This window comes from Hyposmocoma kahamanoa, unplaced genomic scaffold (genome assembly GCF_003589595.1).
Source record: "Hyposmocoma kahamanoa isolate Upper Pololo Valley unplaced genomic scaffold, ASM358959v1 65, whole genome shotgun sequence".
Classification (NCBI taxonomy): domain Eukaryota; kingdom Metazoa; phylum Arthropoda; class Insecta; order Lepidoptera; family Cosmopterigidae; genus Hyposmocoma; species Hyposmocoma kahamanoa.
Genome location: NW_020653853.1, coordinates 3050123 through 3113516, shown reverse-complemented (window position 1 = coordinate 3113516; position 63394 = coordinate 3050123). Strand labels below are relative to the sequence as shown.

Below are 63394 nucleotides of genomic sequence, written 5' to 3'. Positions count from 1 at the left end.
TTCTACTAGTACCCCGCCGCGGCAACCGCGAACAACCGTCACCACTACAGGCGTAAAACGCGCCGTGAAATGTGCTACTAATTTTACATACTTAGCTATTACATTCTATAGATGCAGGCAGACGCGGGTGAAAACCGCTCCATGATTTCTTAGTGTAACGAAAAATGAGTTTCAGCGCCATCTAACATGTAATAGTTAGCTATTATACAGGGTGGAAAGTAATGCCACTTGGAAGGAAAGTACGTTAAATACTGGAGATAGAAATTTTTAGTTAAACGAAACATTCCTTTATTTTTAAAAAGAGATAATACTGCATTCAAAGATTTTCGAAGATTGCTAGCCACACGCGGGAATCGAACTCGCTAAAATCTTTAAAAAAATGCATCCTGTACTTTTATTAAGTCAATCTATAGGGTCAATTATGAAGATGTAATCTCTCTTATTTATGGCGCTCCAGCTCATAAGAGCAGAGTCACTACTGCCTACATTAGTAACCATTTTAATACCTGTATTGGTACAAACGGCACAATCAGATGGCCTACGAGATCACCAGATCTCACCCCTTTAGATTTTTTTTTGTGGGGACATGTTAAAAATCAAATTTACCTTAAATCCTATGCGAGTGTAAACGAGTTGAAAGCTGAGTTCAGAATACGATTTGTAACACAATTTATCACAACACGTTATTAAAAGTTACTCAAAATGAATTCGTTTAAAGATTAAATTCGTGTATCCAAGAAAATGGAGCACATTTCGAGCAACTAATTAGTTAGATTACCATTTTTTTCGTTTTATTAAAATACGTTACGATTTCATGGTTTTTTTTTTTTCATTTAATTAACCAATTTTGTGAGAGAGATTTTATTCTTATAATTAACCCTGTCGCTCGATGCAATAACAGTGCAGGGTGCAATTTTTTCCGATTAAGGCGGGTTCGATTCCCGCGTGTTGCTAGAAATTTACGAAAATCTATGAATGCAGTTTTATCTCTTTAAAAAAATAAAGGAATGTTTCCTTTAAGTAAAAATTTCTATCTCCAGTATTTAACGTACTTTCCCTCCAGGTCGCATTACAAATTTCCAGCCGGTATACTAGTAGCATTTTTACTAACAACGCCACCTGATGGTGAATGGCTGAACCAGGATGAAAAAAATACTGAAATATTGTAATATAACTCTTACTCAAGTGACTGTAAGTTTAATTTTGTTAAATTTTAAAATTATGTTACGTCGTTTTCACGTTTTAAGTCCTACCCAATCAAAATCTTTAAGTTATGGTAGTAGACAAAAGAGCGTAAAGTTTGAACTGCACACAAGCTAAAAAGTGGCGACATCGGCACCCGATCTTACATAGCGTCATTACATATCTCCCCTTTTTTTCTATATCTATGATGAAACCTTTCACAAGGAGTTTACTGCTACTGAATGTCATTACTCATTAATCATGAAGTCTCACTCAAAGATGTTTTTCTTTACTGTAATTTTTTTTCTAAAGAATTTTGTTTATTGTAATCCAAACATGTACTCATGGTACAAATTATGAAAACCCTATTTTTGGAATTGCTCGTGATTCAAAGCTCCATCTACAATATTCTACAGAAACAAGTAACAAAACCTAGTTCAACTTAAATGAGAACCGCAAATTCCTCTCCTAGTTCAGATCAAATAAGTTAGGTGGCGAAATGCTGAAAATTAACGAATTTTTTGGGTTTTTTTTTCTTTCGTTTTTTCGTTTTTGTTTTCCATTTTTCAATTGAACGTTAATATATAAACAATATTATACATTTGTTTAGATATTGTTTTTCGTATTAGTTTAAGGTTTATGTTAATATATTTAGTGCCACTGCTATAAGTTCACAATGAAAAAAAGAAATAAGAAAGAAAGAAAATGCATTTTCCTTGACTATACCACAAATGACACCACAATAGAAAAAAAATAAAATGGAACGAAAAGAATTTAAAAAACAACAAAATCGGAAACTAAATAATTTGAAAAAATGTACAAAACTAAAATACCAAGCATAATTCTTTTTTTTCTTTATTCTGTGTGTCAGTTGAAGTGTTGGCAAAAATGGCGGGTTTTTGTAGTTACAGTTTTTTCACAAATTCTTAAATAATGTTACTTTTTTAAGCTGATGGCTCATAACCAATGCCCAACAAATAAATAAAAAAATATAAAGTATTGATAACTTTACAGTTTTGCTGGTAAACGGTCCAGCGCCCCTGGCGGTAACAAAAAGAAGTAAAATTTCGAATTTATATTTGCGCAGTCGGTCGTTAGCGACAAATTGTTCACAAACTTATAAACTCATATGTTAAGTTTAATATGAAAAATCTGTCAAAAGCTTCCCGAGTTTCCCACTAGAGGTGCTACCGCTTCCGCATGCGTACAAACTTCCTTCATTTTTTAGTGCCCCCAAACTCATGAATGGCACTCCTTCAAGCCTATGCACGTGTAGTATTAAACCTAATTTGTTAATTAATGTTAGAAAATGTTAGCTCTAATCTCATACAATAATTGTAACGAACCAATTAGGTAGTGTTGTGACGTAACCCGTGGGTTTTCCCGGTGATATTGACAATAAGAAACAAAAATAGGTGAGTACTACACTTGTTTTTCTTTTAGATTGTAAGTAATTTTGGGAAGAAAAAATATTTTTACGCTATTTTATCCATGTTTTATGATATGTTGGGAGTATAATCGATAAAAGCAGTGAAACTTTATGTTAATGACTCGGCTGCCTTTCCTTGAAAACAAAACTGCGGTAATTTTATCGATTTCACACTTTCAGCGCGATATCATTTGTGAATGGTCTCTAACTTAGTAATGTTATGATCAAAATCAATTTTTCAAGCTCTAGGACGTCATGTAATATTAGGGTCAAGGCTATCACTACGGAAGTTGAATAATATTTCTTTTTTTTCGTATTAGTTTTTTTTTAGGTTACTTGTATTTTTATATACTTAGACATTCTGAGTTGAGCTTCACTGGTTAATTGTTTATGATGTTTAGGAACAGTTTAATTTCGATTTTAGCATTAAATATGAAACTTAACTTGGCGTATGCTAACTGCGGCCGAGTATAGGTTAAATCATACACCTGTCAGTTTTTTAAACTGCAATTTTGAACGCTATTTAAACGGAGTAAGATGGAATTTTCAACAATGAATTTCGAAAAATCATAACTCGTGTATATTTGTTTTTTCAAAGCAATGCACGTTTCGGACTTTTTACTACTTAGGACTTGTGTGACTTAGGGTCATATTCTAGAACTCTACTCAATGCTCAAGTCAGGATTGCAAGTGAAACACAAGCACTGGAAATACGACCCTAATGGCAGGTACTTGAGTATGATTTCAAGTGCTTTGAATCATACTCAAGTCCTGACCTGAGCATTGAGTAGAGTTCTAGAATACGACCCTAAGACTCGGAAAAAAATTTCCTATGTTTAACAATCGCGAAAACGAACCCGATCTTAAATTTATCGAGTTCTTAGGTTTTCGCGATTGTTACACATAGGAAATGAAACTATTTTTCCGGATTTAAATCCGGAAAAATAGTTTCATTTCCGATCTTAAATTCCTTTCCCGTTAATTAAGTGTTATCAAAAAATGTTGGCAATTTGGTTTCATATATTTTTTTATAAATATACTCTACAGTTATTAAGGATACAAAGATCGAACAAACATAAAGAAAAAATTCTTCGACCCGGCTGGGTTCAAACCAGCGTGTTTGCCAGACCGTGGCTACCGCACTCCCAACTGAGCTATGAAACGAATTAGTAGATCTTATGAATTTGTATGAGCTTGTAGCGGATCTTTGTTTTTGGACTCGTCGTTTTTGCCGTACCGCACCGATACCTGTGAGAAATCTATGAAATTTGGTTAACATTAAAAAAAATAATTAAACAAATTTCGTATCGTGCAATAATTTCCTAAAAATAATTGTATAATCTTTCTCATAGATGGCGCTACGGCAAATAAATCGTTAAAAATAAAAAACTACAACAAATATTTGGTTAAAAATTAAAAAAAATCTGCAACAAGCACAAACAAATTCTTAAGATCCGCTAGTTAGTTCCGTGTCTTAGCGTGCATAACGTCTGGCACGGTTTAAAATACGTTGGTGGTTGGTATCGAAGGAAATTATTTTGTAAGTGTTCGATGTTTGTATTAATAATTTAAACAAACTAGTCGAGTAATGTCACAAAAATATTGTATGCCATTATGGTAAAAAATCGTGACATTAAATAAAAATATGAAAAAATAATTACAATAAAAAATTATTCATCTTTCAGCAAAATGTCAACAAGTCCCTTCCCGTACACTTGTGAACTATGCGGGGTGGAAGGACTGACGGACGAAGGCATGCGGTCTCACACTTTGGAGGCCCACGTACAGGGGAGGCCAGAGTGTCCTTTCTGCGACTGTGCCGTACCTCAACCACAGCTTGTTGGGCATGTTCAGAGGGCGCATTTGCATTACCTCACCCCTGAAAGGGAGTTGATGGCCTTTATAGATGATCAAAGTCCGAGGTACGTTTTTTTTCTTTTTTTATGATATAATACGACGCGGCGAACAAGTCGTGAGCTTGGTAATAGGCTGTCCATGACTGTTGCAGTGCCACTCAGAGTTTGAAATAAAAAAAAAGTGCACTGCCATAGCGCCCATTACCCTGAGACTTATGTTGACAAGTCCCATGTGCCTGTTATTTAACCAGCGCCCTTACACTTCACTTGACATGCAAAAATAGATTAGGTAATTAATTAAATTAATATTATTAAGGATAAGGAAAGTATTTGTGAGCTCTACTGCTGCTACAAATAAAGATATATACTATTCATCGTTTTATTCCTTCTCACTTGTTTACCTATTTTATATAATAATAATCGTTTTAAGCCTCTTACAAGCGCTTGATCTGTAGTCGCAAGGTTATTGGTCCTCGGACTTTCCAGCTATACAGTTACGGTTGTATTCCAGAACTCTACTCAATGCTCAAGTCAGGACTTAAGCATGATTTAAAGTACTAGAAATCATACTCCAATCCTTGCCATTAGGGTCGTATTTCCAGTGGTTGAAATCATACTCAAGTCCTGACTTGAGCATTGAGTAGAGTTCTAGAATACGACCCTTAGTATAATGAGAGTCTGGGGAATAAATTTACTTACTGCTTAGGTAATAATCTATATTTATATAATTATCTCAAGGTCATCTTTCCCCTAACTTTTAAGGTGGGTTAACCTGTGTTATGAAAACCAGGGGAATACGTCTGTTTACTACTTAGGTAATTTATTTATTTATATTCTAATATTGTCTCAAAGTTATTTGTCCCGTGACTTTTAAACTAGATTCACCTATGTTATGAAAGCTAGAGCCACTTAAATATGTTCTTCTTGGCGTGTCGATTCTGACGTTTATATTTGTGAGAACCAGTAGGTACTTAGCGACTGAGATAGCATTATCAGTGGCGTTGTACAGGTCCTCGCGTGTACAGGTGTAGGGCAGGACAAAAGATGTACCATTGTCTTTGGATAAACACCACACGGACATGCGCTCTCCGAGCTGTAACTCCACCCGTGCGTGCACTCCTTGCTTCGGCCGACTTGGGTCCGCAGCCTATTAGGGACTTCAAATTTTGCCTAGGTAAATCATGCCCAGGGATGTGTTCCGACAGCGGGATGAGTGACGCCGTGGGTCTCTCCTTCCAGAGACTTATTCGAGTCTGCGTAGTTTCCCCGTCCAGAGCGTATACCTACTTCTTTAATGAAGCTATGGCGACTCTTTGGCCTCTGGACTACGGGCATGTGATGGTGTAATGGGTGCCGCGGGTCCAGTCTCCTTTTTTGAGCGTTCCAGGGAGCTAGCCACATCTCTTAAATATGTTATCTTAACGTTATCTGTCCCCTGACTTACGAGCCAGTTTAACCTGTGTTGAGAAATTCAGGGGAATATATGTATACCCATGGTAATATTAAATTAATAAAATTTGTAGTTAGGTACCAGGATTGCAAGTTTATTTTAGTAATTAAAATGTATTCACTTTCCTATCCCAGTTTCGACGATGATTCCAAAATGACGACAACAGACAGCTGCAGCTACAACACCCCTGGCTCAATCAATGGCTGGCACAGCCCTGATACCTCCGCATCCTTCCACAACGGTGCCATCTCAAAAAACTCCTACCACAACGGGTTTCAAGATCTAAGGAACGACAAAGACAGCTATAGTATCAAAAGTGACAAAGACTATAGAAATGACAGGGACGAAGAAAGATGCTCAAGATCACCAAAAAATATAAATTTGACGAATGGAATGAAAAATGTAAATATCAGCAATGGAGTTATTCCGAAAAAGTTAAACAGACAAAGCTCTGCTGACGGAGAAGTCGTTAATGGACATGTTTACGATAGAAAAGGTGCTCATTTAAGTCCAAGTCACAATTCCAGTAGCTATGAAGGATCACCAAATAAAAATAAAGTAAGTGTGGTGACTACAAAATGTTAACATTATCTTATTTATTAAAACTATATTTATTGGCAAATTGTTTACAGCTTTCAATGGCGAGTGCTGGGCAAGGTTCACCACTAAGATCTCAATTAGCTTTAAAATTAAAACCTAACACACCTAAAAAGTCAGCTCCAACACCAAGTCCGACGGAACAGGTACACCAAGTTTCTTTTTTAATGCTGATTTTTATCTAATCTGAAACGAGCTCAAACTCCAATGGCATCTAGCCATGAACTATTCTATTCTATTTTTAAAAAGAAGGATGGCTTCTCTTTTAGAATTTTGCCAATGTCTAGTCAGTCATGGGAGTTACACTTTTATTTATTTTCCAATGTTTAAACATTTAACGCTGCTCTTTAGTCTATTCCAATTCTGAAACAATACAACACGACACAATATAGGTACCATCACCATTAATGATATAAATAAAATAAAAATAAATAGTGTTATAATTTAAGTTTGTTAATACTAATAAAATCAGTAATTAATTTCAGTAGAGGATTTGAAAAGACATATAGCAGAAACTGGAAATTTACGGGACGCGGAATGGACGGTGGAAGACTATCGTAGATGGAACAAGTTCTGGAAGGGCAGCTGAAAAATATATGGTCTGGGGTACCTTCATCTAGGCCACATTCACAAATTGAGTTGTCCCGTATTCTAAGTTTTGCCAGATGGACCGGGGTGCAGGCATGACCAAGGCGAAGTCGGCATATCGTAGAAGTTACAGATTTACTGAATCTTTTAAGGTTAAAAAACCAAGGTTTTTTGGGGATACTTATTTGGATATCAGCATAGTACTTGCCCTTGATAAGCTTGATTTTATTCCACTCATTGCTCCATGAGGAAAACATATCATTGGTAGCTAAAGGCAGGAGGTCATAGGTATATGTCCTATAATGATTAAGGCAACCTGTTTGGATAGCGTTTTTCGCCAGTATGTCTACGGTTTCATTGCCTTGGATCCCGCTATGACCTGGAATCCACGCCAATACAACCTGAATGTTATTACTATGGCATTGATACAAGACCTCCTTGATCTTCAGGATATTATGGAATTTACTTTTACTAACAAATTGGTTTGCCAGAATAGCCTGTAAACAGCTTTTTGAGTCTGAAAAAATTATACTTTTGTTCAGTTTGTGAGATTCAACATAACTGAGAGCTTCAAGTAGGGCAGTAGATTCTCCTGTGAATATTGATGCCTGAGATGGGCATTTACAGTTCAGAATAATTTCATATTTTGGGATCCATACAGCCGCACCGACACAACCATCAGCAGCCAGCTTGGAAGCATCCGTATACACAGTCAACCAGCCCTGCCAGTCCTTAGCCAAGGCCTTATTAAACTGTCTGTCTGCAGCAGGGGAATCTTTGTAAATACCAAAGTCCAAGATTATCTCAGGTTTAAATATTATTACATCATAAAGACAAGAAAAAAAGGGATTTTTAGCGCATTGGAAAACGGGAGAATTGATTTTGATAAATTTGTGGTAACTTTTAAGAATGCAGGGTATATCTTTGATTTGCCAATATTTAGAAGATCTAGTTAGATCAGACAGTTCGTGAAGCTTGGCCAGAAGAGGGTGAGGAGATAGTTGCGCCACCTTGTACAAAAATCTATCAGCGAGAAACTGCCTTCTTAAAAAGAGAGGGGGTTCCACACACTCAACCTGGAGAGCATTTATTGGTGTAGACTTCATGGCTCCAATGATGAGACGGAGACACTTTGATTGGATTTTGTCCCACAAATTGAGGGCAGTTTTATGACACGGTTCCAATAAAAACGAGCCGTAGTCAAAGTGACTACGGATTATGGCATTGTACAATATTTTTTGACAGAATGGGTGGGAACCCCACCAAGTGCCTGACAGGGAGCGGAGAATATTAATGTTAGTCTCACACTTTTTGGCAATAAAGTTTAAATGAGGGACGCCCGTCAATTTGGAATCTAGTATGAGCCCCAGAAATTTGAAATTGTCAAAGATTGTTATACGCTGGTCTAGGAAATTGACTGGAACTTGTGGGGTGAACTTTTTCCGGGAAAAAACCACTACACCACTTTTAGGGGCAGACAAAGAAAGACCATGGTCAGTTAGCCAATCGCCTAAGTACTGTAAAGCAGTATTCAGACGGAGACCGATGTCATCCAGTGACGAGCCGTGGGCATAAATAGTCAGATCATCAGCATATTGGAGGATACTACAAAAACTGTTCACTGATCTCTCCAGATCATACGTATAAATATTGTACAGCAAAGGACTGAGAACAGATCCTTGCGGAAGGCCCCTCCAGACGTTCCTTGATGCGACAAAGTTTCCTTGGAAACGAAACAAGCATGTCCTACACGAGAAGAGATTAAAAATGAAATTGGTCAATCTTACCGGGATGCTCAGCTGATGCATTTTTTGCCTGAGCAGGGGAAGAATCACACTATCATAAGCAGCGGAAATATCCAAGAAAACACCAATCAGAGACTCATTCTTTGAGAAGGCCAGGCGAATATCAGAGACCAGGAGACTTATGCTATCCATAGTGCCGCTACCCTTCCTAAAACCAAACTGGCTTTTAGCTAAAATATCTCTATTTTCCAAGAGCCACTCCAACCGATTTTTAATAAGATGCTCCATGATTTTCGCTAGGGTAGAGGATAACGCAATGGGACGATAGTTGGAAGAGTCTGTAGCATTTTTGCCTGGTTTCAAAATAGGGATAACCACATGCGTCTTCCATTCCTCCGGAGGATACCCTGAGAGGAATATGGAGTTAATAATTTCTAAAAATGTCATCTTAGCAGAAGTCCTCGCATTTTTCAAGAAGGAATATGGTATTCCATCTACTCCTGGGGAGGAGTCCTTAAGTTGGTCCAAAACTAGGAGCAGTTCTGAGAACGAGAATGGGTCATTCATACGATCTGGAGAAGCCAAGGCGGCAGCAAATGCAGAAGCCTCCTCTTGACTGGGGACCCATGGAGGGCATAGCTTGTTCACAAAACCATCGAGCCAACATGAAGGATCGAAGCTGGAGGGATCGTTATTGCGTTGAGAACAGCGAAATCTTTTGATGTTTTTCCAAATGATAGAAGGAGGAGAACGGGGTGAAATGGTTTCGCAAAACCGCAACCAACCAGATTTTTTCTTCTCTGAAAGAAGCCGTTTGGCTTGGGCCGCTGCATTCTGGTAGTGTAAAAAGTTATTTGTGGTCATAGAGCTGTTATACTGGATTTCAGCTTCTTTTCGTTTAGTAACAATAGTAGTACACTCGTGATCCCACCATGGAGGGGAAGAGATTAGGCTCCGAGGTGAGTTTTTAAGGGGGATAGAGGCCATTGCGGAAGAATTGATTGATGCTACAAATCTGGAATAGGTTTCTTGAAGAGATAAATCCCCAACACTGGGCAGGGACTGTAGCTCTAAATCCAGACATTGACCATACTTGTCCCAGTCAGCCTTAGAGGTGTTAAATTTTAATAGAGAAGAGTGTTGCTTCGATGGAGTGCAGCTGCTTGTTACAGAAACGAGTATGGGGAAATGATCACTTCCGAAAGTATATGGAAGAGTCCTCCAAGAAGAACTGGGCACTAGGCTTGGAGAGCACAAAGTAATGTCCACAGCTCGTCTTGTATCCTGGAGAGGGAAAGATCTACGTGTCGGAGATCCATCGTTGAGGAAACATATATTAAACTCATCAAAGATGTCTAATAAAAGATAGGAGAATGTGTCATTTTTATAGGAACCCCAAGCAGTGTGGTGACTATTAAAGTCCCCAAAGATCATGAGAGGGGAGGTAATACTAGAAAACAATAGATTAAGCTCAGGAATGAGGGAATGATGTGGGTGGGGAATATAGACAGACATGAATGAGATATTAAAAGCCCTGACTGCAACAGCATTAATTTCATTAGTATTGTGGTCAGGGAGGGAAACTTTATGGAAAATAATTGAGTGTTTTATTAAGATTAGAGTACCTGCGTACCCATCGGCACGATCCTCTCGGACACATGTATAGCCCGGGATACGGAAAAAGGATCCCGGAACCAGCCACGCCTCCAAGAGGACGATGATAACGGGTTTATATTTATTTATAAGGTATATGAGATCAGGTTTTTTAGGTCTAACACTCCGACAGTTCCACTGCAGAAGGTACAGATCCATTGTAAAATTTATTGACGATAGGGGAAAGTTTATTAAGCACGTGGGACGGTAAATCAGTGTCATCAAAACGGGATAAGATATTTAAAAGTGTAGAAAGTAGTAAATCGAGGAAGTTGTCATTATCTGGTGTATTAGACCTATTTAATAAGGCGGAGCCGTTAGGTAAAGAGGAAGAGGGAGTTGCGATTAATTCCATGTGGGTTTGGTTGTCATAGCCTGAGGTTTGGCGGGGTGGCTTTGGTTTCTGGTTTGTTGTTACGGTTTTTCTATATGAAGTGGTGGCTGGACGGGAGGGTTGTGGAAAGGACAATGAGTCAGATGGTATATGTGTGGATGTAGATGCAACGTCGGCGAAAGACCGTCTGACGGCCGGGAAGCGAACAGAGGCTTCTAAGTAAGAGACTTTTTCTTGTGACATCACAAGCTTTATTGACTTTTGCCTTGATAGTTCGGGGCAGTTTTTGTCGTTAGATTGGTGCAAAGCTGAACAGTACAAACATGTTGGGGTGGTTACACTACATGTTTCCCCAGAGTGGGGTTGGGCACATTTATAGCACCGAGGTTTGGACCGACATTGAGCTTTGACGTGGCCAAAGCGGCAGCATTTCAAGCATTGGATGGTGGGGAGGAGATAGCTTTCCACAGGGAGAGAGGAGTAAAACAAGTAAACATGCTGTGGCAAGGACTGGCCAGAGAAAGTGACTACGACTGATTGAGTGGGGATCCACTCAGTAGTATCATTGTGTGACACCTTTCTATTTAGACGGCGGGCTTTAATGATATCGCCAGTTCCTGAAGGTAAGACTAGGCTCTCTACTAGTTCGTCCATTGTGAGGTCATTTGGTATACCTCTGATTACTCCCATGCGGGTAATTATGTGGGTGGGGATGATAGCCTTGTAGTCCGCCTGACCGAGGATTGGATTTTGTACAAAATTGTTTGCTTCATGTGCTGAAGCAAATTGCATTGACAGCCTATTGCGACCAACAGCCTTCAGGCTGCCATTTATAATATTTTTAATTTTATTTTTGAATAGAAATTGGCCAAACTTGACAGGTCTTAGTGTTAAACCACTATCTGGGGCAGACTCCAAACGTGAGACTTGAACTACAAATGGACCTTTATCATTAGTAGAATAAATTTTCTTTTCCTCGGCATTGGGGTGCGTATAAATGGTTTGTATAGATGCCGATGGGGTTACAAATTCAGTAACGAGTTTTTTTGGGGTACTGTTATCAGTTTCTGCTATACAGCTTTTCCGTTTACTACCAGATATTGTAGGAGTAATCGACGTAAAAAGGTCGGGGGATGGCGGCAGCGGCCCCGACTCCCCGGATATATCCGGAGGGTCAGTACCGCCTCCTTCAACCTCCATATCAGACATAAAACTACATATAATTTACCTTCACCACGCAAAACACACACAACACAATAAACGGCACGCACAGATATGGGAAATCTACAGAAATAAACAAATTCGCAGTTCAGAGAGTAAGAAAAGGGTCAACAAAATCTTTAGCAAAAAAAAGAGCACGTGTATCTTCCAATCACTCTGACCGAATCAAGAGATTGATCCTAGCCATGAACTAAAAATTAACTGTCACTGTCAAAAGTTCACCGCCAAATTTTTTTTCAAAATCACTGTGTTTTCGTGTCCTTAAATAAATTATTTTTTTAAATAAAATCTACCGTAAATCAGTAAAAATATTAATTTAGCAAGTAAAAGTTGTTCAAAATTACCCAATTGCAGTGTCTCCTGTGTGAATTCACGTCAACATGTCCGAGAAAACTGGAGGAACATATAAACAGAGCTCACTTCGACTTAACTTCGCCCTCCGTGATGGGCAATGCTAACGCCAACTCCAACGCTAACGTGAATTCGAATACGACATCAACTACAACTGATAACCCGACTTTGGGGTTGAGTAACCCGAGTTTAACGTTGGATAACCCAACATTAGGTTTCTCTGCAATGGCAATGTCTCCTGGCCCTCAGTGCTCGAGTTTCCAGTGTCCGATTTGTGAGAGAGAGTTCTCGACCGGCTCGGATGTGGAAATGCATGTTAATGTGGAACATAGAGACATTCTGAGTCCACAAAAATCCGTAAGTTACTAATTATTTATTACGTCTGTTTTTTGGGTTCAATCAGCTTCGAAATAGACACAAAGAACCAGGCAGACAGAGATTCAATGCATTTAATCATTCATAGACAATTTTGGTATCAGTAAAAAGTTCTTTACTTTCTAGTATTGTACAATATTAAATCAAGTGTTGTTTTGTCCTCACTAAAAACCTACCACATTTCATGTGACAATAATGGCGCTTTTATACCAAGGTGACCGGCGACGACCGCTTGCCCACCGAGAAGGCATGATACCTGGTGTAAATAGTGACTCATCTGACAACCATAGTTCACAGCCGAAGTCAAACAAAGCAACTAAGTATGAATGGTATGGGCGACACTGTTGCCTTCGACAAGCGACAGTTGACTGAACAGGTTGCAACTGTGCCCCACCGTGATTAACATCTTGTTAGCAAAGGCACAGATGAACCAGTATAAATGCATTAGCAACACTAATGTTCCAGGATCAAGTCGACAATACATCGTGTGACGACGTAGTTATGATGGAGGAAAGCCCTGTTAGCAACTGTCCTGTCTGCTGCCAGCCACTCCCACAGTCTCAACATGAACTGGTAACTACATATACCATCTTTAGCATATCGTCACTTAGCAAACAACATTGCTTAAGTAAAGAATTTATAGTTTTTACTATTGAATGTTACACATGTCAAAATAAAACATAAATATCAATAAAAATAATATCACCAAGATATGCAATTATTTTTTATCCATAAATTAACCTATTACTAACAATAGGTAAAAAATCTTGTATACAATAACCTATGCAGGTTTTTAACTCCTATAAAATGACTTGAAATTACTTACGTGGTGTTGTTTGCAAAGCAACAATATGTCTTTAGTCTTCTTGGACAGTTCTGTGATTCGTGCTCCATATTAATTAATTTAATTAAATTCAGCATTATCTGTCTTGAAAATGTAGAATAGAATAGAATAGACATTTATTGCAATACCACAACACATAGATACAAAAAAAAATATTGACACCACTTAGACAAGAAAAACAAAATAAAAAGATGTGATTAACAAAATTAAAATATATAAAAATAAAGTAAAATAAGACAAAACAAACAAAAAGCGAAAAAAAAACTAAATATAAAGACTACAAATGTTGTACTGTCATGTGTGGTTGTGGTGTACGCAAAAGGACTTCATTCAGCTTATGCCACAGCAGTAAATGACTGTGGCGCTGGTTTTCAATGAGCCCTGAGCTGTATCTAGGGTTGTAGTTTGCTATTTTTCTGTTAAATCTCACACTTAAGCAAATTTTCAAGGCAATAACATCTTTTATGTATGGATTGTAGAATGGATCTACACTTCTATCATAATTTTTGAATAATCACCAAAGTACTATGTGCCCAATGCCAACAACCGGCCTTGCTAGTGAAAATCAAGCAATTTAATGAATTATGGAAGCCAATGAATTATGGACTGTATTATATAAACTAAAGTTATATTTATAATTTCACTTGCAAGTAGCTTTCTGTAATAATAATAATCATTTGTTTGTTTGCTTAAAACATTGTATAACAGAAGTTGTAACAAGAGATAGTGCCAGTACAAATATGTCACAGATAACATGCAAATGTCTAGTTCTACAGTGTCAATTACACTACCACAATAATAAGAATGACACAACAACAAGATAAAATTTTATATCTTATTTCCTGTCAAATGTTTCGTATATGTTCATGACACATTATTTTACATTTACAACATGATTTTTAATTATTTAAATTATATAAAAATGGAAGTAAATTAATTTGCTACTCCACGAACCCAGTGAATATTATATTGTGCAAAATAGCTGCACTTGTGTTGAATATTTTTTGGATTTAGGTGTTTTTTTTTTTAGAACAGATGGAAATAATTAGGTACAACAACAGGGGTTGAACAATTGAATTTTGCACTCATTTTTATTCCGGGTATTTTCGGGTTTCAACAATAGTAACACTGGGATTGGTGGGGTATAAATATATACACCATTCTGAACGAATTCATTCTTAGAGCACAATCTACAGCCCCTAAGGATGCCTGGTGGAAAGGCGAAACACGCGTCGGGTATACTTGGTGGTCGTGTTTGTGACTATAGTTGCGCTTGTGTTATTTATTTTATGCAGAGGGAGTGTGGGAAAATTAACTACATGAAAATTCAACACAAACGCAGCTATTTTGCGCGATTTAACCTTCACTGGCTTCGCGAAGTAGCAAATTAATTTACTTCCATTTTTATTAACATGGACTTCCGCAAAAAAACGCCTAAATCTATAAACATTATTTTGATTTAACTACTTGTATAACATCGTTGTAAATAAACGCAAGTCGAATAATTTAATACTAGGTGGTATTTTGTTATATGTCAATTCACATTTTTGAACAATCTTCGCTGTATTTATAACAACTGGAACCCGATAATCTTTGTTGATGAACAGGGAGAAATAAAGTGTTAATTCCAGATTACTCAGAAGACTAATTACTGCATATAGAAGTAACTATATTTTGAATCAGATCCAACACATAGAAGAACATTTCGAGCGCGGCGAGGACGGCGGCGCAGCTGCACTAACAGCAGCAGAGAGAGAAGCCATGAAGAGTAGGGAGGAACATGAGTTCCAGCTATTACGGGCATGTATCCCTTGCTGTCTATCACTATCGTCTGCTTTAAAATATCGTTTATTTATTTATTTGTTCAGAATTACTGTGAATGATAGTAAGTACCAAGGCTTACTATGATTTAAAAAATTCTAGATAATTTAAAATTAAGTACTGGTTAAAATCCATCTTGTCTTCTGTCTAACACTCTCATCCATTTGGTCATCACATCAATTTTATAACTAGAAATAGAGACTAAATGTCATTTAATTTGTTTGAAAACTATTCTGCCAAATCATTACGGTGACAACTGCGCTCCGATTGGTCAGTCCAAATTCAAAACAATTGACGGGTGTATCGACGACACCTTTTTCACTTCAAATCAACCAGTTTAACTTGAGCCTTGCTATATTGGACGGAAATTGCAAAATTACATATTTTATATTTAAGTACCGATGAAATGTGATTCGTCGTTTGTTTTGTAATTAGACGTTTTGCGGTTTTTCCTACACCACCGAATGGAACAGCTCCCCATACTTAGAAATATTATGTTTATTACAATAAACACAGAATATTTTTGGAATACACGGAGACATTCACAGTGGTCAGTTATATATATATTTACAGTTATTTGTGATTTCAGTGTAAACGGAAGTTGATATTTAAAAGTGATATAATGCCCATTCGCCTGATGAGGTGCCAGGGATGGATGGCCCTTCTTTCGTCTCTATTTGTAGTTACGAAGGATCATCACTACCACTCTTAACAAAAAAGCTACAGATTGAGGCAGCGGATCTTATGAATTGCTCTATGTGCTCATTACAGATCTTTTGTCTTGAGTTTGAACTGCTTTTTGCCGTAGTGGGAAACTTACGAAAGTTTCTTCACTCATCCAGGGATCTTTACAACTACCCCAGACTGACAAAAGATGTCGCCACTTTAACTGCAATATTTATTTTTATTGAACATCATAATGTTTTTACTATCATGGCATTCCTATATTTTTTATGAAAGTACTGCACTAGTCTGCATTTATTTTATTGAATTGTTTGAATTTATATTGAATCATCAATTTGCAGGCTCAATATGGCATGGAGGAGGACGACGAAGAGGGCTACACGAACCGCGCAACGAACAGCCTGAAACGCGCCGTGTATAGCGGAGCCTTATCCGTGGCAGGGTACTATGAACGCAGTGTGGGGTTGAAGCGATCGTCGACTTCGGGGTGCGATACTGGCGCTTCTAGGACCACTGGTGAATAAATCTTTTCCAGTTCTTTTTTTTGTTCCTGATACCAAGTCACATGACGAACAAGTCGAGCCACTCAGAGCTTTAAATCGCAAAGATCTGAAGGACACTGCCGCTGCCCTGTCACCCTGTAACGTAAGTTGACAAGTCCCCTGTGCCTGTTATTTCACCAGCACCTTTACCCTTCAAAACCGGAACGAAAGAGGTTTGCTAAGTGGCAGTATTACCCTGGACGAACTCTCACAAGGAGCTCTATTTATTTAACTGCCTCTGTGGTCGAATGGTTATCATGCCGGACTACCACGCAGAAGATAGAGATGCTTCGTATCTTCTGAATTCGCGAACGCGAAGTTTCTTTTTTGTCAATTTCGAAGGACCATGTGCGGCAGCTGCCTTAATTGCCATAGGACACTGGAGGAAACTTCGGTATCATATTCACTGCACAACACGTTTATTCCGACACCGAGAGAGAAGAGAGAGTGTTGCCACATGGCAATTGTTACTTATACAGTTAATGTTGCAATAAAACTATTGAAAATTCCCAACACTATCGTCGATTCCCGGGGCCGGGAGAAATATTGGTATGGCCTACATGTATTTCTCTCGTGAGTTTGGGTGTAATTTGTAATAAACACACACAGGGTTTGCCCTAGTGCGGGGCTATATTGAGTGTGTGCGTTATTATTATTTACTTTGGCTACTATTTAGTTTTTATTCTTTGTGTTGTCAATTTACAGCGAACATCCGCAAATAAGTAAAATTCAGTGTTCGTTGGAAATATTAATTCAAATCTTAAAAATATTTTACACAAATAATAGCCTATATTAGACACTACCTAATTGTTTTACTTTCTATATTTTTCCTATTGTTGTACACAGGGATCCTTGAAAGGATATACCAACTGAACAGTCAGAACAGCAGTATAGTGAGGACATACCTTTGCAGTGCTGTTGATCATTTCGCGAGCACGTACGGAGACAGGGGGTGGGGTTGCGGATATAGGTAATTTTTTTTTATAATACCAACTCACGAGGCTGACAAGTCGTGCGCCTGACGGTAAGCGACACGCCTGTCCATAACAGTTGTAGTGACACTCAGAGCATTGAAACGCAAAGATCGGAGGGACACCGCCACTGCGCCTGTTACCTTGAGACATAAGTTGACAAGTCCCATATGCCTGTAATTTCACCAGCACCCTTACCCTTTCAAACCGGAACGCAGTAACGCTCACAGTACTGCTTGGCGGCAGAAATAGGCAACGTGGTAATACTTCCCTAAATAAAAATACATAATATATAATATAAATAGGTAGATAGGTAGATAAAAACTTTAGTCACTTCCATGACAACTTATTTACATAGGATCCACTAAAACTAACATCATAATTATGTTATATTGAACCACTTAAAATAACAAATTCTTATAATAAAAGGCCTATATAAAATAATTTGCGTTTGTATGCATGTATATTACTTATGAACTTCTCTGACATTAAATGTTACCAAGAGATTACACAATTACGGTAAACGTAAACGTGGACAAATATACCATTTAAAATTAAATAAATAAACGCAACAGGTATAAAAAATAACATCAAATGGTAGACTTTTTGTCATGTTTATTGTCGTTGCATCACATTCAGAATTCTTCAGCATTTCATTTCTATTTCATAATCGTACTCCATAAGCGATACTGGCGTAAAAAAAAATCAGTACGTAAGTACTGCATTTTAATTCTACACGGGAATAATTATATAATGAACACAGAATAAACACCTTAACGCCTCGGCCACGAAAATATCGCCACACTTGAAGCGTCAACTCGGTAAAAGCGTCAATTTTAAAACGTCAAAATACACCCACGAAGATTGGTAATTAGCTTACAGCTCCTTCGGTGGTGGGGTAAAGTCAAGTAATTCTTTTTACGAATTAAATAGTTAATATTGTTTAATATTTTTGGTGGAATTTACTTTAAATATGTATTAATAATAATAAGTAAATTAATAACTATTTGCTTTCAGTAGTAACCAAGAAATATTTATTTAATTATCAAATAAACTCAAACAGTTACATGCTAAACAAATGACACACATTGAATAAGCAAGATTAAGTACATATGAACCAACAACGTGTTCCTCAAATGTGTGACAATTAAAGCATTCTATGACTGACGTGACACATGCGCGCGTAGTATTGTGGAATAACATTTCAAAGGGAATTTTGAAATATTATTCCACTTAACACACTTAATTTAAGAATTATAGGGAGAAATTAAGTAAAATAAATAATAATTAAAACGTATATGTTATATAGCCACATACCAGTGGCAAGGCGTCCATATAACTCGATTCCCACCGGCTTGCCTAAAATTTTCCACTAAGTTAAACTCTGAAATGAAGTTAACTGGTATCTAATAAGTGTTGTTTTTAAATGTCGCCAAGGCGCCTTTTTAACGAGAAACGAAATTTTTGTTGAAGTGTTTTTGTTTTTTCAAAAAGTTAAAGCTTCGGCTTTACCGAGAAAAATGTTCACGCCTCGCCACTGCCGCATACTTACATTATATTCATAAATAAATACATGTACATAACAATACATATCCAATTACGAGTAGTTACAATAATAAGTATAAATACCATAATAATCAGAAGGAGCCACTGTTCAGTATGATAGAAAGTTCACGCTTATACCTGTATAGAGAGGTACTAAATTGATCCATGTTTTGGAAACCATAATTATGATTGCAACACATCCTATAAACTGGAGAGCGTTTACCGACATTGGTACGACAAAATCGGGGTGAGAAAAGGACTTTATATCGAGGAGTAAGAACGAGTACTTTATATTTAATTTTGAAGACTAACTTAGAACAATCAATCTGATTATTTATAATTTTATAGAGAAAATGAAAGCAAAATAAATTGTTTGGAACGCTGACGCGCGGAGCGACGGTTTCGTGTACACTACGGAATTTTCTCGTATAATTTTTCTTGTCGCCCGCAAAAAACGTAACGCTTGTGCAAATTCGCTCAAGCTAATTACTCTGCATCCTGCAGCGCTACTTTCGCTACTCGACGCTTGTAGCAATAAAGGAATTCTCGGCTCGTGGCCCTCGCGTATTGTTTCAAATTATATTTACAATCAGTAGGTAAACTGGAATAACAAATGTGACGACCCTACGCTCTGAGACACGTTTAGGCATTAGTTTTATATTAGTAAAAAGTATTTTAACTGTGAAAACTTTCTCAGGAACATGCAAATGGTCCTCTCGTCTCTCATGAAACACCCTCCCTACAACGTGCAACTAAGCTGCCTAACAGAGTGCCCGGCGCAGGCGCAAGCAGCCGCCGCGGAGTGCTCCTTCGTGCCCTCCATTCCTCGACTGCAGATGATGGTCGAGAGGGCTTGGCAGATGGGCTTCGACACGCAGGTACACTTTCTATATCCGTTTGTCTGATTTATTTCAGAAGGGTCCCCATCACGGAAGAAAAAGCAATGGAATTACTACTGGAACCGCTGTCGATAAACTCACACATTCATAATTTTAAACACCATGAAAATGATTGACGATAATGGTTGGTCGTAGTTTCAAATTTAAAAAGAAATAAATTCTGAACTGGTAATATCATTTAAACTTTACCCTGTATATATTATGTATATCGTTGAAAGTTCAATATCATCAATACATATTATTGCAACTTGCAACGTTTTTATTTTATACTGAAATTTCAATCAATGTGCTGCCATCTAGCGGTTAATAGCTGAACGACGACGAATTCGAGATGTTTACTTAGTTCTCCAAAAAAGAGGCGACCATATTGCAGCGGTATAAGATTTACTTTAGTTTCTTATAACAAAATAATATTAGGATAAACAGAAAATTGAAAATTTGTTAAAATTAAAAAAAAATGCCTAATGATGATACGAAATACCACCATAGGTAATATTACAATTGCGATATCATTTTCGCACTCCAAAGTAGCGAAATAAGGCATTTTTCTACGATTTCCGAGGTTTCCGTCTCCGCGAACTGTTGACACACGTAGCACGCAATCTAAACACTTCTACAGCTGCATTTATTGTTCCATGATTCCCACGGTAAAAGCTATTTCAAAATCAAAATCAAAATCAAAATAATCTTTATTTCATAGGTAAGCATTATTACACTTGAAATCGTCACAATGGTTAAACTCTACCGCTCATTCGTAAGGCAGATTCCCCTGAGAAGAATGAGCAAGAAACTCTAGGGGTTGCTCTTTGTAAATAACATTTACAATATTTTTTTTATTTGAAACATCAGATTGAGACTACCTCCATGAGCTAAACGGGTTACTACCACGGATTTTTGTCATCCAAGTACGCAGAAGTTGTATAATAACCTTTAGTATAAAGTTTTTGTTTCACTATAGTTTTAAACCTCGTGAAAGGCAAATTTTGTATATCAACCGGAATCTTGTTATAGAAGCGTATACATTGCCCCTTAAATGATTGTTTGACTTTGTGAAGACGACTATCAAGAAAAGCTAGTTTATTTTTATTCCTCGTATTAATGTTATGTCTGTCACTATTTTTCATAAAGAAATTACTATTCCTTTTAACATAAATTATATTTTCATAAATGTATTGTGAGGCTAGTGTAAGAATGTTAATTTCCTTAAACTTATCTCTCAAAGATACTTTGGGGCCCAGATTGTAAATTGCCCTAACTGCACGTTTCTGCAGGACAAAGATTCTATTGATATCGGCGGCAATACCCCAAAGCAAAATGCCGTATAATTTGTTTTTATGTTTGGAAAGAGTAATCTTTTTATTATATTATATTATGTTATAGGAAAATATTGTGAAATAGAAAATAAAATTATTTATCTATAAGTGCTTTACATGTGTTGTCGTTATTAAAATATACTTATGAATATATTTATACACTCACAAACACATGCACCTTGACAGGCATTGCAACATGGAAAGGGAGAGGGACAGACGTTAATTATAATTTATCTTGGAAATACCCTTCCACATAGTAATAACTTTTAGATGGTAGTTTTTTCAATGCATTCATAAATTTGTTTATGTCTGATTTTGTTTTAAAACATTCTGGGAGTTTATTGTAGATTTTTATTGCCATGGGGTGAGGTCCGGAACTATGTATTTTCATTTTATATGTCGTTTGTATTACGTTGTTTTTGTTTCGAGACATGTGATTCAGACATTTCATTCATTACACTCAGTATGGAACACTTAAAAATAGTGTTAGTATTACAAATAACCTATTCTTTTCTTTGTGTACATATATTAAATTCATATTCATTTATATTCGGGTTTAGTACTCCTGAAAAGAACCCTGGACCAGAGAACAAAAAAGTAAAGAGAATGGACACTCTCCGCCCCTCCTTAGATTTAGATACCGCACCACGCCCCCCATATTGACGGTCACATTGACTATCCTATATATCCTATAGCCGTATTTACGCTAAGACGGCTGTGATGTTTGAATATTTTTCATTTGTTCATTACGAAACTAATACGTAAATATGTAAGATTATTGTACGTTACTATTTATAATGGTCGTGAATTGTGCTGTGTACGGCAGTTTATTATAATATAAACGTGATATGGAGGAGTTTCTTTCGTTTCCCGAAAGGTGAAACGAAGATGACAAAAATTTATGTCTGAGACTCAGTTGTTGTTTTCTTCATTTATTTAGTGCAGAGTACCAAAACTTACTTACCTAGCTCACGAAGTTATGGCGTTATGGCGTCTAGTAAGAAAATTCGACTTTTTCAAAATTCTACTTTCAAATTAAACATTGAATTTATAGACAAAGGTTCTCGAATTTTCAATATGTATTCCTGATAAATATTACGTAGTGAACATACCTAATTATTAACTAGGTAATGATAAAATTAGATACGCAATTTCAAGTACCTTGGTTACCTTATTTAAAAGTACCTGTCCAAAATACAACATTTTAATTTTATTACAACATTTTATTTTCATTTTAATACCTAAATTTACCTAATGAACATGTGCAATTATTAGGATTCTATTAATAGAATTAAAGATAACAGATTCGCTTAAGAACTGTCGCTGTGTTGCCGCCCTGACGTAACGTAATTGTGTGCACATAGCGCCTTCCTGTATGTAGTAGTAGTAGGTAAATAACTTTGGACCGTTGTATGGAGTGTCCGGGGTGGGGCTGGATCCTGGATGATAATGGAACCGGCACATCGAGGATGGTTCACAACAAAATTTACATCCCAGTCTATGGCCTAAATCCTCTTCTTAGACGAGACGTATGCCCGGCAGTGGGACCTATAATGGGCTGACGATGATGTTTTTTCAGGGCTCGGAACAACTAGGTTGCAAATTGTACAATACACGAAAGTGGATCGGTGCATGCGAAGTAATCACGGTGCTTTCTTCACTTAGAATAAGGTATGCCTCTTTTACAATAATAAATAGACATTATAATGTTAAAATATATCATTTTAAATATTAACTACAATAATAAGAGTGCAATTGTGAAGTTAGAATCTTTGCACGTTTAGAGGAATTTACATACTAATTTTCAATGTGAAGTCTCATACTTTATTGCATACCATAATGCAATGCGCGAAGGTGATAAATGACATAAATCAAGATCATCATCAGCGGTACGAACTTTAAATCGCAAAGATCTTATGGGCTACCACTGCGCCCGTCACCCTAAGTTATAAGTTGACAAGTTCCATGTGCCTGTATATTCACCAGCACCCTTTACCCTGTAAAACCAGAACGCAATAGAGCTCGCATTATTGCTTGGTGACAAAAACAGATAATGTGGCATTACTTCCCTAGACGAACTCTTTCACAAGGCGCTCTACTGCTACTAAACTGGATATTACGGACCCTGTAAGAGCACAACAAAAGACAAAGCTTGCATAAATTATACAATTATTTATGCTACATCTTTAGTCAGACGCTGGTAGGTGAAGGCTGAGTAAAGAAAAACTTTCATCGATTTCTCATAGTCAAAAAAGTCGTCAAAAACCAAAGACAAAATCTTCAACAAGCGGATAGAAAAAATTGTAAGGTCAGCTAGTTCGTTCAGTACAGTTGTGAGAGCGTCAGGCATGGTATGCAGAAAGCGCTGAATAATTATAGCAAACTAGTGGAGTAATTTCACATAAAAAATAATTGAACATCAATTCAATAAAAATTTAATGGAGTGTCATTTATATAGACAGTGAAACATCCTAATATTCAATAAAGTTGATATTATAATTTTAACTTTATTCTATTTACTTAAGCGTTAAAATTAATACAAATAGCTCATTATATGTCTGTGAAACAAAACTAACAATATTATAATTAAATAAAAATGGAAGTAAATTAATTTGCTATTCCGCGAACCTAGTGAAGGTTAAATCGTGCAAAATAGCTGCGCTGGTGTTGAATATTTTTTCATGCAATCAATTTTCCCACCCTCCTACTTTCTTCGACCGAGTGTCGAGCAATCAACAACCCCTGAGGATGCCTGGTGGAGAGGCGAAACACGTGTAGGGTATATTGTTGATGGTGGTTTGTGACTGTAGTTGTAGTTGTGTGTGCACAAGCGCAGCTATTTTGCACGATTTAACCATCACTGGGTTCGCGGAGTAGCAAATTAATTTACTTCAATTTTTATTAACATGGACTTCCTCAAAGTAACGCCTGAATCTATTAATTACTTATAATTAAACTTTTATTGAATTGATATTCAATTTTTTTTTTGTAAAATTACTCCACTACTTTGTTACAATTATTAATACAAAGATCAAACACTGAAAACAAATTCCTTTTGTTTCTTCCGTCTCTGTTTTCATTGTCTATACAAGCGACACTGTCGATTGTAGATGCCAGCTGATAGACTTCCACAAGCCAACCAGTCCTGATGGTAGCCACCCTGCCCTCTTCGACTGGGTATTAAAATACTTTCAGGACGATCCCAATGGGTTCAAGGCGCCTCTCTACTTGCAGCATCAAGGTAATGATGTTTGTTATTGGGGCCGGTCGAAACTTAATGATATCATACAAAACACACAATTTTTCCCATTTTTAACCGACTTTAAAAAAGGAGGAGCTTCTCAATTCGATTGTATGTGTGTTTTTTGTGTGTGTATGTTACGCGATAACTCCGGTATTTGTGAACCGATTTTCATGATTCTTTTTTGTTGGAAAGGGGGTACTTCCATAGTGGTCCCATTTCATTTTGAAGAAAATCATCCACCTTTAATGGTGGCTGTTCACGCATGAAGATTCATTTTTATAAATAGCGCCTAACTTTAATTTAGAAGCAATTATTTTAATGGTTGATTTTGCTATTTCTCCAAATCAAGGCGTTTTTCTCTCAATGTATTTTGAGTAGTGAGAACCGATTATTATTATCTCCAGTGTCAAATCCTGTATAGTGGCGAATTAAGGATATTTCAATAAAACTTAGCAAATAGACGTAAATCCACGTACTTTTGAGGTCGGTTTTTTTAGTACTCTGTACTGAGATTATTTTCTATATTTTGTCTTCGTCCTAGCTTTCTGTGTATTACACACAAGGTGTTATAATTTTGCCGTATTTCAGGTCACTCTCGAACAATAATAGGTTATGAGAAACTTAAAGACGGCAAAGCGACTCTTCTGGTATTGGATCCATCACATTCTCCTGCTCAAGTGAGTTCAGTAATGTCTATCAATTTTTTTTATAATCAATTTCTATTTATTAGTTTATTTCTAGTGATACTACTTTATTTTGTATAAGTGTAAATTGGGCGTTCCCTTGTAACCATTGTTGTGATATATTTATCATAACCAACCTTTGTTGGGCGCCAACGCTATCTTAAAGCGATCGTGTGCTTCATTACGTAAACCAAAAATATTTTGAGTGAATTATGGCTAATATGAAATAAATTATTCTATTCTTCTTTGCGTCAAAAAATAAACTACACAATTATTTAATATTTTTTCACAAAGAAATTGAGAAATGTTGGTTCCTATATCTGTAACTAGGTACATACTAATATTAGATATTAACATCGAGTATATAACCAGAAATAGAGACGAAATAAGGGCCATCTCTGGCAACTCATCGGGCAAATGGGCCTTATATCACTTTTAAATGACAACAACTGACCTGTGTGTACGTCTTCGTATATTCCAAAAATATTCTGTATTTATTGTAATAAAGATAATATCTCTAACTACAGTATAACTATAGTTCCATTCGATAGTGTGGGAAGAACAGCAAAACATCTAATTACAAAACGAACGGGATCACAGTTCATTGGTAATTAAATATGAAATATATAATTTTTCAATTTTCGTCCATTATAGCAAAGCTCAAGTTAAACTGGTAGACCTGAAGTGAAACAATTGACGACACCCGTCAATTGTTTCGGATTCGGGCTGGCCAATCGGAGCGCAGTTGTCACCGTAATGAATTGGCAGATTATTTTTCAAACAAATTAAATGGCATTCCGTCTCTATTTCACGTAATATACTCGATGGATATTAATCACCATAGTATTAAATAATTTTTTTCGAATAGTCTTTAACTCCATTCTAGACCTAGATTCAAAGTGCAGATCTGCCTATTCACCTTTTAAATGTACAATTTCAGGTTCGTCAAGTCCTTTGCGGCAACACATCAGCTTGTATGACAGCGTTAAGACTGCTGCGTCGAGGATCATCAGCTCTGCGAGCGAGACAGTATCAACTGTTATGCGTCAATGGAGTCATGACCAGTGACGCGGAGTACGAGGTAAGTCACTAGCCTCCTCACCACGTTAATTGAAAGTCAACCTGATATTCAGAGAGATATATGTACATCCCTCGAAACCCATTTTCTCAGTAGACTAAGCTGCATATTAAGTTGTATATTAATATTATTTTGTGTATTAATCTATATTAATTTGTATGCTCATCTGTATATTAACCAGTACAATTATACATCTATTTGTGTTTGTATATATTTCAATTTGTATATTAATGTATGCATTTATCTATATATTAGACAATATATTCATCTGTATATTAACATGTATACTTGATCCAGTATGTATAATTGTTTGCAGGCCAGCAAAGTCCTGCAGTCAGTCCGAATCCCATAGTGCAGGTGAGAGGGGCCGTCCGCCCACGAAACATCACCCTAGTTCACATTCACGCTTTACAATATTACGTTATTAACAAAAAAAAAGGTGGAGGAAACTGGAACTCTATTCGCACGGTTTTTTTAAAGATTTTTTGCAATTTTGTTTTTAATAATTTTAAAATAATTTTTAATGAATTTAATTAGTTTTTGTTTTTTGAAGAAAAAATAACAAATATAATATACAATGGTACTAGTTCGAGGGTAATAAAAAAAAATGCCCTTTGTAAAAATTTTAATGGAACAAATTTATTTACAAAATTTGACTAAGAATCTTGAGTTCTATGTTGTGGTGTGGATAATTAAAGTAACTTCGCTGAATAACTTCTAACGCAGTGGGTAGATTTATAATAAATACAGGGTGAAAATAATAGATTGATCTGTAAGTACGTAAACATGTGGTAGAAAAGTAGTTTAATATCGAACATACAACCCTAACTGTAGTTTCCAAACTTACAATCGTTCGCTAATCGTCCTTCTATGAAGATATAATGTTTAGAACAATTGTCCAGAATCATATAAACAATCTGCCAGACAACCACGTAAGATATTGCTGAACGCTCAATGTCAATGGAAAAGTTCGTTTCCCCAATTAGGTCTCACCAGGAATCGAACCCAAAAACCCCTCTATAGCACCCATGGCGAGGGCGGTAACCACTCAAGGTCGTCAAATACATCAAAAGCGTGTATGATTTTCGCAAAAGTCACGTTGACTTGACCGTTTTTATCCATAGAAAAAACTTAATATTTTATGAATTTAAAAAACTTTACTTCCGCTTTATAATAGTTTCCTCCACCGATATGCAAATAATAAATAATGTATTTCTTTAATTCCGTCAATTATTTAAACAATATTTACTTGTCAATTTAGCAAATAATTAAAATATAACTATATTCCTTGCTACAACGACAAACTTGCGGTAAAAAAAAATTAAAACAATAAAAAAATTTTATACAGACTCCAGTTTCATCTTAATAAAGTACCTAATTACGAAATAAATAGAATTTAAAATAGTATTACATAAATGTTTGACAAGTGAACAGAGAATGTTATCGATAAGACATTGGATAGGATGGTGGTAAAGTCAATATAAAGGTTTGATAAAAATTACCTTATTTAAGCAATTTTAATCAAAGGTGCATCGTAAGTTTTTTTGTAATAGGGTTGATTTTTATCAAATGCTCGTATAAATGGAAATCTATTTCGCTGTAAAGATTATTTTGAAGTTCAATAACCTCTACAGGCGAAACTTTCAAACGTATTAGACCAGTGTTTTCAATTTGACGTATACAATGTCTCCATTAATTATCTGACAACAATCATACTATCAGCAAAGTCGACGTGTTACCACCTTAAGGGTTATTTTTGCGTGCAGACAGCGGCGGTCAATAGCTGCCACCCGCAGCTTGCTTGTTCTTGTCAACGAATGGCGTTTAAGGGTCATTATAAAGAAAAGCTTTCAATAAAAAACGACAGAGCTAGCTATGATCTCCACTTGTAAACGAAAGATTTTTTTACTATGAGGACTCCATCCAAACTCAAGACCAACCAAAATGTGTTTCAAACATTTGGCTCGAGTAAGAACCATTCCGCTCGAGAAAGTATCATTTACCTCAAGCAAGTATCATTTGGCTCGAGTGAATATCATTTGGCTCGAATAAGAATCATTTAGCTCGACGAAAAATCATTTAGCTCAAATATCATTTAACTCGGGTAAGTATCATTCGGCTCGAGTAATTATCGTTTAGCTCCAGTAAGTATAAACATTTATTATGGTAAGTCCTCGTAGTAAGAGATACCCTCTCCTTCGAGGAAACTGTGCTCCACAGTGGGACGTTTAATGAATCGATGATGGTTATGAAATAAATCAAGTTCCATTTATTTTATATAACAGAATGTCAGCAGGTAAATTAAGGACTTTACTCACTGAAAATTTCTTTTATAAGAATTAAATTATTCTCTACCATTTCCACTTTAAATTTCGTATTGATTTTACTGACATTTTAATAATAATCATTTTTTCTTATCCCGACAGTCTCTGTTAACTTGTCAAAGAAATAAACATAGTAATGCTTCATGACATTGCCTTCGAGTCTGTAAGTTATAACTTAAGTTAATATAATAACGGAGTAACTGATATTGCCTATACAATGTAATAGGTGTATTAGTTACTTCATACTAAGTAATTGCTTAAACTTAAGAGCTTAACTTGGAGTATTTTTAAGTCAATAAGTAATGAGCTCTTAGTTTTAAGTATTATACAGGGCGACGAGGGATATAGACGAATATTTTTCAATAACAAACAAAAATACAAGGTGAAAATGGTTGTGCTGTATTACAAAATATGTTAGTAACTTTAAATGCTTGTTCTTATTACTAAATATCGACCCCTCCTACGTAAAGGATCGTATGTCGAAATTGCCAAGTTTACAGGGGAGTATTCGAGAGTTCTGAATTCACTCGTTACTTACATAGAGTGATCATCTAATAGATCATCTAACCGATATCTAGAATTTTATAATACTCTATGTGAGTAACGAGCTTTGCCGAATAAAACTGAGAAATGCCACAGTCACGCATTATGCTTATTTAGTGAATTCAGAAGTTTAAAACGCTCCCCTGTAAACTTGGCAATTTCGACATACGATACTTTACGTAGGAAGGGTCGATATAATCCCCTTCACCACGCTTAGACGTAAATTATAATTTTGACAAGAAAAGTTAGTTATCTAATTCTTCTTATCGTGACGAGGTTTGTTTTTAGGACTTTATTGACTTTGAATAGTACGTTATTGTCTTGACTTTGCTATCTGTGGCCACGTAGAGATCTTCCGTCGTACAGGTATTAAGGCACAAGCGGCGCTACAGCTACATGGACTGTGTTAGTGCACCGAATTCACTTTGGGCTAGACTAGCATTCCTGAACCCTCATTTATTAAGTCGATTCAAGAACTTCCACACGACCACCGCAGATCGCAACCTAGTAATTGCTCTTAAAGGATGATGGAACTAGGTGTTGGGGGGTTTTCAGTTTTCATAGTTTTTTTTTTATAATATCAAGTGACACGCCTGTCCATTGTAGTGGCACTGCCACTGCGCCCGTCACCCTGAGACATAAATTGATAAGCCCTATGTGTCTGTAATTTCACCAGCACTCTTACCATTCAAAACCGGAACGCAGTAATGCTCACATACAGCGTACCGAGTTACGACTTTTGAGGTGACCTCGAAGGATTTGGTGGCCATAACCGACGGCTACCTATCAGTAGGCCGAAATGACATTTTCCAGAAATAACGTTTGGTCGAAATTTCATAACCTCGAAAGTAATTTTGAGAAGGAAATGTGTTTTTCTTTTAAACTTAACCTAACCTAACCTACTCGTGTCTTTGAGATAAACATTCAACATATCCTGAAAGAACAACTGTTTCGTTATAATTCGGTTTTCGGTGTAATGAAAATTCAAACAAACGTTATTTCGGACAAAAAATTTCGACTTTGTGATAGGTTACCATAACTGACTTACGTGTTATCTAATATAATGTCATTTATAATCTCCCAAAATCGACAAATGTACAAGTAAATGTTATATATAAATCTAGATAAATCCTTTGCAATGGTACTCCTGGCTCCCCCTTTGGGTAAAAGTAAGAATTAATATCCTATGTTGTATATTTATTTATTTTTATCACTCACAACAGCAGCTCTTATGCTGAGCGGACTTATTACGATTTTGTGATATCAACTACTTAACTGGCGTCCGTGGTAGGTTCAATGTTGTGATTTTAGTATTCATTTTTGTCAAAACTAAAACTTACGTCCATGTTTTTACGTGTCTCACGTTAGTAATAATAATAATGTGCAAAACAGGTACACCAATATCTGATCTCAAATAAAAAAATGTAGTGAAATTACAGGCACTTGGACTTTCTCAACTTATGTCTTAGCGCCTGTCAAGACGCGATGGCAGTGCCCCTCATATCTTTGCGATTTAAACTCTAAGTGACACCGCAACTGTTAAGGACAGGCTTCTAGCTTACCTTACAGCGACGAAGTTGACGGAGCATTATCTAGAGCAGAACCAATTTATACCACCAAATTGGTCCTACCGGTTATTAGTCCCGTTGGTCAACTGAGATTTTGGACGTAGTAGGGTCCAACTCTTATTTAAACACTATGCTAACAGTGATTTGCTTCCATTTAATGTTACATGTAATGTATAAAAACATCGTCTATTTTCCTGAGCGCCCTGTATACAAAAAATGAAACTTTAAGCTTAGTGATACACAAAGATAATTATTTTGCACGTACACTATAGTTCCTAAAGGAATCAATATTATAAATATTACATTAAACAATAAATAGTTACATTAAAAATATTGAAAGTTACTTTTAAATGTATTTGTTGCTTAAAAAGAAAGGTTGATATGGATCAAGTCTTAATGGTGCTGTTCATTTATTATCTGTGGCCTGCACGCAGCTTGTACACGCCGAAACATGGTTCCCAAATACCTAATTGTTATAAGAACAAAAATTTTTTCTCCACGTATTCTGCAAAATTTAAGGTGCAGATTTGCTCGATTTTTTGACGATGAACACTTGTAATCAGACAAAATCGAGTAAAATTGTGTAAAAAAAATAAGGATCGATATCGTATTTTTTTATCGACTGCCACGTGTGATCAGACGAAATCGAGTAAATGTGTAAAAAGAGACGATGGATGTCATATTTTTTTGTAGATCGACACATGTCCATTGTCAAAAAAATGAAGAAAATCTATAGGCACCTTTACAACGTTCCACTTCTTCCTCGTTTCTTCACATACGTAATTGAGACGTATGTAGTTTGAAGAAATTTAATTTTTAAGAGACTACAACGTACCTTATCGATTGCTTATATTTAATTTTAAAAACTTATATCCTTTTGTATAGTCTACAGCGCGCTGGAATTTACACTTGGACTTCAAATTGAACTCTTATGTTAATTATTACAAGAGCCAAAGTGTAAAAGTCAAGCGTGCTTTCTTTAAAAAATATACTATAAATTAAAAACAACAATTTAAAAAAAAAAAATCTGGACGTTAAGTTTACATTATAGAAATAATATCGAATAATTCTGTTTATCTAATAATATATAGAAATGTATTACCTTAGAAAGTTGCAATATAATGAAAGAAATTTTAAATTTAAATTGTAACTAATTATTGTAACGTGTTAAAATAACTTTTTCATTCGTAATTTTGCCACACTATTGTTGAAACCTTTTCTCGTCAAGTAACAGCTAGGAGGGGGACATTCAAGAATACGAATTACTTAAATCATTACACGCCCTTTTAGTGTGTCGGTATAAAATGACACAGAATGACTATAGTCGGATTTTTAATTAGAGATAACAATATTTTCAAATTGTTGCCATGCCAAAAATAACGTTGTTATGTTAAGGTTTAATGACAAATTTGCTCAATTTTTTAACTATCAACACGTGTGATCAAACAGAATGGAGTAAATGTGTAAGAAACAGACGATGAATATTGTATAACAATCTCAGTACAGAGTATTAAAAAAACAGACCTCAAAAGCACGTGGCATTACGTCTATTTGCTAAGTTTTATTGAAATATCCTTAAATTCGCCACTATACAGGACTTGACACTGGAGATAATAAAAATCGGTTCTCACTACTCAAAGAATATTGAGAGAAAAACGCCTTGCATTGGAGAAATAGCAAAATCAATCATTACAATAATTGCTCCTTAAGAAAATTTAGGAGCCTATTTATAAAAATGAATCTTCATGCGTGAACAGCCACCCTTAGAGGTGGATGATTTCCTTCAAAATGAAATGAGACCACTATGGAACTACCCCCTTTCCAACAAAAAAAGAATCATGAAAATCGGTACAAATACCGGAGTTATCGCGTAATATACATACAAAAGAAAACACAGTCGAATTGAGAACCTCCTCCTTTTTTGAAGTCGGTTAAAAATACACGAATATTGCATAAAAATATACGGCAAAAATGTCGATCAACAAGTGTGATCAGACAGAACCGAGTAAATGTGAAAAAAATAACGATCGTTATCGTATTTTTTGTCGACCGACACGTGTGATCAGGCAAAATCGAGTAAATGTGTAAGAAACAGACTATCGGCATCGTATTTTTTGTCGAATATAAAATAGATTTAATGATCGATGAAATCGAGCATTCCTTTAGCTGACAGATTTTATTGATCGGTAAAACACACCGTACCAAGCGTCAGTCAGTCAATCTGTAGGCACCTTTAATTGTATAGTGATGTGTTTGATTCAATTCTCAATGAAATCACTGAAATAGAATCATCGAAAAAGAACCGTTAAACATTCATTTACATTTTAGTCTTTACTTCTATCATTTTTCTGTTAACAAATTTTTGATTTTTTTTTAAATGATTTTCATTGATGAGTGTATCAGTGAAGTAGAACCTTTAATTAAACACTATTCCCTCGTCTTAAGCCTTATTCACACGGCATTGGCCTGCACGTTTTTTAACGTATTCGATTTTAAATGAATAGAGAGTAGGGTGTTCACACTACTTCACACGATATATTGTCACACGTTTAAAAGACGGATAGCCGCAGTATTCACACAGCCATCGCCCTGAAAACATGTCTATGATGGATCCACGCTTTGTTGCACTTTTATATTGGCATAGAAGACGCCACCGGCTTTGCCGCCGGAAGAACAGAAGGTATTGTGTTCATACAATGAATCAAGAAGCAGTGCGTACAAACACATTGAAAAAGTACAATGCCGTGTGAACGGGGGGTTAGAGTGAATACCTCGTATGCGATATCTATGTAATTTTTCAGGACGCAGATAAAATGTAGTATAAAATGTACAAATGTTTATAGTTAGCGTTTTAATTAATTAAATTATACCTCTTTCAGATACTATATTACATTGAGTAAGAAGTTTATAAGCTTTTCTTCAACAAAATAAAAACGAACTATGTGAAAACGCGTATGCGAGGTTATCACTCTAAAGCGACGATGTACATTTCAATAAATCACAACCATCCACTAAACGACAATTTATTATCTCTTATTATAAATCCGACTTTACAAGATTAACCGTGGTCGGGTAATAAAGTTCTATATCGTTAATTACGTCAATTATAAATTAACAAATTTTCAAAATTTTCAGTGTTTCCCTTTTATTGAACGTTGTGTAATTGTAGAGTTATTGTCTATGACCAATCGTTGTTTTTATCGTTATTTGTTATTTAAATAGTATCTAGTCTTATTATTGCAAAATTAAGAAAAAACTATTTAGAGATAATAAATAATATGCGTACAGAATGAGGACACTCCCGTTTTCCGAATAAAGTAGGATTTTTTATTAAATGGACAAAACTGACATCTATTAAGAGTCTGTACCACGTGAAATGGCTTTGGTTGATTCAAAAGTGAAAAAATTCAAAAGCAAAATTCGAAAGTGTTCAATCTATCACTTCACACAAAAAAAAAAATTCTGAAATAAAACCGGTGTCCCTGCCGTTCGACCCAAACAAAATGAACCGTATTAATACGGGAAAATTTTTAATACGAATTGAGGTATCAACTCTTAATGACACTCTGTAAGGTGTTATTATTGATACTAAGATCGAACGAACACAAAAAAAGTCCTTCGATTCGAGTGGACTCGAGACAGCGTCAGTGAGGCGATTGACCGCTTTTACCAACTGATCGACTCAGCAGATCATATAAATTTCTCTATATAATTGTTGCAGATCTTTTGTATTGGGTTTACGTTTTTTACCATCAGCGCCACATGTAAAAAACTTATGAAAGTTTTTCATTATATCGGCTGTGAACTGGCAATCAATACTGCCTAAATTTTGACAACTTTGCAGGATGAAGAGAAAAATTGTTTACGTCATTTATAGTATCTGGTTTATAGTGTATATACACTACGTATTTTTATTTAATAAAACAGATGCTTTATAAATGACATTTTCTTCATCCTATAAAGTTGTCAAATTGAGATAGTGCCGGTTGCCAGTTCACAATCGATATGCTTTGTTAATACAAAGATCGAAATTAATAATTATAACAAACAAGTGGAGTAATTTCACAAAAGAAATTAATATTATGGTCGTAAAACATTGTAACATTCAATAAACTTAATATTGAAGCGAAATGATTAAAGCGACGTCTCTTGTCAGTCGCTGGTAGCTGTAAAAGTAGCTGGCCACAGATAACTTAATAGTTACTACGTAACATATACATGGCTCTCATACAAAATCGAAAATACCTATGCTATAATAGTCTACTAAATCTGACTCATGACACCAGGCGCTCACTACGATGAAAAAGGTACTTAAGCACGCGCTCAGAGAGGTGAAAATAATGTTGCTCGTCATGTGCAGTCCTGCGGAGCCGAATGCTCATAAATGAAAGACTTGTACAAGCGCTTGCACCGACGTCGGCACACTCAGCGGTAGGCACTTATCGCTTAACCTTGAGCGAATGACGGAGCCCTGACCTGGCTAAGCGAAGAAAAACTTTCATAGGCAAAAAAGTCGTTGAAAACCAAAACGAAGATCTGCACGATTTCCCGTAGCTCAATTGGAGGAGCGTCAGGCACGGTATGCTGAAAGCGCTGGTTCAAATCCAGCCGGACCGAAGAAAGTTTTCGTAGTGGTCAATCTTTGTATTATTATTATTTTTTATTATTATTAAAAATAATTGCGCATTTGACCTCCATCTCACTTGATGGAAAGTGATAATGGTCGACGATGTAGCAAGCACACCTAAATAATGCCTACTCGCTCTCGCCTTGAAAAGGTCCAAGTTATAGCGTTCGGGGAATAAGTCCGCAGGTAAGGAATTCCACTCTATAGCCGCTAGCCATATGAAAGTGGATGTGGATGGGTGAAATCCCTCGTCTAGTCCCCCGATGATAGAAAGGAGAAGGCGGAATCAAATTATGCAATTCCATCGCACACTCTCCGTGATATATCCTTTAGAATACCTATTCAAGGCTTGCAGCTTCGCCTTTACTAATTCCGAGTCACCTGTAAGCCTCTTGGCACGCTTGTCGATTGAATCCAAGTTTGATGAAGATGATATTAATCAATGATGTTACATAGCAATATTTTTGTTTTGTCAAACCAAGCAACACAATAAACATCAGCTTTGTCCCAATTAATTAAAAAATCTTTGTCAAACCAAGCAACACAATAAACATCAGCTGTGTCCCAATTAATTAAAAAGTCTTTGTCAAACCAAGCAACACAATAAACATCAGCTTTGTCCCAATTAATTAAAAAACCTTTGTCAAACCAAGCCACACAATAAACATCAGCTTTTTAATAAAAATCTAACTATCTGCCGTCCGCTAACTAAAACATGACTAAGTGACATAATTTTTTAACATATGATTGAAAACCATAACCCAAACAACAAACCAATTGAAATGGTTTGATGATATTTCAACTATGCATCGTTAGGGTAAGTTCCGAAGTCGAACACGTTACCTAATTTTGACTGTTTTTAAAAGATAATTTTGTGCCCTTATTTATTGCTATTTAAAACGGATATTTGACCTTTTGTCACTTAGCCGCGTTTAGGTTACTGGACGGCAGCCATTATCATCTTACACCAACTCGGTGACCTCGGCGTTACCTAAAAAAACATATTTTTGTCACACAATTTTATTCTCAGGTAACTATGAATGCAGTAGGCAATAGTGGCGAAGATTGAATGATTCAAAATCAAATTTGAAAGTCTAAGGATTTGCCAAATTTGTTAGGCACTTATTGCAATATCTATGCTTAACAATTCATAAACAAATAACAGACGCGTTACCAGTGTCAACTCTTAGCCGTATTATTTTAAGTCTTATGTAAATTGAATATATATTTAAAGTATCTAATTGTTTGGATTTGGGAACAAAATCTCCGCGATGATGAAATCAAAATTAATGAATGTAAAATCAACCTTGTTGTAATTCTCTTGTGTCTCAATTCGAAATAAAAAAAAATTCGTAGAAATTTAAAATTCTTTCTTTTTACATTAAATGGAAATTTTGACAAAAATTAAAAATTTTAATCACTGCATAAATTTTGCTACTTTGTAAAATAACTGTTCAATATAAAAATCGTATACTCAACGCAAGATGTAACGAAATGGTCCGAAGTAATCGTCTCTTGTTGACTAACTATAGGAACTGGAATTAAACAAATTGAATTACTTAGATTTTCGCGTTGTTACACATTAGAAATGAAACTATTTGACCATTTGTTTGATCATATCAACTGTTGTTGTTGCTTGTTGGTTGGTTGTTGCCGATAAAGATGTTTTACACATCAACGGATGCTGATTTTATGTATTAAAATCTCGAAAAATGTACATCCTAAGGGCGCGTGTACACGCTTAGAAATTCGACGTGTCTGGTACAGAAAAGATGATAATGGTCTTGTACACGACAAGAACTTTGTTGGATCTAGCCACGAAAACATGTCGTGTCTGTTGCAGACGAGAAAATGATGAGTATGTACACGATACGAACGCTTTCGGACAGACGTGTGTAGGGTAAAATGTGTCATTGCATTACGAGTCTTCCAGGTAACTGTCGTTTTACTACCGACTGTGGGAAGAACTATGTTGTTGCATTATGTTGACTACTAAGCAACACCAGTCTACGCGCGTAAATGTTTCTTTACTGACAATGCACCTAACCTCGCCCATACAATAGCGGCAGAGCGCGTCGTGTCGGGGGTAGATAAGACTTTTTTCTTTCAGAGGCAGTGTACACAGTTCGTGCGTAGAAACGACACGAATTCTTGCAAAGACCATTTTAGCGTGGACACGTGCCTTTGTTGAATCGAGCTACATGAAAAAGTTTCCTATTTTCTTTGGTATTGTAATAAAACATTATTTCAATGATTTTGTGACATTTATTAACAATAGAATCAATTTGCATGAAAACAATCTCCGTGGCTTGATAGTTGTGGAATTCATCAAAGTTATAGTTGAAAAACAATATCTGAGATGCTTTTTCGGCTTACAGTCTGTATGTGGAAGGTTTGTAAATTATACCAGCGTGCCTTCTAGGTCACGTTACGACTCGAACATCCGCAATGAATATCAGCATCGATGAATACGAATACGGATGCTGGTATTTGCAACAACCCAGGTATCAGTATTCGCTTTTATTTACGATTACATAAAACTCTCTCTCTCTCATACTCTCTCTCTCTCTCTCTCATGAGAACGATCATCAGGAAATAATCCGGAACATTTTCTTACATCCTGTGTGTTAAAAAAAATCCGCTACTTCTTTCATTTTTCAATATGTACGATTTCGTTATCATTTTCAAAATTACATAAAATCTAAATACGCAACTTGAACAAACAATTAATGTCAAATAATACCATTTCGATATAAAAATTGATATATACTAAATTAAGTTTAGTTTGGTACGTGTAGTATAGAAAGCAAGGGATAGGGGAATGCTTTAGAACTACCCTGGTTGTTGCAAATTTGCAACCAATTGTTTAACCACTCCTGCAACATGATACGAATTTTCTGACACAAACTGACTAAAGCTAAAACTGACTAAACTTAGAATTATCAGGAAAATGGGCATTAAAAAATATTCCCCCGTCTCTGGATAGACCAGAGATCACGCTTAGTACAAACGCAAGTACTTTTAAGGGTTCAGCTGTCGTTTTAGTTGATATCGAGTTAGGCGTAGCTAGAGATGCGGATACTTGCATAACTGATTCATTTAAATTTAATTATTTAAAAGAATATATTTTTTGTCGTGAAAACTACTGTTAATATTAATTTTGTTTGTTACCTACCGTAGTTACTTTTCAATGGTTATATATTTTTTTTATTGGGTAAAAAAATTCGTGTCACGCTTCACGCGCCAGAAAGTTGTTGAAAAATGTTTTCTACAAATTCGATGTCACATTACAAAAATTCAAAATTTAAAGCGCAGTAGCGTGCGATTGCATATGAATAATTACTATATTTTTTATTGCTTTGCTCTAATGGTATATAAACAATATAGATTTTAAGATACGTCAACAAATATCGCTAGTCACAAGTACAGGGTACGGGTTGAATGACAATTAACGCTTTCAGTAGGACTAGCACGACAGCGCAACTTGTGCGACAGCGACTTAAATAAATAAATAACTCACACACTCAACATAGCGCCGCACTAAGGAAACCCTGTGTCGTGGGTGCCATGAACACACACATGGACAACCACAAATTACACCCAAACTCACGAGAGAAATACATGTAGGCCATACAACTGTTTCTCCCGACCCGGGAATCTAACCTGTGACCTCTGCGTGGCAGCCCGGCATGGTAACCGTTCAGCCACCGAGGCAGTTAAAGCGCGAGATACTGCTATTCTCGCATAAAAATTCCGCACTTTATGTCGCTCTTGCGAAAGTCGCGCCGTCGTGCTAGGCCTACAGGTGAAACATATCTGTCTACCCTCTTTTAGTCGTAATATAATTAAATTCTCAACGCATTTGAGAACTTATTTATGACAAAAGTTGTATGTTGTGTTTATCTATGTATTTCGTTGTAGAGGACTACGCACTCTTTCTTGCAGCGTCATTTTTTAGAACACAAAATATAAGATAGACAGATATGGGCTGATGTGTCAACTGCTATTTACCAATGAACGCGCGACCAATTGACCATTTAACCGCCAGAAAACGTTGGACGAAGAATAAAAAATCATAACGTGTTAAGGACTTGTGATGATTGTATATAACAATTATAAAAAACAAGAAAGAGCAGGACGCGTTTTAACAAGTTTTATCTCTCTAAAATTTTAACTTTTTATTATGTATTTTTACGTTAACTTTAACTTTGTCTAGTCAAGTAGGGTGAATCAGTTTAGCAAACAACACCGTTAATTCAATTAAAAGATATTTACTAGTATTAAATGCACTCATTCATGTGATATTTATTGAAAAATGCGACGACACTACTTAAAGTCTTACTTTCTGACATTATTCAATTGGTATTTTTGTAACCAATTAATTGATATTTTTTTCTATTAATTGAATACAATTGAATAGTGTTGAAAGGATCATTTTAGTGATTCTAATTGTAAAGCTTACGTTACACTGGAACCTGTGATAGGATGAATGTAAACTCGCTTTATTACATATTTGATGGCTTGGTACAGTACATCTTTATTTATACTAATATTAAAATAATATGTTAAGTGTGACTTCTTTTGTGTGTTCAGAAAAAGTGACATTGTAAAAGTCTGTAAAATAATTTTTTTTTAAAATCATAAACGTTACGTTCTCATACAATATTTGAATAGCTAGTTAAGTTAAAATGGTATGTGTGTGATGTGTTTTTTTCTAACTTATTTGTTGTTTATTTCTAAGTAATTATACCTTTGTTAAAGGTCGGACCTCACTGGTCAACATGAGATTTGAACAGCGCAATCCAGTATTGAACGTGTTGGCAATACGACATACAAGACACGTTTATTATAGACATGGAGCTGATGCGTCATAGATAACCAGTGGGGTCCAACCTCAAATGCCGCTTATTATATTGCCATTGTAATAGAAATAAATAAGCTTAAGGAAGTGACTACGTGAACAAAAGTATTAAAAACTTCTGAACATTTACTTTTATTGTCGCAGCTAGTTTATGGCAATTTTTTCATAGCTAAATAATCCCGTTATATCAGTGAATTATATTCATCATATAACTGAGAAAGTTTGCTTTTGAAAGCTAAGTAAGATCATAGGAATTAGTCTTCAACTTACATTGCCGCGGAATGGAATGAAATCGAATAGAAAAAATAAATTGTGTAACGTCCAAACTAGAAACAGATCGCACACTCTCTCGGAAATTCCTACACCTACTGTATCGTATCTAGTTTGTAGTTACATAATTGACATAAAATTCATTATGTTATGTACAATTTCGCAACAAAAATGCACTTCCGTTCCATTCCGCAGTAATGTAAATTAAGCGATATTTCATTAAAAAATGTCAGACACCGATGCATAAAAATGCAGTTGCAATTGCTGTATTTTGGCTAATTACCTATTGCTATTAAGTTATTTACCAAGCGATCAAGTATGTGAATCGATGTTTTACGAAAGCGAGTCGCGGAGGCTTCGTAGGGGCAGCTAGGCTGTGCTACGTGTAATGTTTCTTCAATAAACTATTGTAAGTTACTGAAACAATGTCTTTTATTCCAATGCCTACCTCGAGATAACCTTTTTTTGTTAAATTTAATATAGACTCTAAAACTGAACTTCGACACACGCGACTCCGACAATATGTTACTTCGACATTATTTTACTCAGAAACTACGCTACATCGACAACACAGACGAGGCGAGACGAGACGAGACGAAAAAATCTTTGTACTCTGATAAGAAAAATCATCATTACAAACCCACGTAGGAAATGATTTCTTCTATCGATCACTATGACAAAAAAAGACAATGTTATGTAATCGGAAAATAAAATACAGTTTTTTTAAAACGGGACAGTATGAGGAAATCCAAAACCATAGAAGATACAACGAAACTATCTTAGGAACCACAAAGTCGTCTTTTTTTGGGAAAACAATTTTGGCGTGGTCAATTTTTTGGTCAAACGTGAATTGTAAAATACAAACTAACTTAAAATAAATAAAAACAAATAAAATTGATCAAAATCTTTTTTAGTGCTGATCGACCCAGGGTTATGAAGGGATCATTTCATAGTATGGGACGAAGAAAATCGGGACAGGAGAAGTTCGTCAAATTTAATAAAATGTTATTCATTGTGAATGAATTTTTATTAAATTTGATCAACTTCTGCTGCCCCGATTTTTTCGTCCCATAGGTACAATGAAATGATCCCTTCATAACTCTAAGTCGATCAGCACTAAACAAAATTTTGATCAATTTTATTAATTATTATGGACAACTCACGCTTGGCTAAAAAAATTATGCCGAAACTGATTTCATAAAAAAAATTTTATGGTTCCTAAGACTTCTTGTAAGTTTACTTGTATCTTCTCTGGTTTCGGATTTCCCCAATTGTCCCATTAAAAAAAACACTGTTTAAAGTGAAACAAAAAAAAATCCAATCCATTATCCAAAATTGTGCTTCGAAAAGCAGTTTCAAATTTTCTTCCGTCCCGAAAATAATAATTTATGTTTTTTTCTGTTTACTGTAATTAGGTTTTTGTACATACATGAAATAGTGTAGTAAAAATATATTCTTTAATTTAATAGTTTTTTGTTATATTGATCGATATACAGCCTGTATATTTGAAAGAGAGACATATTCATGCATGTCGTAGTAAATCATGTTACAACTTAACATAGACTAAAATAAAATTAGGATATGGGATAAAACAAAAAATAAATAAAAAAAAATTGTTTTGGAGTGTACATTATAGGAATAAACCGATTCCCATTACGCTTGATTTCGAGTGCACTGGGAATACTACCAAGCGAGCGCCGAGTGAGACAGCAACAATAACAATGATTTCACATCTCTCGCTCACCTACTTATTTATGTTATGATGAAAAAGCTGTTATCGAAATGATTACGTTTTAGCTTATGTTAATTATTTTTTACTTTAGAAATATCATCGAAATGGTTTACGTACTAAATAGATAATTAAGTTATCATTTAATAAAAATTGACGTTTTTGGCGTAGTTAAAAATGTGAAATCAAATTATTTACAATCGTCGTAGTAAATTTTGTTGTAAATTGAATTATAAAATTGAGTATAAAATGCTGAGATAATTCTCTCATGCAACAACTTCGACACTGTAATATATATATTACCTAACTATAATATATATATATATATATATATATATAACTGCCTCCGTGGCCGAACGGTTACCATGCCGGACTGCCATGCGGAGGTCCCAGGTTTGATTCCCGGGCCGGGATAATTATTTGTACGGCCTACATTTATTTGTCTCGTGAGTTTGGGTGTAATTTGTAATTGTCTATTTGTGTGTCCATGGCACCCGCGACACAGGGTTTCCCTAGTGCGTGGCTTTGTCGAGTGTGTGCGTTATTATCATTATTATTATTACCTCGCTCGCCTCACACTATCACCACCTATTGCGCAAAGTCGCACCATCTCAGTCAATTCGACGTTAGAATAAATATGCATTTTGCAGGCGAGTGGCGCGTTCGCCGCCGGCGCAGTGTTCGGGCGAACGGAAGTACAAATAATTTACGTGTCTTCGTTAGGCCAAGGTCGCGCGTGCACTGTCTCTGCAAACAGTGCCGACCTGTGCTTTGTTTTTGCCGCCGTGCCGCCGTGCCGCCGCGTCTCTCGCCGCTGCATCCGTCAGAGCAATAATAGTGGTGTGCATAAATTTCGATAAGTAATGTTGTTCACAAGCAGTAGTCGATAAAAAAAAAGAAAAAAATATTTTTTTGTAAATTTCATTACTTTCTTACTTTTTTGGGTTCAGAATCAGGAATATAGCGCACTCTATAAGTATATCTCACTTTCAAATATACAGCCTGTATAATAAGAAACCATTTCCAGATGGGTTTGTAAAGATGATTTTTCTTATCAGAGTATAAAGATTTTTTTTAATAAACACCTCGTCTGTGTTGTCGATGTAGCGTAGTGTCTGAATAAGATAATGTCGAAGTAACATGTTGTCGGAGTCGTGTGTGTCGAAGTTCAGTTTTAGGGTCTTTTATATAGGCTTCCATTTGTCCACAATCTCGCTTGATAAAATTATAATTTTTAAAAAACCGACCTCAAAAGTTTGTGGAAGTTTGTGGAATTACATTCATTTGCCAAGTTTTATTGAAATCGGTTAACGGAAGGTGGGTGAAATCCAATAAACCGGTTTCATCTCCTAATTTGCCACTCTTAGAGATGGTATATTTTCCTAAAATTAGAATGGATCTCTACTGAGGTACTCCCTTTCCAACAAAAAAGAATCATCGAAATCGGTCGGTTAAAAATGAAGCTTTGGATGATCACACACATGATCGACTTGCAATTACTCGTAGTTTTATTCGTTATTTCGTTTTTTTAGTAGTTTCTCAAACCGGCTCGGAAATGTTTGCGTTAATTTAAAAAAATAAACGGACCGTACGAATTCTTCCCGGCCAAGCCCTGCAAAGTATGAAAATCCATTACCGCAGATTATGACCTATCAACAACAAAGGTAGTGCCGCAGATCTAAATTTTTAAATCTATCTAGCAGTTTATATAATGTACTCTTTGCTATCTACTATAGAATTCGAGTATAAAAAAATGGTTTCCACTGACGTGGATGTAAACAGGCAAAATAAAAATGCATACAGCCAACTGCCAAGTGTTCGTAATTGCGAGAATTAAAAATACCTAGCAGTACCGCTTACTTTTTTTCTAAAAAAGAGCGGTAAAATAAACTAAAGTGCTTTGTGATTATCACTAATATCAGGTTTCTTACCACGGTATGGCTTCTTTTTATTTTCCCGATATTTCGGAACGGTTGCACGCTCCATGGTCACGGATTGACTCTGGAGCACCGTTCCGAATATTAATGATAATCATTTAGTGAATAACCACGAAAGTTTTAAAATCTATATAAAGTGCTTTGGTCATATAGGATGGAAAAAATAAAGAAATAATGTAAGGCTTTGGTATTCTTTTATTATTTATTTGTTGCGCATTGGCCAAAAAAGCCATCAGCTCTGATCAGCAGAATATGTCAGAATTTATTCAAAAATATTTTAAAAAATGTGTAGCTGCTAAGGTTAAGTTTCACAGCAACAAAATTAGACAATCGATAAATAAATCTAAAACTACTTGGAGCATAATAAATAAACAGTCAGGCAGGGTTAAACAACACGATAGAGACATGGTTTTAGAATTAGACAACAAACTTATAAAATCTAAAGATAAAGTAGCCCAAGCTTTTTGAATCGTTCTTTTCGGAAATTACTGTGAACACTACAGAATCATTAAATTCCTCCCCTTCACTTGCTATTGATCTCCTAAAGGAAAATGTTAACGTTTGTGGCAGTTTATTTAATTTCCGTCATGTTAATCCACAAGATATCATAAAAGCTTTTAAATCAATACATGTTAAAAAAAACTGAAGATCTCTGGGGCATATCAACTAAAGTTATAGACTCAGTTATTGATCTAATTTCCCCACATTTAGCTATAGCTTTCAATAGGTGCGTTGACGAAGATGTTTTTCCCGATTTAATGAAATACAGCAAGGTTATTCCCTTATTCAAAAGCGGTAGGAAAGTTGATCCTAGCAACTATAGGCCCATTTCAATTTTGCCAGCTTTAAGTAAAATATTCGAAAAGGTTATGCTAACTCAATTACTGTCCTATTTCGGCAGGAATCATATTTTTCATAGTGAACAATACGGGTTTACTAGTGGTAGATCGACTAGCGATGCGGGGGTAGCGTTACTAAAACACATCTTTGATGCTTGGGAAAGGTCCCGGAACGCTATTGGTGTTTTCTGTGACCTCTCAAAGGCATTTGATTGCGTTGATCATATTACTCTTATTAGGAAGCTGGAACATTACGGTATAAATGGCAAGGCGTCGAAACTTGTCTCGTCATATCTCAATGGTAGAATTCAGAAAGTAGACATAAATGGAGTGACTTCTTTGGGTTCTCCGGTAAAAATGGGTGTTCGGCAGGGCTCAATACTTGGACCTTTCTTATGTCTGATTTATATTAATGATCTGCCATTCTTTGTTAAGGACCATTGCGAAATAGTGTTGTTTGCTGATGACAAATCCTTGATTTTTAAAACAGACAGACATGACATTAACTATGACCATATTAATGATACCCTCTCTAAGGTAGTTTATTGGTTTAATGCTAACAATTTATTGCTTAATGCCAAGAAGACAAACTGTGTTAAATTTGAATTACCTAACGTAAAATCGACTAGTCCAAGCATAGAAATAAACGGAGAAAAGTTAGACCTTGTTAATAAAGCAGTCTTCTTGGGAGTGACCTTAGATAGGAAACTTCAGTGGTTTCCACATATATCTTCCCTGGCCAGCAAATGAAGCTCCGCTGCATACGCAGTCCGCAGAATACGTGAGCTTACCGATGTTAGTACTGCTAGACTAGTTTACTTTAGTTACTTCCATAGTATAATGTCCTACGGGATTCTCACGTGAGGTAAAGCGGTCTGCCGCTTTACCTAACCATATTTGAATTGCAAAAACGAGCGATTCGTTCTATGTACCGTCTAGGCTCTCGGGTTTCTCTCAGAGAAAAGTTTCAGGAGATTGGTAGCATGACTGTAGCATCACAGTACATTTACTCAAATATTTTATATGCCCGTAAAAATATACATAATTTCAATAAGAAAGAAGATATCCATAATATTAACCTTAGAGCTAAGTCCAAACTCATGGTACCACGATTTCGTTTAACCAAGGTAAACAAGTCTTTTATGGGGAACTGTATACGTTTTTACAATAAGATTCCGGAGCATAAATTAAGTTTATCATTTCCTAAGTTTAAAAACTACATTACAATATTTTGATCGAAAAATCATATTACAAAATTGAAGACTTAAGTGTTAGATAAAGATGTATGGAAAGACGACACGGCTCCAGAATCCACACAAATTTGATTCAGAGTGTATTCCATAGCATTTAAGTTTATTTGAAAAGAGCAATCCCTAGAGTTTCTTGCTCGTTCTTCTCAGGGAGGTCAGCGCAGTGAACGAGCAGTAGCTTAAATGTGACGTTTTCAAGTGTAAATTTATTTTACCTATGGAATAAATAATCTTTGACTTTAACTTTGAGCTTAAACAAACAACAAAGGACTAACTTAAAACGTAATAATACTTAAAATTAAAAATTAATTTGTGAAAAAACTGTAATTATAAAACAAAAAAACTTTTATTATTTTCTATCTTTTCATCTTTTTTGTATTTTTCGTCGCGAAAATGATTTCTTGAAAAGAGAGCTACTACAAAAATACAGTAGTAATAAATACACATTCAGCCAGATCATTAGAAATTCAGCAGACTACTTTTAATGTGCCTGGAATAATAATAACATTTTACACGTAGCAATAATTATCCTAACATGTAAAATATTACTTAATATTTTTTTACTTTTTCTACTTTTCTATAGTCTTTTATTTCCTCCCATTATTTGAGAAAAGCACTATACATGCCACGGCGGGTACTCGTATGAATACAAACCATAGCTTATCGTCTAGCAATCCCTTACTTACCACTCTCTGCAATAATGTACTGTTTGAATTTGAATTTTGCGACGCGCAGGGTTAGAGCCAGCACCAATGATACACGTACGTAGAAATCAATAGAAGTGCCTTCTCAGAGAACACCTCTAATTTTTTGTGTACACAAACATTCTCATTTCAGGGTAACAATAACTTACTGACCATAAATACGACGTAAAATATTTTTGTATAAACTTTATTTTTCAAAAAAAAAAATGTTTCACAAAAGTCCAGAATTGTCATAGAGACATTTTAACAATTGTTAACTTAATCACGCAGATCTAAGTTTAACTATGCTATATACATTTGTTTGCCAGCATACAGCTACGTTCGCAATAATTCTGCGAAATACGTCATATATTTTGTAAATTATCGCCTTCTGTTAAAAAATACTCCAAAGGTGCTCACACACTAGTGCTTACAGGTTTATAAACATTTTCACACATAAGTCAAATATATTCGCTGTACCTGTGAACACCTGCGTACCTGTGAGGCCCTTAAGCGACTAATACTTATTGGTAATTCTACGACGAATACGCGTAAAAAAATACGAAGCAAAATTTTGATTACAATACTGCCCACCTTGTGTAACTTTCAACATATTGGCACCTAAAGCCTTTTTCTTCTTTGAAAAAAGCTCACCTCCCCAAGCAACCTCAGCTCGAATTAAGATTTTTCCTGTACTGAATCGGTCCTTTTGCGCGGGTCGAGCGTCAGGGGCACTGGCTTTATTTCAAAAATTATTTATTTTACATACGAAATTACAGCCATTTGGAAAAGTACATATATCGTATATTATACGTGTTATATTTAGTTCAGTTGATATAAAAAAAAAATTGGTATATGTAAAATACTTATTGAATACAACGGTTTTCTCGTAAAATTTCGAGGTAAGTTTGCATTTTTGTCTATCGTGAAAATGTTTAGGAAACATGTTTTCGCACCGTATGGTGATCAGTTTATATCCTCAATTTTACTATATACTTCTGCCAAAGTGATAGATTCAACACTTTCACTGTTATGTAGAATCAAACAAAGCCATTTCAGATTGTATAACTCTTAACAATAAAACTGAACTAACTCAATTTCGCTAAAAATGTTGATTACTTTAATTATGATAAGGAGGACAGAATAATTAATCAAATTTTTTTTTTTGTTGTTTAACAGAAGACGTCATTTTTACTATACATTTTGATTAATTGTTGAAAAACTAACAACAAAATAATGTTTCACATTGGTTTATTATGTATATTACTTATAATAAACAACCATTATTTTGTTTCATAATATTATTGGTATGGTACGAATGATTCCGCTTAAGTTTATTAAAATACATCTAAGATGATATTTATAAACAAGTGAAAGGGCGCCTCAACTTAGACGCTTATAAAAGCGATGCAGTGGCGCGACTGTAGCCGCGCGTACGTTTTCCTTTACTAATTGTGACTGCTTGTAAAAGTGGCGCGCGTGTGCTCTAGGCATTGGGCTCAATTTACATTGCGGCGGAAGGGACTGGAATGGAAGCGTCAATTTCGCCTCACAGCGCAGAAAGGCGCACGCGGTCGTTGGTACGCTCGAGCATTCCAGCGACCGCGCCTTGTGGTTGTAGTATTTCGTCGACGTTTGTCGTCACACTGCGCCTGCCTTCGCGCCTCGTCCTGCGAATTTGCCAAGTGCGCCGACCGCAGCTGAAGACGCGTGACGTGATTTTTGGGTCGTATCTAGTTTGTACGTATACTCTATGTACAATATCGTTATAAAAATTCGCTTCCATTCCGTTCCGCCGCAATATAAACTGAGCCTTGCATGAAAATCAGTAGTGGCACGGCTGCAGCAGCATCGCTTCTATAAGCGTCTTATTTGAAGGCACCCGTAAATTGTTCGAAAAAAAAAACGGATCGCAATTTCTTCAAATTTGAATTTTCAAACAGTGAATATTTTTTTGAAAATCCGTAAAGGTTATAATTAATCAAAATTAAATTCTACAATAATCGAACTATACAGGGTGGAACAGAACGACCGACAAAGCCGAAAACTGTGAAGAGTCTTAAATATGTACTTAACTGTACTGAAAGTCTTTTTGCTCTAAGTGTAATAGTTTCCGAGTTATCAATGATAAAAAATTGCTTGAAAAGTCTGTATTGTCAACCCTACATCACAAAACATAGCTGTTTGGAAGCAACTACCGGGAGGTACTCAGGGCAAAAAACTTTGTAATTTAATAAAAAAAAAGTCGAACAGCACCCCATCAGTCGCTTTCTTTGATCAGTCATCATGTGAATGATGATTAATTATGCGGGTATTTTATTGCATTAATTTGAGAGTAATTAACACCCCTAAATTCCATGTTTGACGACCCAATATTTACATTTACCGAAAAAATGCACCTCTCAGAATCTTCGGGAGACATGTTGTTTCTAAACTATGCGTTGTCATAAACTATAAATATTTTCAATGCATTTGGAAATTAATTTACACTACAAGAATTTACTAACTTTAAAACGAAGAGTTCATTTTAATGAGTACAACATTTAAAACTAAAATTTCTGTTAACTTGAGCTAAGTAGTTGAAATTTTAATAAATGTAATGTATAAATAAATTAATCGGTTCTTGGAGGTCTGCAGACCACCTCTACGGTTCGTTTTCTTATTTTTGAGTATCGATTATCACTTTGCTAAATTTGATTATTTATTACAATTCGAACGACCTGGATTGACCTTACACTTACTTTTGAATTGCTCACGGTACTTATACCAGACAAGACGATTATTGCGAAACCTATTTCTTTATCATAATTGTCTTTTTAAAATTAACATTTACATATTTAATAATAATCAATGATATCTGACGCGTACGTACTATGTAGAGTTGCCAAATAAACGACTTTGGCCCTTTGTATGACGATTTCACATCAAAAGCGTCTTTTACTTCTAGCGACAAAAAAAATTTGGTATTTTTTGGCGCGTATTTAATTAGGTTTAATTGTTTAAAATTGAATATTATTTTTATCTTAGTATTCAGGAGTCTTTTGCCTGTACTGTGACCATTCTGTTTAGTGATATTTGCTTTAGTCTAGTTGGCAACACTTTTTCATTCATAAATTAGTTCAAAATGCCTGGTTGTATGGTAACTCGTGGTCTCATGTTTTTCTCGTGTTTACAACACAAAACAACGTTTATTTATTAATTTTTGGGTTGTGACAGCAACTTATTCGAATGGTGCTATTTATAAGTAGTGTTTGTGTTAAGCAAGTAAAGTGTGTTTGTGTGGAAAAACCACATCGGCGTATAATCGGCACACCCAGGAATGTGTCTGGAATTACTGCAAGAGTGAACGTAGACAAATCGAACATCCTTTTAATTTAAAGTAAGTTCAATGTTTTTTTAATTACCTATTCAAGTGAGAACACATTTCTTCTGCGAGTGCCAATGACACGAACGCCGCCTGTGGGGCAGTAGATGTACTAACACGATCGATTCGCTTAGGGTTGTTGCACCGCGAAAGGTTTAAATCTGGACGAACATTTTTCAACTGCAATCTGATTTTACATTTAAAGTAAATAAAACTCATGTATGTAGGGTTCTTAACGTGATATCTTCGGCTTTGTCGGTCGTTTCGTTCCACTCTGTTGTTCGCATACTACTACATTTGATTACAATAAATACTTATCAAAAAAATTGTATACAGAATTTTGTTCCCACAGACAAAATATTGAGAGACAGAACACTGCGACGTCTGATGTTTTTCTTATCTGCAGAAAGCCTAAAAAATGTCGAACAAATACTGATCGTAATTTAGGAACTACTTATAGCCGTTTTAATTCGAAAAATTGATAAATCAGTACGTTTGATCAAGGCCAATAAAATTTGAGACTTAAACTTTAATTTGATCTTCAACTTATATATACTTCAATCAAGTTATTGTCTCGGAAGATGGTCTTAGGGCGCCTTCAAATTAAAATGCTTATAGAAGCGCAACAGCTGCGCGACAGTGGTACAACAGCCGCGCGCACGTTTAACTTCACGAATTGTGACTGCTTGTAAAAGTGGCGCGATCGTGACGACAGTTGCGCTGCGACTTCGTTTCCAGATATTGTATGAAAATTCTAAAAGCGTTGAAGGCACCCTAAGGCTCAACACACACTGGCGGAGAGTCGAAGCGTCGCGTCGCGTTTTGTTTTTCAACTACTACGCCTGGCAACGCGCGACGACGTTCGCATTCTGACGCGCGTTTCCATAAACACAAATTTGTACCTTAATGACGGGAAAATAGAGATGAATATGCTGTAGGCGAACAACATGACGCGTCGCGACGCTTCGACTCTTCGCCAGTGTGAGTTGAGCCTAATGATCGCTCTAGATGTAGTATGATCACCAAGTAGACCAATTTTACAAACCTTGATCGTTTGAGAGCATTAATAAAATAAAGACACTAGCGTTCGAGTAGCCATAGACAAACCTCTTTATCACAGCTGCAGAAATGCAATTTTAATGCATTGTCCCTTGTAATAAAGCTAAGTGCGAACATGGCTTAATCTTAATATCTATGTCTTACGGTAAAAAGTAACGAGACTTGTCTATGGTTAGTATTAACGAACGTCGCCAGGTAACCAAGTCGAGTCGAGTACAGAAAACAATAACCCGTAAGTAAAAACATTCGAGATTTGAAGATGTAAGCAACAATGATTAATTTATTATTTGTTCTGTGTATCAAATCGAATAAAACACATTTTATAAATTTTTTTTCCTATTTATCTGTATATGTATCTTATTATTTGGTCTTTTTTTAATCAATGGTTTTTTTTTTTTCAATTAATTGCAACCTTATTCTACATACTGATTGTGGTCCTGACGACGTCCGTTGCACTGGTATATTAAAAACCATGGCTGAGAATTTCCTAAACTCGTCGATAGAAAAATAAATAATCAATACTTAGTATATAGTAATAAAATTATATAACTAGAAATCCGTGTACGTTTTGTTACCCGTTTGGTCCCCGGAATCCGAAATCACACTACTTTTGCGCAGTTATTCTGTTTTCGTAACTAGCTATGAATTACAATAAAGACAGGGGCCGAAGAAGGTCATCAATCTCGCATTGATTACCTTCACGCGCAGAATACATCCAGTTACGACTGAATTTACAATCGTTTTTTTATTGCCAGTATCGATTACCTTTTACACGGTAAATCGCCATATAAATATACAGTTAGTGTTCAAATTAGCATGTGCTGAAACTACGACTATCTTTTTCCGTCCATGAAAATAATAATTTACAATTCCAATGCAAAATTTGTATGACGCTGTAAAAAATCATGATAAAAACAGCTAGTTACGAAAACAGAGTAAATATATAATTGTTTCTGTAACTTTTAATGATATGAAGTTTACAATTACATAGAAATATAATTATTAGTGGCGAATGGTAAATATTTGATGGTGTACAATAAAGGCTGGTATGCAATACATAATATTTTTTTACAGGCATGCCTTTGAGAGGACCCTCGCCACTGATATTTATAAATTTTTAACTGGTTACTTTTGACTATGAAAAACCTCTCCAACAGAGCAGCGGCAGAACTCTCTGCCAGTTGGACCAAAGGCGAGTCTAGTCAAATTCAACTTGATAACAACACATCTGAGCTAATTGTAAATTTATTTATTTGGGTAAACAATACCGATTTCTTGGAACTTAACTATATCAGCGTTCACTTTATAATGAGTCGGGTTTCGCGAACTTGGCTTACTGCTAATTCTTTTACCGTATTTCTTCTCACATATTTATTATCAAAATGGACCTTACTCTGCCCTCCACCTACTAAAACGCGGTTAAGTGACAATACCTCCAATGAACACTACGCCATCTTTATTTTTTGGTCATCTTCTGTTATTTTTGTAAACAGCCATATTTATTTGCCTTAGTAAGTATGGCTGCTTAATATAAATATAATCTTAATTGTGCTCCCCGAATTTTGTGAAAAAAAGAAACAAGAACAAAAAAAACGAATTTTGTAAAAAAAGAAACAAAAAACAAAATAAAAACAGAGCAGGTCCAAAAATTAAGTTGGCTTAGTGTTCATTGAAGGTATCGTTTAATGGTCAAATATCTGTTTCAAATAGCAAAGGATAAAGTTCACAAAATTCTCTTTTAAGAACAGGTAAATTTAGTTAATGTGTTCGACTTATCGGAACTTACCCGAACGATACGTAGCTGAGATATCATTAAACAATTTCAATATTTTGGGTTATGTGAAAAAAATATTTTTTCACTTAGCGGCTTTTTAGTTAAAGGACGGCAGATCTATGATAATATAACAGAGTCGACAGTCGAGTTAATAGACATTGTGATCACGTAAATTTGTCATACTGTCCCGAAATGATCCTTACATAAAACCGAATCGATCAGCTCTAAAAAAATTGTGATCAATTTTATTGATTTTTATCGACAGCTCACCCTTGATAAAAAAAAATCAACTATGCCATAATTGGAAATGAAAAATTTTTTGTTTCGGCCCCCTTACAAGTCCCATTGTCACGGTTGACTGAGGTGGTACAGTCATCAACCAGTTATGTCTAATACTAATGCAAATCACCCAATTATTTCCACTATAGTTACAAAAGTTATTAATTAATACATTATTTTTAATTTTAGTAATTCCGGAAAAATAGTTTCATTTCCTATGTGTAACAATCGCGAAAACCTAAGAACTCGATATGCCATAATTATTTCACAAAAAAAGACTTAATGGTTTTTAAGACAGTTTCCTTGTATCTTCTAAAGCTTTGGATTTACCGTCCCTACCGTCCTTACCGTAATCATAAAATATCACTAAGATCCTTTTTTTAACATAGTGAGTGAATAGGGCAAAAGAATTTACAGCCGATCCCTATACTTAACCATCAAGTAGTTTATCAAAAACCAATACTTACATTATTATTTTGTGATTGGGTTGCGATTTTTGATAATCCATTGATGTAAGGTTTATTAAACTACGGCTTTTTTATTAACAAAAATTTTAGCGTAATTTAAATTTCTGGAAATATAACTGCTTCAAGTTTGCAATTTTATATAAAATTGTTACATCGACGTACCTCGTGTACGATGGACTAAAAATAATAATAATAATAATAATAACGCACACATTCAACATAGCCCCGCACTAGGGAAACCCTGTGTCGCGGGTGCCATGGACACACACATAGACAACCACAAATTACACCCAAACTCACGAGAGAAATAAATGTAAGCCATACAAACATTTCTCCCGGCCCGGGAATCGAACCTGGGACCTCTGCGTGGCAGTCCGGCATGGTAACCGTTCGGCCACGGAGGCAGTTTAAATAAAAATGGTACACAAAATAAAAATGGTACCACTGGCAGCGGCATAGAAGAGGTATTGGCACTGACTATACATTTGAAAAGTTCTTGTTAAGCTGTTAAGAATTGATACTAACTCAGCTGGAATTAAAATTATTCCCGTACTAACATGGTTCCTTTTGCTTGCGTCGAACGGTAGGGACGCTAGCTTTATTTCAGAATTTTTTTTTCACAATCGAAATTAGAGCTTTCGAAAAATGTAGTTCGTACAGTCTACGTGTTCTATTTAGTTCAGTTGATATGAAAACAAAAACATTAGTATATGTATAAGGACCTATTGAATACAGGCAATCTTATAAAAGGAGTTGTTCCTTTAGTGGTACTAACATAAATGGAAAATTTAACCAGGTTATTAGTTGGTTTTTTGTAGAAGTCACAAAATCTAGAAAGTCTGAATTAAAAACAAATTATTTTTGATCTGCAATTTTCAGAAAACCGTTATGTAAAGTAAAACTGAACGCAATCCCACGAAATGGAAAGGGTTTTTATGTAATTTTTTGGCTATTGAGCCAAGTGGCCAATGCCATAAAAAAATATTGACAGATCAGATGTCAAAGCCATTCTTGTTGCAATTTAATTAACCAATTACAAATAAGATTTTAAATATTTTTGCGTTTAAGTGTTGCTGCTTTTTGAACCTTTTTTAGTGTCACTGTGTTGCTGGAATTAATTTAACATATCTAAAGCACTTTGTTTTAAATAAATAAATAATGCAGGTCACAGCATTTTTTTTAAATTGTTTTGCTAAGCTCTTTATTTCAAGCTTATATCTAGCAAAAAAATTGAGGCTGGTTAAATTTTTCTGGGAATAAAGTACCAACCACCATACTAATTCGGTACAAGTCCTTTCGAGGTAAGTTTGTGTCATTTTTTTCTATCGTGAAAATTTTTAGGTATCTTGTTTTCACGCCGTACAGAATCAGTGTATAACCTCAATTTTACTACATATTTTTTCCAAACTGATTGATTCAACACGTTCACTGTTTTGCGGAATCAATCAAAGCCATTTCAAGTTGTATGGACTCCTAATTCTTCTAAAATTTTATTTTACACTAATTTGCAAAGTTAAAAAGAAATAAGACCTCATAAATAAACTTAACAAATAGCTAGTGTAAAGTAACAAAGATTGTTTTGAAAATTTTATGAGAACAACAAAGAACAGTAATATACTGTTTATTAGAATACGTTGCTTACAAGCAACATTAAGATACAAAATTAGGAGAAATTTTTCAAATTTTGTAGAAAATCTTTATAAAAAAATTGCATTTTTAAATTGTGCTAAAATTTTCAACAGTGCTTTGTAATTGCCGTAAATAGATCGGTCGAGTGACCAATCGCAATATACCACAGACCAAAAACGTGTGAACTTTTATGCCGTTATACTAACATTACAAAAAGGAGATAAGCAACAATTTAATAGGCATTTGTAACACCTACCTAATATCCTGGTAGCACTGGCTCTATAGCCAGCTCGTGACTATTCACGAGCTGACTGGGCAGCGCCACCTGGCCGAACCCTCGGGGTAGTATTGGTTTTAGGATACTGCTGGGCTTGTCCCAGTTTTATAGTACGTCAGTTATGTTTACCGAAGCGGTTAGCCTAGGTGATACACGCGAGGAGGACAGCATCAGTGGTCTCCTAAATACCAAATTAAAGCACGTGGATTGCCCGATGGTAAGGCTTTGGAATGAGAGAAAGCTCTGTATTATGAAGCTCTAATTTACATTGCTGCGGAATGTAATGGAAGCGAATATTTATAACGAAATTGTACATAGCATAATAAATCTTATATCAATTGTGTAACGCACAAATTAGATACGATATGGTTGTTGCGAGACTTCTGCCGTATCTAAATTGTAGGTACGTTACAAAATTGTTAAAAAAAGTTTATTTCGCTGTGGTTATAAAAATCACTTCCATTCCCTTACGCAGCATTGTAAATTGAATCATATTATTATTAAATAGTTTCACCGCGATTATCCGTTTTGTAATGTTAGAAACAAACTTTCTTAAAACGTAGCCGTAGTATAATAAATAAGTTATTAAATAATTACAATTATGTATATCGTGAGTCCTTTGCGCGAGCCGGTACTTTTAAAACATCACAATCTTTAACATTAACAGCCGTTTTTTGAGTTTTTTTTATATTTTTTATTTCTTTTATACACATTTCTTGATCCTGGAATCAACTTTGATTATGAAGTACGCGAGTTGTCTTTGAGGGAGGCCTTTATGTCCAGTAATTAACGTATATCGACAGGAATAATGATGTTGAAAGATTGTACATGGGATGGGATTATTTGTCTTTACGGAATGTCGTTATTCTTCTCAATAACTGACGTATCAGATATCGACTGTGAACTGCCAACCGGTAGCGTATGTGTAATGAAAATATTTAAAAACTACGTATTTTTATTTAATAAATCAGATGCTATATAAATGTCGCAAACAGTTTTTTCTTCATCCTGTAAAGTTGTCAAAATGGTAGTACCGATTGGCAGTTCACAGTCGATATGTTTGTCGTAACTAAGTCAGATGTGAGTTCTTCCTCGGCTTTCGAAATCGAACATTCACCAATAATGATGTCTTGGAGACAAAATATTTTAAATATCGTAGATAGAATATTTCACTTCATGACGACCTCACCTCCCAAAAACTGACCCTCTCATTGAAATTCCTCGCCTTAAAAAAAATTAGTTAAATTTTAATCGGTTAGCTAAGACAGGGAAGACTCTATGTACGTCCCACTGCTGGACACGGGTCTCCTATGTGGAGAAAGTTTAGGCCATAGACCGCCATAGTGGCCCATTATAGGTAGACTTTACACGTTTAGTTACTACGTTTTCCTACATTATCAGCGAGAGATATTGCTACAAAATATTAAATTTACGTAAGTTAGAAGCTAAAGTTTTGTGTACGTGCCGCTACAGGAATTCCTCAATCGAAAAGCAATCGTACTCGCATTGTCATCAAAGTTGACTGAGAATCAAGAAACACGAAGAGCTTACAATTTCAAAATATCTATATTTTTTTTTATTGTAAACTTTTCAACCTGTATATGACTAATAAATCCAACTACTGGTTATCTCCGACTTTATCTAGTTTTGTTCCTATTATTTTATTTAAACAGGTACAAAACCCAAATTCAGTCTCGTCTTCTCTTTATTTTTTTTTTTGCAATTTTTTGTTTATTGGCTGAAGTTCTGGGAAAATTAAGGTGAAAACAAATTTCTTGGAAATTATAATGCAATTGTGAAAATAATTGTTAATAATTTATTTTAATAAGTAAAATTATCGAAAAAAAAACAATAAAATATTTTTTTATTATCTATAAAAAAAATAACGATTTTTCCCAACAGTATTAACCTCTAAATTCACAAGGAGCATTATGAACCTTCCCAAACTTCATCCAATATACCCTGACCTCTCGCTTCACGCGGTTTGGTCGTTCAAACGTTCTTCTTCCTTTGGCTTCTGCGTGCCCTGGCTCCACGGTTGTAATTCCCCAGAACCAAACAATATGAAGACGAGAGCGCCGGCGACATACGTGCCTGCCAAGATGAAGAATACAATCTGCCATTGGCCGTAGGTGTTCTGGAATTACATAAAAAAAAACAATGACAATACAGAACCAAAAAGCAAGTTTTTTTAAGACACCATGAACATGTCAAGCGCCTGGTGGTAAGCGACACGCCTGTCCATAAGTGTCTATTATGATTACAACCAATATGTACAACTAAAATAATAATGTAACAACCCTACGCTCCGAACGCCTGTATCTTTGAAATAACAACATTTGAGCTGCTTGAGTACAAATTACAAACATACTGAATTGGAGCAAGGTTTATGCCGGGTTCACGAGCCTTTCTTGCGGTTTTCGCTTGCTTGCGTGACTCGCTTCGCGCATACGCAAAAATCTTTCGCGTACGCGCAGGCAGGATTGTTCACGAGTCGCTGGCTTGCACCGCCCGGCCGTATGCTGTGCGTTGGATTTCTTTGGAACGTTTACGGAGGACAGCACCACTGGCCAATCATAGAGCAGCAGCATTCACTACAAATCAAAGGCACAATGCCGCGCATGCGCGCAAATCTCTCCGCAATGCAGAACGTGACTCGTGGACGCCTTTGCCGGAAGGCAGATTTCTACGCCGTATGCCCAGACGCAAGCAAACGAAAAACGCAAGTGAAGACGCGTGAACACGGCCTTAAATTAACAAAGGAAATATTCAGCAATATAGAAAATAAGGTGTATATGTGTGGACTGCGTATGCGACTGTTTGGTAGTAGCATGGCAGTAGTAGATTTTGAGTCTCATTCTAGTTTTGATCCCAGTGTTGGTCCCATTTAAATTTGAAGAAAATATTCCCCTCTAAGGGTGGCAAACTAGGGGATGAATGCGGTTTCGCGCACTTTCCGGTAACCGATTTCAATAAAACTTGACAAATCGATGTAATTCTACGAACTTTTGTAGTCTTTTTTTTTTATAACAAAGTTATGTTTTTATTGCATTTGCTCAAGATGTTATTTTAAATACTTACATTGTCTTTGGTCAGTTCGCCGACCATAAAAGTGGACAGCCATCCACCGAACGACGACAGCGTGTTTGCCATGCCGAATATCGTCCCTGCGAAACAATATTTCAATGTACACGTCTGGTCATGGGTCACTGCAGTACAGAAATTAACTCCAGGGTGCCCAGAAAATCCTAAGGGAGTTTAGAAAAGTTTGTGTCCTACAAACACTGATTACACTGGGTCACCATCATCATCATCAACCAATCTATATCTCCCACTGCTGGGCATGGGTCTCTTCTCAGGCGAGGGTTTAGGCCATAGTCCGCCACGCTGGCCCAATGCAGGTTGTGAACCTTTACCGAAAAGCTAATGGTAAATTTTAAATTAAATTTCAACAAGGTCGTTAGTTAATCCACACATCAAAAGTGTCTAGGGATCAAGGTATTTTTTTAAATATTCAATTACCCTATTAAGTGTCGATACTACCTCAGCTCGCAGAAATTTCTTTTTGTTTACTACCCCATAGATGTTACTTTTTCAATCGCGACACGTTACCGTTTAAGGGCGAGACATTAAAATTATACAAAAAAAACTGACCACTGAAGCTAGGAGCAATGTCGAGCCCGTTGCCGAGGTAACCAGCAGTAACAGCACCGTTGATAGTAAGCGCGATGGTGAAGATGGCCATTGACCACACGCGGTCGTGGCCGAAGAACGCCTGCGCCAGCATCAGAACACCTGGAACCATGTGATATATGTCACGGTGTTAACCACCTGTTTTAATCTATTTATAGAGATTTTTTTTGTGTATGAATGTACACTGATGAATGAATTATCTGTATAAAGCACAAGTTAGATCGTGTATGGAGAACTGCTGCCACCTTTGGGACGGCTCTGCCTATTACCAGTTAGCTGCCTTGGACTCGGTGGATCGAAAAGCAAAGAGACTTATTAACAACAATTCTCTTGTGGAGTTGAAGCTTCAAAATCTCGACAATCGCAGAAAAGTAGCCTGCTTGTCGGTTTTCTATCGGATACATTTTGGGGAGTGTGCGCAGGAACTTTTCAATTTAGTTTCACCCTCACCGTTCTTCCTTCGGTCGACTAGAAGGTCCGGAGCACTCCATTCTTATGTCGTTGATATTCCACCTATTCGCACTAAGCGCTTTGCATCCTCCTTTCTGATGCGTACGGCAAAGGGATGGAATGTTCTTCCGGCATCTGTATTTCCCGAAAACTACAGTTTGGGGCTATTCAAGGCTAGAGTGAATAGGCATTTTTAGACAAACGCGTTCCATCGTCTGTCACATCGTCGCTTAACATCAGGTGAGATTGTGGTCAAGCGTGTGTCTATTATATAATAACAAAAAAAAACTCCACAATATTTTTCAAATTTTTCGTTAATTTTTGTGTTCGATCTTTGTATTTATTCATTAACCATAACAAAAATAGTGGAGTTCTTTCACAAAAAATTTTCAATAAATGCAATTTTGATCAACAAGCGATACCTGCGTCAGCTGCGATACCTGTAAAGGTATCGACTGCGGTTAGAAGGTTATTCTAAAATCTCTCACTAGATGTCACTAGACTAGCGATGAATGCCGAAAGTCAGTACAAAGATCTACAACAAAAACACATTTCTTTTATAATCTTTAGCGACGGGACCAACAAGTCGTGCGCCTGATGGTAAGCTACACGCCTGTCCATAACAGTTGCACTGCCACTCAGAGCTTTAAGTCACAAAATCTGAGGGGCACTGCCACTGTGCCTGTCACCCTGAGACATAAGTTGACAAATCTCATGTGCCTGTAATTTCACCAGCACCCTTACCCTTCAAAACCGGAACACAGTAATGCTGACATTATTGCTTGGCAGCAGAAATAGGTAAGGTGGCAGTACTTCCCTGGACGAACTCTTTCACAAGAAGTTCTACTGCTACTAAACTACACAGGGGAGCTTCGCCGACTCGGTAACTGGACCCGTGGCTCAGTGGTTAGAGCAATGCTACGGTGCAGCATGAACATGAGTTGAAGTCCCACCGGGTCGACGAAAATTTTACTGTGCATTCGGTGCAGAGCGTGCACGGAGGAGGAAACAGCCACACATATCCTGTTATAATGCTCCGGAGTGGCCAGCTACAGGGTTAAGAAGCCTTCAGCAAATCCAAGAGAACACTATAATTCCAGGAGGAGGAGGACTGTGACTACGAAAACTAGGCGCCACTATATCAACACAGAAAACCACCAAGCCAAACACAATACACCGGACTCATGTTGTGCAATACCCACTAAATTAGAATGCTATAACTCACCTGGTAATCCGACAGCAAATCCAGTAAACAGCTTCCTGGCGGCTGTGGTGGAGAGCCGTCCACTCCTGCGTAGCGAGTCGGCGAGGACTGACGACGCCAAGGCGCACAGGTACTTGCCAAGGTACGGCAGAGAAGAAAGGAGGCCATTCTGAGCAAAAGAAAAGACGTTTAAGACTCGACTACCTCAGTTCGTATTCACATTTTTCCCATACTGAATCGATTCTATTGCGCGGGTCGAGCGACAGAGACACTGGCCTTATTTCCGAATTTATTAATTTTTACATAACGATATTAAAGCCATTTGTAAAATGTATATCGTATAGAATACGTATTCTATTTAGTACAGTCGATATTTAAAAAATCATTGGTATATAATACTGCGGTTTTCTTGTAAAATGTCGAAGTATCTCATTGACTTACAAATATATGAACGACGGGTCTAATACACAAACCACGAAAAAAATGTCCAAGTCAACCTATTTAACGTAGTAATTAAACGTAGTGACATGTAAAGGAATATGAAAAAGCTAAAACGTTGAATTGAAATTGTAATGTCATCGCAGTACTGTCTAATTTTGCTTGCTTCGCTGTCAGTCGAACAAACGAAGACTAAAGCGTGAATGACGCTCTGTATACGATTTTAACGCCCTATAAGTTCGGACACTTTTTAGCGCGGACCCGACGTCCATATAATTGTAAGTCAATGAAGTATCTTTATGAGTTTTTATTTTTAATATAATTTTTAAAGAATTATGTAACCCCACCCCGAAATGCATATAGAAAACAACGAGCGATTCAAAATTAACCAAATTCATTTTATAATAAATACTATATGATCTACATAGTAAAATTTTATTTGATACTAAGTGACACATGACGAGACGACCAATCGTGCGCCTGGTGGTATGCGATACGTCCGTCCATAACAGTTCCAGTGCCACTCACGAGCTTTAAATCACAAAGTTCTGAGAAGCACTGCCACTGCGCCCGACACCCTGAGACGTCTTTTGATAAGTCCCATGTGCCTGTAATTTCACCAGCACCCAAACCGGAATACAGTAATGTTGACATTACTGTGTTGGCGGCAGAAATAGGTAAGGTGGCAGTACATGCTACGATATGACAAAAAAAATCAGAGAACCAGAACGGAGGCCTTCGTATTTAGTAATAAAACGCGGAAGAATTTATCATTAAATGTAACACGCGTATGACCCGCATACGACCAGTTTTTTTACAACCCGTTCATTTCTCTTGTCCAATATATATTCGGTCATACATTAATTAAAATGTTCATGCAAAAAAAAATCACGATACATCATAACTGTAGTAGGATGGCGCCATTTATTTAAGAAGGAACAAGTTTTCAATACAAACTATATGCTACTATGGAGACTTCGTGACTGAGGTACATGGTGGCGCCAAGGCTTAAGTCGGTCTAGACGGTAAAATATTCTTGGATATAACGGATTAGGTACTTTGTTGAACACAATTTACATTATTGCTTAATGGTTTTTATTACGGTTGTAGAGTCCGAAACATCATGGTATTTATTTTTTTATAATTCGATAATAATCTATGTTGATTCGTAGTTTTGTCTCTTTAATTTTTGACCAAAAGTGACAAACTGTGACAAAATTTTTATTTACATTTTAATATCAGCAGCTTCTTGTGGAAGAGTTCGCCCAGGGAAGTACTGCCACCTTACCTATTTCTGCCGCCAAACAGTAATGTGAACATTGCTACTTTCCGGCTTTGAATGGTAAGGGTGCTGGTGAAATTACAGGCACATGGGACTTGTCAACTTATGTCTCAGGGTGACGAGCGTAGTGGCAGTGCCCCTCAGATCTTAAGTGTTTTAAAGCTCTGAGTGGCGGTGCAACTGTTATGGATAGGCGTGTCGCTTACCACCAGGCGCACGACTTGTTTGTCCCGTCACTTTGTATCATAAAAAAACTAAATAAATCTAAAGAAATATCTTTTGAGAAAAGGATTTCGTTTATGATTTTTTTTGAGACTAAGAGTCGTATTCTAGAACTCTACTCAATGCTCAAGTCAGGATTGCACTGGAAACACAAGCACTGGAAATACGACTCTAATGGCAGGGACTTGAGTATGATTTCGAGTGCTTTAAACCATACTCA

The 63394-nt window shown here is 36.0% G+C and overlaps 2 protein-coding genes across 2 annotated transcripts in view; one reads left to right on the top strand and one right to left on the bottom strand.

The window, feature by feature from the left end:
• The first annotated feature begins 4300 nt into the window (after positions 1 to 4300).
• LOC113231568 (zinc finger-containing ubiquitin peptidase 1-like) lies at positions 4301 to 26829 on the top strand. Its single transcript, XM_026465906.1, has 14 exons — positions 4301 to 4533; positions 6052 to 6475; positions 6550 to 6660; positions 12410 to 12763; positions 13247 to 13354; positions 15309 to 15425; positions 16472 to 16646; positions 17519 to 17642; positions 19886 to 20066; positions 22980 to 23071; positions 24511 to 24641; positions 25233 to 25321; positions 26268 to 26408; positions 26722 to 26829. The coding sequence occupies exons 1-14, from the start codon at positions 4301 to 4303 to the stop codon at positions 26755 to 26757; spliced, it is 2316 nt and encodes a 771-aa protein (XP_026321691.1). The 3' UTR covers positions 26758 to 26829.
• Positions 26830 to 57787: 30958 nt separating this feature from the next.
• LOC113231205 (sialin) overlaps positions 57788 to 63394 on the bottom strand; it is an 87442-nt gene continuing 81835 nt past the window's right edge. The window contains exons 9-12 of the mRNA XM_026465397.1: positions 61254 to 61401; positions 59540 to 59680; positions 58967 to 59052; positions 57788 to 58022 (exon numbers count right to left, since the gene is read on the bottom strand). Of these exons, the coding sequence (XP_026321182.1) occupies positions 57861 to 58022; positions 58967 to 59052; positions 59540 to 59680; positions 61254 to 61401 (537 nt within the window). The 3' untranslated portion in view covers positions 57788 to 57860. The remainder of the gene's footprint in view (positions 58023 to 58966; positions 59053 to 59539; positions 59681 to 61253; positions 61402 to 63394) is intronic.

What these genes read in the sequence shown, in the direction of transcription:
- LOC113231568 (XM_026465906.1), top strand. Translation starts at nt 4,301, where the DNA reads ATGTCAACAAGTCCCTTCCCGTACACTTGTGAACTATGCGGGGTGGAA. An exon ending in CATCACATTCTCCTGCTCAA is followed by an intron (nt 25,322 to 26,267) that starts GTGAGTTCAGTA and finishes GTACAATTTCAG; the next exon opens with GTTCGTCAAGTCCTTTGCGG. An exon ending in CCAGTGACGCGGAGTACGAG is followed by an intron (nt 26,409 to 26,721) that starts GTAAGTCACTAG and finishes AATTGTTTGCAG; the next exon opens with GCCAGCAAAGTCCTGCAGTC.